We start from the raw sequence: 72089 nt of genomic DNA on the forward strand, positions 1-72089 counted from the left end.
ATAGTAAAGTTATAGTCTAGCCCTATCTGCCCTGAGTCAGGGGTGGCATAGTAGCTCTATCGCACCAGGAGAAACTCATGGACCAGGCACTGAACTGTGACTCAGAATTCCTCCGCTGCTCCCCCCTTGATCTGAGGGGAGACTAATGGCAAGTCTACACTTAAAATGCTATGTTGGTGCCGATGCTGTAGCTCTTTAATTAAGACACTCTAAGCCGATGAGATAAAGCTGTCCCATTGGTCTGGTTAATCCACTTCCCCAAGAGGCGGTAGTTATGTCTCCTGTCAACATACCACTGTCTACACCAGGGGTTAGGCTGGTATAACTGCATCCTTTGGGGGTGGATTTTTCTCGCCCTTGAGCAATGTAGTTATACCAATGTCAGAGTATAGTGTAGATCTGGCCTGAGTAAGGGCAGTGAGATTCTAGCTCATAAAAACTAGAGCTGAGCTAATAATGGAGTTTTTGGTTCCTTGACTATTCTGAAAAATCTGAAATAAAAATTACATTGGGTCAAACTGAAGATGAACGTTTTAGAAATTTCCAGCATATCAAAAAGTCAACAACAAAAAACCCAGTTGTTTTGGATAAAACAAAACATTGTGTTCAACCTGAAACAAAAACGTTTGTTTTAATTTTTTAGACTTAACATTTTTAAGTGTTTTAAAATAAAATGAAAGGAAATGTGTCTTTGTTCCCACAATAACTTCTAATCCACTTGTCTTCGTTATCGTTGGGGTTTATTAGCTAGATCAACTTCCATGAGCAGTTCGCTTCCAACACACCAGGACAAATTATTTGTACACTCCAAAATTCACCCCTGTGTTGAGAGCCACTACTGATGTATGCACTGCTTAGCTCCCAGTTAAGCCCTCTGGACAGAGATGAATTTTGCTCAGAGGAATTACATAAAAATTCTGGGGACAGATCTTTAAATTGTGTGAATCTCTGCAGCTCAACTAAAGTCAATGGATCTATGGCATTTTACACCAGCTGAGGATCTGGTCCCAGAAACTAACTACACAATTATAAACTGGCTGTCCAGTTTATGGCTATTCTGCTTTAGCCTCCAAGGCACATCTCAACAGATATTTAAAGAAAACTTCCCAGAGCGTTTCACTGGCTTGGAAGTCTTTTTTCCGTCTTTATAATCACTGGGGGGGGGAAGCCTTTTTTCATTCCATGTGATTATGCAACACACTTCAGAACTAGGCTGTGAGAGCTAAAAAGCCTGTAGGTCTTAGACTGGGATCAATCTGACAGCCACTAACCTAACATGGCTGTAATCTGATACAGCAACATAATCATGGTGGAACATATCAGGACTCCACAGATCCCTGAAAACCTCGACTTAATGATTTCAAAGCCAAGACGACTGTTACAATCAGGATGTATACATGAAATATTCTTAAAAATCCATATTCTCATTAGTATTAATTATTTTTCTAAAGTACCAGCCAGAAGCTGCAGGCTGGTCCGGGGCCCCACTGTGTTAGGTGGTGACATGGTGCCTGCCTCAAAAGGGTTGCAGTTTTTATACAGTGCAAGGGAATATGATGCATGATCTGCATGCAGTTCTCTACATGCAAAATGGGGTCAGCTGCCTCCAGGCAGCATTCTGCTCTTCCATGGGCCAGAGGCCCATTCAGGGGCAGTAGGGACAGTGGACAGGCCATGGAGGAATGTGTGAGCCATGTGAAGCAAGGGGATTCTTGCCTAACAGCCAGAACACACAAATATCGTTTCCCCCGCTCCCCATAGGCCAAGCTTACTCACAGAGTCATATTACAATGTGATGCTGTATTGATTCTCCATACCCCTCCTATCCCATTCATGGCAGCTCTGGCCAACTGGCCATGGGACTTCTTGACAGTAGAGCTGCAATGGAACCATACTGCTAGCAAATCTGTATAGGGGGAAGTCCTGGGATACTATAGCCAGCAAGGAGGCATAAATTCTCTATGCCGGTGGCCCTGGTTCCTAGGTCTTTGGCAAACAAAAAATATTGTCCCAGAGGAACCATTCGGTAGGGACTCTGTGAGATTTCCTTCTCCGCAGCTCCCTCCCATGTGTTTTACAATGTGAGAAGGGATCAAGCCCAGAATTACGCACTTTATCATACAATCTCTGCTCCATAATGGCAGCAAAATATAAAGCAGCTGTTACTTTAGTGACCATATTAAAATAAGTTTTGTCTCTTAGGGGATGTTTCAGAAACTCAGCTAGATCACAAACAAAGGCTCTGATTCTCCCCACCCACCACCACCACCTCAAATTCAGGAAAAGTTTTAAATTCCAGGAATGCTAAATTGGCCTTTTCTCCTCTCCTTCCCAGCTAATTAAAGTTTAATATTTGGTGCTTCTAGTCTTTCATTATTAGAGAACAGAAAATGTTGTGAATCACTAAAAATCAAAGAGCTGTACTCTGCTATCACTGTTTACCCAAACCTGTACCCATCTCAATAGCAATTTTGCAGGCAGAAATTCTAATGATGGCAGATTATGGCCCAACACTAAGATGAAAATAATATAGATAAATCTTCATTTGTGGTTATGTCAGTCAAGTATTTCACGTCTCAGGAGGGTTCATTATAGAAATCCAGGGCTGGGACAAACTGAAGAATAACCTTTCCAGCCTGTTCTAGTGCTTTAAGTGATGTAATCATCACAGCCGAAATTCTGTTCTGTGAAAATCCAGAGTGACTTCGATGACTACCAGCAACATTTACATCTTGGCTAAGAAAGTATAATGGGTTCGCAAACACAATGGCTACCTGACGCCATTGATTTTTAACCAAAGATTTATTGCTTAAAAATTGAGGGTGCAAAGTATCCCAACATCTTTTCTGGAAAGAAAACACAGTTTTTTCCCCTTTTCTTTCCCAACACAGTAGGGAAAGAAAAGGGGGAAAAAACTATTAGCCTTTTAATGTGATTTGCTGGGTTTTCAATCAAAGCCATTGCGGAATACACACTGTTTATTATTCAGTGCTCTGGGAAACTCATTTTGGGCCATGTTCTCTATTTAGAAGTATAATTTGATGAAACACAGGGGTTTTTTATATTTTGTGTCATGGTAAAGTCTCTGAAATTGTATTCAGACTATAGGAGAGTATACTTATTAACCAAAGCAATATTGCATCCAGATTTGTACAACTAATTGTAACAGCATGCCTAACCCAAGAAGATAGAAATAGCATCTAAGGAACTGTAAGGTTACAGATGTACACGACAGTGCTTCTCAGCCAGTAGGCAGTGACACTCAGGGATCAGAAAAGACAATCAGGTGTGTCCTGAGATATTGAAAATGTCATTACAATCTAAAGCAAAGAAACTCCAACTCCCTTCCCACCCTCACCCTTCAAGGTCAGGTATTCTCTGTCAACCTCTCAAAATACACATACAAATAGATTATGTAGACACAACATTGTTATCCCGGATATATTTACTGTATGAGTAAGAGTAAAATCTAAGGGGGGGGAGGGTCACAACACATTTGATTTTGAATGAGGGGCTGCCAATATGAAAAGGTTGGGAAACACTGGTATCATAGGGTACACTTTACAGTGGGCCCAGCAATAAACCTACTGAAGTCAATGGGATTCTTTCCACTGACTTCAGCTGACTCTGGGTCAGGCCCAGCACAGATCATAGGACATTCTTTGTGATGGTTTGAGCTTTAAACCTTGTCTGCACTACAGGGTCTATAGCAGTATAGCCACAGCCCCATAGCTATGCTGGCATAAGCGAGTAGTGTAAACGCAGCCTGCAGCAACAGAAGGGTTTTTACTTATCACTGTAGTAACTCCACTGATGGGTGGTAGCTAGGTCAACGGGAGCAGTCTTCTGTCGTCCTAGCTGTGGCTATCCCAGGACTTTTCACATCCCTGAGTGATATAGCTACGTTGATTTGCATTTTAATGGTAGACGTGCCAGCCTTTTCAAGTCAAAACCTTTTCCTTGTACCACTGAAAACAGAAATAGCTGAAGAAAGATTTTACAAGTGACACAACCCTCAGACTGTACAAACAGCCTTTGCAAGTCTGACACAGATTTCTACAACAACCTGTTTTCACCTTGGCCTTTATTCAATTCAGATGGCTCTGCGGAGCTCTGGTCTGTCTCTGGAAAAGCAAATGATCATATTTCCAGTAATTACAAGATATTTTCCCCCCAGCCCATGGGATAGTATAATGAAAATAAATATGTCTGAAGCCAGCTGCTGCAGTATTGTTTCCCAAAACATGAACCTGACCTTCAGGCAAAGTCTGAGTGAGAGAGAGTTTTTTCTGTACCCATGAAGATCAGAATGATTTAGATGTGTCCTGAAAAGCCAGTCGAACAGCCATTATTTCTGACTTCTACTGTTGAGTTCAGAGACAGCTTTTTCCCTTATCACATTTTTAATATTGTCACAGGCACTAGTTCCTTTCATAATTTTTTTCCATTCTTAATATAATGGATTATGTTATTTCATTTTGGATGATTTGGATTTTCATTTTTTTTCCCAGTTGTGACAATGTGGCTACTATAAGCTGGGGAAATTATTATGTAAAGAAAACTGCCACCGCTCAGATCAATAGCTGCTACTAAAATTAACATCCCTCACATGGAAAACAGTTGTGTGGGGTTTGCTCCTATGCATACTGACACAGAACAGAAATCTGGGGCCCAATCCTGCTCCCATTAAATGTTAATGGCCACTTTCCCATTACTAATTACAGGGGCTTTGCTTTTATTTTACTTTCCCACTCCAAATGACAGCAGACTCAGGCTCTCAAAACGCTCACTAAAAACAAAACCTTGTATAGAAAGTGTTTAACAGATGAATTACCATCAGCCTTTTTCCTCCATGCCTGAAAGTCAGCTCAGCAATTTCACAGCATCCAGCAAAAACAAAACACAAACCAAGGAATCGGAAAAGCTCCCTGACACCCAGAATGCAGATCAAAGGCAAATTGCCATCCTGTTCACCACAAAACAACCAAAAGAGAAAAAATTAGATGGAAACTAAACATTTTGGTAAAGATTAATTGCCTTCCTTTTTATTTCTGTAGTGAGTTTATATAAATTCCTTTTGTAATGCATTTGGTATACCAGGCCGCTTTCTGATCCTTTGCGGTGATAATTATTGTACTCATCAACACTGGCACATTCCCCCTTTAACATGTGTAACCTATCTTTTAAAGAATCTCCGCTCCAGCACCATGCAGTCTTCAAAATTACTAGGTGTCAGAATAAAAAAAACAAAAACAAAGAATATAACAGAGCCTGGGTGATTCAGAGTAACCATTCTCCCCTGTGATTTAACGTCACAGTATATTTTTCACTTCATCCTTGTAACTTGTTTTTACCAGTATGCCTAGACTGACCATAACAAACAACAGCAAGCCTAGTGTCTGATCTCATTCACATTTAACTCAGTGGGAATTCTTCCACTGAGTCAGAGTGTGATTTTCACCCTGGTGACAGCTGGGTAAATTGACCAGAGCAATATAAAGGGGGTTCCCAGTGCAGATACTGGGAAGAAACCCATAAAGTTGTCTTTCAAGGGCCACTTTCAAGCCCTGCTGCAAGACACGTCCCATAGGGGCTACATTAACTTTGGGTATGCTTACACTTCAAGCTAGAAGGTGTAATTTCCAGTTCGAGGGAGATTCCCGCGCTAGCTCTGATCAAAGTAGAAGAGTAAAATAGTATGTAGCCATAGCGGTGTGAGCAATAAGAGAGGCTAACTGTCCTGAGTACGTGTCTCTGACAGGCTAGCCCTTCCTGCCACCCATGCTACCACAGCTACACTCTATTTTCAGTGCCCTAGCTCCATCAGGGCTAGCATGGGTATGTATCCTGGAGCTGGGAATGACACCCCGAGCTCACAGTGTAGACAAACCCTTAGACAGACACCCAGGGCTCTCTAAGTTAGCCTGCAGGCTTCTCCAGCCCCCAGAGCAGCCCAGCGTCGGGAGGCTTAAATCTCACTAATAGATGTCTCAAGTTGAGCACCCACACATCAAGGCACCCCAAACCGCCAATTAAATTGGGTTGAGACAAAGGAAATATTTTCCTGGTTCTTTTTTAAATCCCCAATATAGACAAAAGACAGCATCTTCTGTATAATGTATGAGAGACCAGGGCATAACTTAAAAAGGGAGAACTGCACACAGTCTTTATCTTCGATCTTGAATCCAGAGTGTAAAGCCCTGTTCCTAGCTGACCCGTAGAGTCAGTGATGGCTGGGTAACCATGGCAGCATATTTGAACAATGCCAAATGCTTGTAAACTGAGAGACAGAAGTCCAAGGAGTGAAATATACAAAACATGGAGCTGACTCTGGTGTAAACTAGAAAGAAGGCCATTGACGTCCCTGGATTACACTGCTGTGAGACCAGGGTAAGTGAGAGGGGAATCAGGCCTGCTTTGTTTCTAAGAGACTGAAATGAGGTATTTGAACACTGCATCTAAGATGTATTCAGCATATTTAAATCCCACTATAAGTTGTGCCCACTGGGGGAAATTCAGTAGTGGTGTAAATCAGAAGTCATGGGTGAGTGAGAAAATGGGAGTGATGGTAAAGGCTTGGTGTCACTGGAGATAATGCAGATTTACACCAGTGTAACTAGTAGTGGAATCTGACCTTGGAACAGCTCCAGAATTGCTTTGATGGACAATGATCAACAAACGGTTGTTTGATCTGCCCACTTTCAATGCCGCTAGCAAGTCCTGATAGCTCCTCTCACCACACCATGAATAGCTATTTTCCTAGATGTGACAAGGGTACCGTACCCAGCCAAAAACAATCCTGGATGTACTAGACTATACCTTTGTGCCGCAAGTATTTACCTATCATAATTACCCCTGAAGCTGGAATCAGTTCCAAGACCTGATGAGCCTTGAGAAACCCCAATTAACGCACTACCATAAATAATTTGATCTCTTAGGACTATGTGCACTCTCTAAACTATAACAAACAGCTTCTTTAATGGAAAAAGGGATGATTGTATTGTCTGTTTTTCCCAGCCGCCTATAATTGGCCATAAAGAACCTGATTCCTTGCTTAAAACAAAAGCCAAAAATAAACCCCAAACCCCCCAGTATCCTGCCTGCTAGTCAGAGTGTGCTTTTGAAGTGAGTCCAGCCCTGCTCCACTTTGTTAACCAGAAACTTCACTACCTGCTTCTCTGGATAGAAGACATTATACATAGCATCAGATGAAGACCTGATACTCACATGAATTCGCCCAAGCTTCCTTCAGGACTAGAGGCACTGAAATGGTTGCACTGGGCCTTCTGCTTCCAACCTTCTGGAATGATTTGGGAACAGCCATTTTCAATCCATTTAGCCAGTTTTTAATCCATTTAATGTGTGTCATGTTAATTTTATTTCATTCTAGTTTTTTTAATAAAAAGTTAGGGAAGTCAGCAATTTTGAAGCTTTCTCTAAAATTAATAGAATCCAATATTTATTACAGAAATTAATAGTTTCCCACACATACTCTAATGCTGCATGGAGTGAGCTCAAACTGTGCATGGATTATCAGACCGAAAGATTCACAGAGCATACAGTAATTTAAGGGGGAAAGCAGATCTCTCTTTCACAATAAGACCTGTGCAGACACGGGCCTTTGTAGAGCATCCTGCCTATGTAACAATATTTGGCTGCATCTTTTGAACAGAAAAACCTTTGCTGGCTAGACAGTGAATTTACAGTGAATTCCCTCATAAATAAGAGATAAAAACTGACCTACATGATCTGTGCTTACCGATGCCCTACACATTAGCCAAAATCCCATACAGCATTAAGTGACATCATTTAGACATACACACTGAAGGCTAGATTCTCTGCTGTGCCCAATATCCACTAGACAAATCAAGTGGGAAGAGCTACAAACAAGATAGTCCCTGATCCAAGGGTTGGTTCTACACTGGCTGCAGTCCTGGCATACCGTGAGCGATGTCACCAAAGGGGTCATTTGCCAGGCGGGGATCAATGGAGCCCAGCAACATACTCCTACTGGCCCACCATTCCTGCCCCACACCCATGTCTCCAGTATGCATCTACACCATGGCTGAGATGGACGTGGTGTAGGAACCAACTGAGGACTGTTCCAACTCAAGGAGATCTTCAGCTGGAGATACCTAGCCTGTTTACAGCCCCAAAGGGGCCATATGAGGGAGAGAGGCCGGCTCATGAGTACTTTCATTTCTTTGCTCACAGCAAGTTATAGCTTTGTGTGTTTTAAAGTGGAACAGATTTCATAGAAATCTGCATTATTGCATGTTCCAAGTGCTATAGCTGTCACTCAGCTCCCCATAAGTCATTACTTCCACATATTCAAAGCTTTTTGAGAAATGAAGTTTGTCATGTCACTTTCACACTCCATAAACAATATAGATGCCGGAATATGGTAATATTTACTCCTGTTTTGCCATCTGCTTATATATGCATATAAAATGTGAGACTCCCAGGAATCTGGAGCTGAAGAATCATATCCCTTTTAGATGCAAGAAAAAGGTTAAAAATGCAATAAATACACTTTCTTCTTTTTAATAAAACAATGTAGTATTGCACCCATTTAGAGGAAAGGTTATCAAACAATGTAAAACCACACTCAGTGGATAATATGCTGTTCAGTGTCATGCCTTTGCTGAAAAGAACCGTTCTATAAAATAACACCATTTTAGTTATGTAATCAGTCAAAACACAGTGGAATACCAGTTGTTTATCTTAGGCAAGCAGAGACATATCCATCCCTGATATAATTCCATTGCAGTCAATTTATCCTAGGGAAGAGTTTCAGCCCTGAAAGCACCCTTACCTGAGTATTGAGCCATCTCCTTTAAAATGCTAACACTTTGTTCTTTGATTTCTGCACTGGAGATGCAATCCAACCCCTTCTTTGTAGTTTTAGAATCTTTTCATTCCCTCCACTGCACAGCAGAGATGGAACTTGTGCAAGAAACAGTCAACAAGTAAGGGCCTGACTTTCAGAGCTGCTTATCCACACCAGCTCCCACTGAAGTCAGGAGCTGTGAGTAGGATGCCGCTGAAAATCAAATCATAAGTATGGAGGAGGCGGGTGGTGGTGGTCGGGGACTCTCTTCTCAGGGGGACTGAGGTATCTACCTGCCGCCCTGACCGGGAAAACCGAGAAGTCTGCTGCTTGCCAGGAGCTAGGATTCACGATGTGACAGAGAGACTGCCAAGACTCATCAAGCCCTCGGATCGCTACCCCTTCATGCTTCTCCACGTGGGCACCAATGATACTGCCAAGAATGACCGTGAGCGGATCACTGCGGACTACGTGGCTCTGGGAAGAAGGATAAAGGAGTTTGAGGCACAAGTGGTGTTCTCGTCCATCCTCCCATGGAAGGAAAAGGCCTGGGTAGAGACCATCGAATCGTGGAAGTCAACGAATGGCTACACAGGTGGTGTCGGAGAGAAGGCTTTGGATTCTTTGATCATGGGATGGTGTTCCAAGAAGGAGGAGTGCTAGGCATAGACAGGCTCCACCTAACGAAGAGAGGGAAGAGCATCTTCGGAAGCAGGCTGGCTACCCTAGTGAGGAGGGCTTTAAACTAGGTTCACCAGGGGAAGGAGGTAAGTAGGGATGTGGGATACAGGGAGGAAGCACGAGCAGGAGAATGCGAAAGGGGAGGGCTCCTGCCTCATACTAAGAAACAGCAAGTTATCTCAAGTGCCTATACACAAATGCAAGAAGCCTGGGAAACAAGCAGGGAGAACTGGAAGTCCTGGCACAGTCAAGGAATTATGATGTGATTGGAATAACAGAGACTTGGTGGGATAACTCACATGACTGGAGTACTGTCATGGATGGATATAAACTGTTCAGGAAGGACAGGCAGGGTAGAAAAGGTGGGGGAGTTGCATTGCATGTAAGGGAGCAGTATGACTGCTCAGAGCTCTGGTATGAAACTGCAGAAAAACCTGAGTGTCTCTGAACTAAGTTTAGAAGCGTGAGCAACCAGGGTGATGTCGTGGTGGGAGTCTGCTATAGACCACCGATCAGGGGGATGAGGTGGATGAGGCTTTCTTCCGGCAACTATCGGAAGTTACTAGATCGCAGGCCCTGGTTCTTATGGGAGACTTCAATCACCCTAATATCTGCTGGGAGAGCAATACAGCGGTGCACAGACAATCCAGGAAGTTTCAGGAAAATGTAGGGGACAATTTCCTCTTGCAAGTGCTGGAGGAACCAACTAGGGGCAGAGCTCTTCTTGATCTGTTCTCACAAACCGGGAAGAATTAGTAGGGGAAGCAAAAGTGGATGGGAACCTGGGAGGCAGTGACAATGAGATGGTCGAGCTCAGGATCCTGACACAAGGAAGAAAGGAAAGCAGCAGAATACGGACCCTGGACTTCAGAAAAGCAGACTTTGACAACCTCAGGGAACTGATGGGCAGGATCCCCTGGGAGAATAACTTGAGGGGGAAAGGAGTCCAGGAGAGCTGGCTGTATTTTCAAGAATCCTTATTGAGGTTACAGGGACAAACCATCCCGATGTGTAGAAAGAATAGTAAATATGGCAGGCGACCAGCTTGGCTTAACAGTGAAATCCTTGCTGATCTTAAATACAAAAAAGAAGCTTACAAGAAGTGGAAGATTGGACAAATGACTAGGGATGAGTATAAAAATATTGCTCGGGCATGCAGGAGTGAAATCAGGAAGGCCAAATTACACCTGGAGTTGCAGCTAGCAAGAGATGGTAAGAGTAACAAGAAGGGTTTCTTCAGGTATGTTAGCAACAAGAAGAAAGGCAAGGAAAGTGTGGGCCCCTTACTAAATAGGGGAGGCAACCTAGTGACCGAGGATGTGGAAAAAGCTAATGTACTCAATGCTTTTTTTGCCTCTGTCTTCACGAACAAGATCAGCTCCCAGACTGCTGCACTGGGAAGCACAACATGGGGAGGAGGTGACCAGCCCTCTGTGAAGGAAGAAGTGGTTCAGGACTATTTAGAAAAGCCGGATGAGCACAAGTCCATGGGGCTGGATGCGCTGCATCCGAGAGAGCTAAAGGAGTTGGCGGATGTGATTGCAGAGCCATTGGTCATTATCTTTGAAAACTCATGGCGATTGGGGGAGGTCCCGGACGACTGGAAAAAGGCTAATGTAGTGCCCATCTTTTAAAAAGGGAAGAAGGAGGATCCTGGGAACTACAGGCCAGTCAGCCTCACCTCAGTCCCTGGAAAAATCATGGAGTAGGTCCTCAAGGAATCAATTCTGAAGCACTTAGAGGAGAGGAAAGTGATCAGGAACAGTCAGCATGGATTCACCAAGGGCAAATCATGCCTGACTAATCTAATTGCCTTCTATGATGAGCTAACTGGTTCTGTGGATGAAGGGAAAGCAGTGGACGTGGTGTTCCTTGACTTTAGCAAAGCTTTTGACACTGTCTCCCACAGTATTCTTGCCAGCAAGTTAAAGAAGTATGGGCTGGATGAATGGACTATAAGGTGGATAGAAAGCTGGCTAGATTGTCGGGCTCAACGGGTAGTGATCAATGGCTCCATGTTTAGTTGGCAGCCAGTATGAAATGGAGTGCCCCAAGGGTCAGTCTTGGGGCCGGTTTTGTTCAATATCTTCATTAATGATCTGGAGGATGGTGTTGATTGCACCCTCAGCAAGTTTGCAGATGACACTAAACTGGGAGGAGAGGTAGATACGCTGGAGGGTAGGGATAGGATACAGAGGGCCCTAGACAAATTAGAAGATTGGGCCAAAAGAAATCTAATGAGGTTCAACAAGGACAAGTGCAGAGTCCTGCACTTAGGACAGAAGAATCCCATGCACCGCTACAGACTAGGGACCGAATGGCTAGGCAGCAGTTCTGCAGAAAAGGACCTACGGGTTACAGTGGATGAGAAGCTGGATATGATTCAACAGTGTGCCCTTGTTGCCAAGAAGGCCAATGGCATTTTGGAATGTATAAGTAGGGGCATTGCCAGCAGATCGAGGGGCATGATTGTTCCCCTCTATTCAACATTGGTGAGGCCTCATCTGGAGAACTGTGTCCAGTTTTGGGCCCCACTCTACAAGAAGGATGTGGAAAAATTGGAAAGAGTCCAGTGGAGGACAACAAAAATGATTAGGGGACTGGAACACATGACTTATGAGGAGAGGCTGAGAGAACTGGGATTGTTTAGTCTGCGGAAGAGAAGAATGAGGGGGGATTTGATAGCTGCTTTCAACTACTTGAAAGGGGGTTCCAAAGAGGATGGCTCTAGACTGTTCTCAGTGGTAGCTGATTACAGAACAAGGAGTAATGGTCTCAAGTTGCAGTGGAGGAGATTTAGGTTGGATATTAGGAAAAACTTTTTCACTAGGAGGGTGGTGAAACACTGGAATGTGTTACCTACGGAGGTGTTGGAATCTCCTTCCTTAGAAGTTTTTAAGGTCAGGCTTGACAAAGCCCTGGCTGGGATGATTTAGTTGGGGATTGGTCCTGCTTTGAGGAGGGGGTTGGACTAGATGACCTCCTGAGGTCCCTTCCAACCCTGATATTCTATGATTCTATGAAAAGGCAGAGAACACTTAGGAGAGCCAGGTATCGCCCCACACTGTCCCCACACTCCAGGAAGTCCTCCCCATACAGTGGGGATCCGCAAGCTTTGAGATGGTGGAGCTGGGAGGCTCAGTGGAGTAGATTGCACAGTTGTGTTATATCCTGATTTAGGCCCCAGTTTAGCAAGTTACTTAAGCATGTGTTGAACTTTAAGTACATGACTAGTCCCACTGAAGTCAATTTCAGAGTAACAGCCGTGTTAGTCTGTATTCGCAAAAAGAAAATGAGTACTTGTGGCACCTTAGAGACTAACCAATTTATTTGAGCATAAGCTTTCATGAGCTACAGCTCACTTCGCTGTAGCTCACGAAAGCTTATGCTCAAATAAATTGATTAGTCTCTAAGGTGCCACAAGTACTCCTTTTCTTTTTACTGAAGTCAATGTGATTACTCCTATGCTTAAAGTAAGGCATGTGCTAAAGCACCTTTCTGAATAAGGACCCACAGGACCAACAAACTCATAGGCCTTTGCTTACCTCAGATACGGAAAGGATCCCAAGGCTCTAGCTGTGAATTGTTAGGCCCGCTCTTTAGGGCAGAGACCCAGTTATATGGGGGAGTGTCTGAGTCAGAGCTCCACCCATCACTCCTGAAAGCCTCTTCTTGGAGAGAGGCTGGGTCTCCAAGTAGAGTAGACCTGAGGTAACTACCAGTTTGATTAGGAAAGGAAGGAGGGAGAGAAAGAGAGGGATGGAGACAGAAAGATGGCCTGAGTGGTGGATCTAGTTGTTTATCATCCCAATGGGATGAAGGAAGAATATGAGCCCCTCAGCTCAATGTCCTGCTGTTTTTTGTTTGATAACCGTAGTAGGAATGTTTTAAATCTTAACCACACTCCAGAGTCAGGCAACCCTGTTTTGTTCAGGGTTGCTCTAATTTACACCAGGCTGCTCCCAGACCCCCAATGCTGTTCTGGCAGCTGAGAAAAATGGGGACATAGAGATACCTCAGCCAGAGTCCTCTCTGAGGAGGGTGTGTCAGAGCTGCAACAGCAGCTGTACACCAACTGAGGCTTCTTCTATGCAGAGGGGTGTTTCAATGTCTAGATCCTCCAGCTTTAAACCTACTTTGTACCACCAGCCCAATGCAAGTATCCTACACAGGGCCCAGGATTAGGACCTTAATCTCTTGCTACCAGACCCTGTGGTCTTCAGTGCAGTTTATGTCTAGCAATTTGATGAACAATTTATGCATAGGGCACAACATCATTTCACTCAGTTCTGATCCATGTAACTGATAGTTATAGATTTCAAAATTATTTGCTGCATATGTTATCTCCTCAGATTCTTTGGGATATACATGGAGACAGAGGGGGTTGAAAGGTCAGGACACCTGTTGTTTTAAGGCTTATATTGAAGACTGCAGTTCTGTGTGCTATTGGTGGGTGCTACAGGATAGGCAGGTAAACTTTGCTCCTGATTAATTCACTTGGTGTGGGTCTTTCTGATGAGACGTTAAAAGATTGACACTTTGTATAGGAGTAAGGGGATTAGCCCACTGCCTTCACCACACTGTGTAGCATACTCTTCACTCCTTGCTTGCCACCTACTACCCTTCCCCTGAGAGTAGCTATGGCTATGTGCTCCCCTGGCATTTGCCCTGTCTCTCTCTGTTCCCCTCCAGGGAGGGGATCATTCCCACTAGCTCTTGGCCTACCTGCCCTGCGGTGCATCCATTGCTTTCCCCTCTGAACTCTTGCCACAGTGTGGGATAGTATAGCTACAGAAGGGTTGTGACTATTGCTCAATACAATGCAAATTACATAATTCATGCCATCATAAGCAGGGGGAGAGACACTCCTCCCTCCCCAAGCCTAGACAAGACCTCCCAGCTGTGGATGGGAACATGGAGAGGGTGTGAGAAAGCGAATGCCAGCATTGGTACTTAGGGTTCTCTCCCCCTCTACTCCCCAAGTGAAGCTCATGCATATTATCAGTAGGTCTGGCTCCCTGTGCCACAGTGGTGAAAGAAAATGCCTTTTTACAAAAGACTTTACATGCCACTTAATAGTGACTGCAGCCACCTGGGTGTACAGGGTACATACACGTCAGTCAGTGCAGGATTGGGGCTGTAGTTTGTATGTCATTCTGGAATAAAGGAAATAGAAATATAATTTGAGAAGACCACTTTTTTTTTTTTTTAAGAGGCACAGTTTATAGCTCTAAAAAATGATTAAAATCATAGCACTGTGAAGTAGCAGATGGTACTTTGCAAGAATATAAAGGAAAGTAGTGATTTTACAGTGCATTTTTTAATTAAAAGTTGTATGAATTTTTCCTTTAAGATCATACTACATTAGTGGGATTATGTAACTTTATCCAACAAATGGAACTGTAACTATAGAGATTCTTACAATTCAAAAGATGAAAAATAAAATATGGTATTTAACTTTATAAATTTCCTCTTTTAAAAATCATTTTTCTTTAAATCAATAAGTATTAACTCTTTCTGGTACAGTACATATGCTATCTGCAAGCCACAAACCAAAGAGTCACTAAATACCAAGAAAATACAACTCTGTCCCCAAAGTATTAAGAAAAAAGCATAATAAAATATACTTTGTAAAGTCAGCTCAATGCTTACAGAAGTCATGACAATTAACAAGAATTGAAAGCCAACACATTAGTCATAGCACATAGGACCATCATAATACAGGAAGTGTCTGCAATAGAGACTTATGTTGGAAAAATATATATATTAGTGATTCTCAGCAAATGGAAACTGAACTTTGGCACTTGCTTATAAAAAGGCCTTTCAGAGTAAAACTGAAATTCACTTAGAAATATTTTATATGTATTTAGAAAAGAAAAAGACTAGTGATTGAAATCAGAGATAAATGCAGCATACTCATTAACCTACATAAAATACAAGTACAGTCATTCAACCATCACCTAATCCATGGGAGTGGGGAGGAGCAGAGGGAACACATGCAGACTGGGGACCAGAACATCAGCTGGTATAAACTGATATAAATCAGCATAGCTCCATTGATTTCATGGAGCCATGCTGATTTACATCAGCTGAGTATCTAGCCTGGTCTCTGAATTTGGAGTGGAATAGCATTTGCATTGTATTATATAGTCCCTCATGACCTAAAAGAGGCAACAAGATGTGGGGGGGTCATCATCTTTTATTGGACCAACTTCTGTTGGAAGAAGGTACAAACTTGTGAACTACACAGAGCTCTTCTTCAGGTCTGGGGAAGGAGGCAGAGTGTTTCGGTCATGACATACCACAAGGCAAGGATTCTAACTTGTCTAAATTGTAGAGCAATTACCTTCTGTAATGCGGGTAGTGGCTACTCTGCTGCTGCTCTCTGCAGATCTCAGGTGTGTTGAGTTACGGTGTGATAAATGCAGTATAAGGATTACCTCATTTCTTTAAAAAGGTTGTAAAAGAATTGAATACGGGGGGGGAGGGGAGATTCAATACCAAGGTGTACATTTTGCCTGTTATCAGAGAGAAGGAATTTTCCACTTGATATAGGTAACATTTGCAAAACAGATTCCCCTAGAAGAATTAATGTACCAAGCAAGAACCTGATCCAAAGTCCATTGAACTCAATAGGTATCTTTGGATCCACCTTAAAACAACTGCTATTTGAGCCTCTTTCATCTTCAGGATTCATGCCAAGAGCTACCAGCTTTATTTGTCCCCAAGCAGTTTACTCAGGATTTCCCCCCCCCGACCCCCCAGTTCATTTGGTAGGGAAATAAGTGTGACAGACCTTACAAGGATTGTCCTAATAAAATGGGGCACTTAAATAGAAAAGTGATTGTAGCTATAAATCTAGCAAACGCTCTTCACATGTCTCCACAGGCCATTTAGTTGCACCTCCAAATACATCAACATTGTTATCAACCCAGGGTATGATGTTGCCAGGCATGTTGGTAGAGCAGTTAGCAATATTCATGATATCTTCTGCTTTTAAGACCCTGTCCCAGATATTGAACTGGCTCATCTCCCCAACGAAGGCTTGAGTTGCATCAAATCTGCCTCCAACCGTGTCCTTTATGAATAAAAAATAAAAGAATTAGATGAACAGGTTTTTCCATGTGCTTTAAAATTACAGAAGCCACCCACACTACCCGCAATAGGTGAAATGCAAGTGCAAAATGCTAGTCACCAAGATTTCTAAATGGTCTTTGTTTTACTTTTCACAAAATATTGCTCTTTCAAGCATTTAGAAGCTCATGTCTCAAAGAACTGGTGTGCTGTATCACAAGAGTGTGAACGCCATTTCCAATAGCAAGAGGGTAAAGTCATAAATCAGAGGAGCTACTCATGCTCACCTCTGGGAGCAAGGCATACAGATGCTGGCCTTAAAAAAAAAATATTAGAGCTGATTTAAGGCCTGATTGGGTAGTGCTTGCCCAGACTAGATTTTGTTATCTTCAGTGATAACTATGCATGTGTAAAGTGTGCTGGTTTGAGCCCTTATGCAATTATAGTAGTAAATATAACCATGCCCCTGGACCAGTCATCTGCAGGGATTGAACCAGGACCTCTGGGTTTAAAAAAAAAAGTATAGCTTCTATTGCCTGTATTAAAGGACCAACATCATGTTGGAGGTAATAGCAGTCTGACTCCTTAAATGGTCCAGCCACTAGCAAGTGGCGAAGAGCTACACTGAGTTGGCATGATTATACAGTGAGTTGGCAGTACAGATTGGAGCCAAGTATAGTATGAGTAGGCAGAGGGAAAGCTTTACAGAAGAGCTCGCCAGTGCTTTAATGGTGAACTTGAGCATCTACTATGCAGCGACTGACATGAGCAAGGAGCAATTAGTTTACAGCCAATAATTTTAGTGAATCTCACTTCCTTTTCAATGGAAAAAGATCACAAAATCTGTCAATTTATTCCTTAGGTAATTTGACAATTTCATAGCAAGATATCTTCTGTTTTACAAAAAATATTAGTAAAGGCCATTGCCAATATTCAAATATCACAATTTGCAGCGTGTTGGTTACATAAGTCACTGTATAGCGAGTGGTCGGATGACTTCTGATTGGAGAGCTCCGAGTACCACAGAGAAAAGTGGCCTATTCTTCCCCTTTACAAAGGCATAGCATGTGCTTCAGCCTCCAGTGGGTTTGCCTCTGGGACAGGGCAGGAAGGGACCCCGGACACAGCCACAAGCCTCTCCATTATGCCCCCTACTTGGGTTTAGTGCTCAGTTGCCATAAAAGTTTGATTCCTCTACGCATTCATAGAGGAACAGTGCCAATATTCTAGCTATGAAGGGGGTGGAAGGAAAAGGAAGGGGCTCCTTGTGCTCTCCCTGAAAGAGGAACAAATTGCGCTGGCCTGAAGATTGGAGGCACGGCAACTACTGTTGCAAGCAGTTGTCCATCACTATGTGCAGATGCATCATAACTGATCCAATTCAGCCTATTTCCACAGAGTATTTAGCCTCCATATAGCTGCCAGCAATCAGTTTCAAAGGATTCATATCTGACTAATGCCTTGAATCACTGGCAAAAGTAACAGAACCAATGCTTCATATTTTAGCATTAAATTAAGACTTGCAATAGGAAATATTAAATAAGAGAAATACAGCATGGTAATAGGTACTGGTTCCACCAAATATCTGTTGCTTTGTCATGCATCTCAGATGTTACACATGGAGCATGGGGAATGGTATTTTATAACTGGACAACGGCAGTCCTATGAATTCCAAATTCACTTTATTTGTAAACAGTAGGTTTTTCTTTAATTTCTGCTTTTAGAGAAGGGAGAGAGATTTGGTTATTTTTATAAGAAAAATTTTTCTTCAACTCACCTGCTCCTGACCCAAAATCAGGACCCCTCCAGGTTTAATTGGGTGCCAAGGGGCTAAATTTTCCCCAGTGCCGAGCTTCTCTCCATCCTGAAAAGCCTCCCACATTCCATCTCTAGTTGTCCACGTGACACAGATATGATGCCACTTTCCATCGCTAATAAAGAGAGGGAGCTGGGCAACCTACATGTAGATAACAATAATGAATACCGGAGACCTGTGTCTGGCAGTGCCAGCCCTTGAATAATGGCAACCGACCAAGGCTTTATTACTATTCTAGTGTCTTCATACACTGATACAGGACAGACATTCATTCCCATAGAAAATTTAAACACAAGTCATTCTACATTGTCCCAGGTTTACAGCTACACTGCAAATGGCTAAAAAGAGAATCATCTCAATGAAAGGAGGGGTGGAGGTATGTTCAATGCACTGGGAATTCAGCAAGACAGACATGTTTTCTGCTCCAGTTGTGGCTAAATACCACAGGTACGAGAGCCTGGGCTACCACCATTCCTGCTGATGCTGCAGGTTAGTCCATAGCATTTCTTTGTTGTTGAAATCCCTTCATGCTTAGCTCTAACCTTCCATTCAGTTTTCGTGCTAGGATAGTCCTTCAATCCTGGGGCTTGCCTGTGGCATTTGTAGAAAATACTGCTGCACTCTACTTGCCAAGATCGATCTTGAGCCCCTCCTACTCAAACTGTCTATGGGACCTTTACTGTGGGCTTCCAGGGGCACAGGCTTAGGCCCCTTTATGGGCATAATCCAACACAGAAGTCAATAGTAAGACTCACTGGCTTCAGTGGACTTTGGATCAACCCTTAGCGTAGAAGAATATTTTTAGCCTTGCACAAGCAGTTAACAGTGTAGGCTAACAAGCCTACAAATGGGGAGAACATTAGAGAGAACTTAACAACCTCCTTTCCCCCTCTCCCCACATACACAAGCCAAAAATATTAACAAGGTATTTTAATAAGTATTTCTTAACCCACTACATGGACTGTGAACCATCTGAATTGTACTGTAGGTATCTTAGCAACCCTATCACTATACTCCCAGGGATTAGGTGTTTATGAGATTTCCACCCCTCTGTGCACACAGAACAGTGCCAGATGCCAAGTTTTGATAAAACTCACTTCAGCCATTATTGAACAATCTAGTTTTTACTCAGGTAAGTAGTGTAATGACATAATTTGAGGTTTACAAGTTCTAAATCAATTTCTTTTGACAGCTAGCCCAAACTACGGGTGGGGGTCAGGGGAGATGTTCAGGGTACTTAATTTTGAAAAGTTGGGTTTTAGTATTTCTTCTCAGGCTTGATTCTGCAATGTGCCGAGCACCTTTACTGTGTGTTTGACACTTTGTAGGAGAGGTCCCTGATAATTAAACTTCTTATAGACAAAGACAACAGTTGGAAAAGTTTGACATAAATTGAAGACCTAGTAAGTAGAATACTTTAAAAAATAAAAAAATAAGTCTGACATATGCCTTATTCTCTTTGCTCTCAGAATGAAACTGGCATAAAATTAACCTGATATATTAAATTCCTATTAATTTAAAAAGAACGTAATTGGTTTGACTATGATCTCTTTTATACAGGCTCTAAACTGGTTTAACTTCAAAGAGGTTACTCCTGATTTAAAATGGTGTGAATGAGAGGCGACTCAGACCCAGGATTTCTAAATGTTTGTAATTGTAATGTACAAGCATAGGTGAAGCCTATCCAGCTATACCACATTACCTATTCTCATGAACAAAAGCATCACCTAATTTTATTCAAAGCCATTCTGTGAAAGTACGTACATTTTTTATTTTAAACTTTAGTGCCCTGATCTTGCTGCCATTGAAGTCAGTCGAAAAGTTACCTGAGATTTTTTATAGTGCAGATTCAGGCCTTAAAATATCTCCGTTTACCTGGGCTGTCTATTCTAGACAAGAAAGTAGTTAGTTCTCACCTTGTCATTAATTAGTAATTCGATTGGATTATTCCCCCATTCTATCAGCACAATTTCATTAGCCTGCCCAGGGACAGCATAGGAGAATGGTGTTCCAATTCCAGGAGAAGCACTTGACCTCAGCCACAAGCACACAGTGAAGGCATACAACTCTGGCAGAGTCTTCTTGATCTTCCCATATAAATAATTTGTGCGAAGAGGGAGACCGACCTTGAATTCGTCTGGTGATTTAAAAGCACTGCTTCCTATGGTTATAGAAAGAGAAAAAAAGCTTTACATGCGTTTTAAATGACTTCTTATCTAAAGCTGAACTCAGTTAAGACAGGTTATTTTCTAACTGACTGATTTAAGGAATTACACACAGGCTATGTTCAAATAGCATGTAGGTTGCACAAACCTACATTAAGGTTGAACAATTTGCCTCCCTTGTGTGTTTGTTCTAATAGAGTCTTTAATTATATGATCACATACTGTTTTTCCATAGGATTCCTGCCTCATTCAGTGCACAGAATGAACAGCGCTCAATAAGCAGCTATTTATATTTTGAATTCTCCTTGTTGTCCAGTGTGTGGCCTAGACCTAATTTACTCCCCATTATTCAAAGGCAGCTCTAAAAACTAAATTATTTTCCCCATGGCCTTTTCTATGGCACTCACCACTTTAGTATCTGAGTGCTTCACAAACATTAATGTATCTTGACAAACCCCCTGCAAGATGAGATGGTATCATGGTCTCCATTTTAGAGATGAGGACCAAAAGCACAGAGAGATTAAGGGGAAGTATTCACTAGGTCTGGGAGACCAATTTAACATGACTAGATCCAGATCTCAGAGTACCTACTTTCCATTCTGTGGAAGGTGGGGTTTTTTTGTTTTGTTTTATTTTTAAGATTCATTCTGAACTGGAATGAAGAAAGTTTGAGGCTTATTGTAGAATTCACAAAAATTGGCACTAACAAGACACTTCTCTTTGATAATTTTGGTTTATTTCATCTTTTATTATACAACATAATGTAGATATCTTAATGTAATACAAAAGTCAAAACAAAATTGACTTAAATTATTTCAACTTTTTCCTGTTGAAAGTTTCATCAGAATCAACATATTACTACAATAGGTTTTGATTTTGACTAAATGGTATTGTCCAGTGGAAAATTGTGTCCAAATGTTTTTGATGAGCTCTAATACTTAGCATTATACAGCACTTCAAAAGCACAGCTCCCATTGCCTTCTGTTACAGCCCCGAGTGCTCAGCAATTCTGCTAATTAGACCGCAGGGTCCAGTTGGGCACCCAGAAAGAGGAGGAAAACATTTCATGACTCCCTGTGAAAAGCTTGGTTTGACTTGCCCAGCATCACATATATAGGAAGCAGGGATCGAATCCAGTTCTCCAGGGCAATATACAATTGCCTTATCCATCATACCTTCTTTATTCTTCCTGAAGTCCTCTGCCTCATTTACTCACCTTCAAATTTCTGTAATAGCCTCCTTCACTACACAACCCCAATTCATCCCCAGAGAAGGTCTAGTCTGTGCACTGAACAAGGCAAGGATCATGTGGAAATAATATGTGAGCATGTAATTAAAGACTGTGCATAATGTGCTAGGATACAAGGGGACCAAATTAGGGTTGCCTGTGCAATCTTAATTCTGGTATTTCCTAACTTCCTTGACTTTTAACATGAGTTTTTGTAATTTCCTAGGTTTTTTTTTAAAGCAAACTGGGGGAAAGAAAAAGAAAAGAATAAACCTCAGAAATTCTACCTGGCATCATAATCAGCAGGGAACTTTTAGATCCACCACACAGACCTCTGCCACTTGTGCTAACAAAGTAACCGATAGCAATAGTAGGACCCATCCACTATGTGGACCAGCACTGGAGAGGGTTGAGACATACTTTGCCAGTATGCCAGGTCACAGATATATGCTGCCAGCAGGGGAATGGCAAGACTCAGGAATGTTGGGTTCCATTCCAGGCTCTGGAGGGGGGGTGCTCTAGTGGGCACAGACTCTTCTGTGCATTTTCCCCAGAAGCATGACCCCCTTCCCTGTCCTACTCTTCCCCACCTTTGGCTCATTCTCCTACCATTCCCAGTCTTCATTACTCAAGATTTGTGTCTCAGCCCTAATCTCCTTGTCCAGACAGTTGTAGGTCTCAATCACCCCCTCACCCTGCCGCACAAACACTCCTAATCTCCCCCTCCCTACACTTAGGGCTAGTCTCCTTGCCCAGCCTAGTTCCTCCCCCCACCAACTCCTCTTCTGATCCATCTCCTCCACTGTCTCCCAGGCCCAGTCTCCCTCTCCAGGTTCCTTATCCAATCTCAGTCTTGCCCCTACCCATAATCCTCCACAGCTTCTTGCCCCAGTCTCTTGGCCAGACAATCCCAGTTCTCCCTCACACACCAGCTCCTCCTCAGTTCGGTTTTCTCCTCCCTTCTGCCCTGGTTCCTTCCAATTCCCTGACACACTGGTTCTTGGTCCCCTTGTCCAGCCAGACTCAGTCTGTGTTCCCCTGACCAACTGGTTCTGGTTCTTCCACTCCACCCCACCCCACTTCTCACTGCCTCCCAGTCCCACTCTCCTTAGCCAACCAGTCCTAGCTTTTCCCCTCCTTCCAGAGGGAGTCTCAGACTCCTTGCCCCAATCAACTCCTTTCCCAGGTCTGGTTTTCGTCCCCTCTGCATGTGGATCACATGGCTTCCTCCTCTACATTCCCCTTGTTAGCAGCCAGGCAAAGGTGGGAAGGTCACCAAGAGCACAGGAGAGACAGGCTCCCCGCTCTTGGTTCCAGTGCCTGGCCCCAGCCATGACCAGAGCAGCTCGGAGCAATAATTACAGGGAAAGTCTGGCTTCACCCCTGTAGCTATGGGCTCCAGGGAGCATGCTCAGTTTGTCTGAGGATAGTGCATGCACAGCCTAGTCAGCAGGTGCTCCAAGGCTCAAGCATGCTCAGTGAGGATGGCATCTTCAAAAATGTAACTGCTACAAATCAAAGAATTCACCACTAAACATGTGCAAACTGATTTTTCAAAGACGTATAACTTGGCCAAACTTTCATGGGGGCTATCAAAAGGCACATGCTTGACAATGGTCATGCTTCTGACAAATTTCTCCAAAGCATGGGGAACTAGAACTAGAATTTAACATGGCCAAATTCCCCTACCCTCGATCTTCAAAATGGTTGATTTATTTATTTATATTTTTGAGAACTTCAGCCAAAGCCATTCAGCATGGCCTGGAAAATTGCAAACCCCAAACAGTTGTTTGGAAAAGCCAAAAGCAACTAAAAACAGGGTCTTATCCTGGGGAGTGTCAGGCAGCCTCTCATATAGGTGGTGCTACCAGCCCTGACTATGATAACGAACAAAAAGAAAGACATTTGCAGCTGTAATGGTAGGTGCTAGGTTACATATACATGGTAAGAGACAGTGGCGTGCAGTCTAACTAAACGTTCTCTGGCGCATTTTAACATAGCGCTATGTTAAAGTGTCCTATGGAGCCTTTGGTGTGCACCAGCAGGGTCTATACAGACTAATTAATGAGCCACACATCAGTGTGCTTTAGAAATCACCCTTAGTGTGCTTTACTTCACCAGGTAGGCAAGTCCTTGGAGTCCACAATCATCTGTTACACCTCCATATCAAAAAATCAAGAGCCAGTCAGAACTCTTCCAGAGTCTCCTACTACCCTTTACAAAAGATTCTTTTGCCAGGACAAATACAAGGTCCAGAGATTGTGGCACTGTGGGATGGTTGACAATCTATTGCCCAGAAATAGATTGCAAATGGACCCGCACTTTAAAGTTAATACTTGGCACTTGTACTGCTCCTTTTGTTACAGCATCCCAAAGGGCTTCACAAACATTAATGGACTGAATTTCTTAGTCTCAAAAATTAAACACAGCAAGTATTATCCTCCACTTTACAGAAGGAGAAAAGTAAGGCACAGGAAAGGCTAAGTGAGTTGCATCAGAATTGCAGAGAAAAGTAACAATGCCAGGATAAGAACCCACATCTCCCAATTCCTGGCGCCAAACACATCAACACTTTAGAAATCTTTGGGAGATCAGCTTTTTTTAAAAGTTCTCTCAGCTGTTTTTAGTCCCCCAAAGAGTTATAAGCACTGGATATTGGACTCTTACTTCTCTCTGAAGACCTGTGTCCTATAGGGACACACTATTTCTGGCCCAGTATTACAAGTGTCAGTAAGTTTGCAATTCAAGGCACTTTTATAGACAGTCTTTGTTAAAAAGGTTCTAGAGAAACTTGTTAATTTGGAAGGGTTCATTGCTCCAAGCTTATTACATCTCAGACATTTTCACTGCAGCTCAGACTTCAGTTTTGATATTGGGAAAATGTTAAGTGACTAGTTAGACATCTTTTTGCACATTTTTAAATGAAAAGAATATGCCCAGTACTGAACAAATGGATCCATTAGTCTGTAGTTTAAAATTCATGAGATGTGTATGTTTGTAATGGGTATATTTTCAAAAACGTGCAATTTGTTTTTAAGCAGACAGCCCATTCACCCAAGCAAGTTCTTGTCCAACCCTGCTGTTCTTATAAAGATTATTTAAGGATAATCTAATGCTATGCAGTTCTCTGTTGGTATATTGTCCTTACCGACAGTTTCATTTTGTCGTTCATTGCCACATGCATTTGTAAGTTAAATAAGTGGAGCACTCACACATGCAGTCCCCAGTAATAATTAATCTACATATCTGATTAAATGATTAGGATTAAAAGTCTCCCAGTGGCACCACGTGTAATCCATTGTAAAACCTGAAGGTTGCACATTTGGGATAGGACACATGCTTCAAGGTCTGCTGAATCTCAGAGGCAATGTTCACCACTAATGAAAACCAAAGGTTGTGTCTCAATGGTGTATTCAACAGAAAAAGTGGAAAGGGGCTAGTGGCATAATTAGTGCTTGCAGATCTAGAGGGTGAAGCTAGCTGCAGCAGCCTATGCCAATAGGCAACTTGTGTTCACTAACTTTATCTGCACTAAAATCATGTGATCTAATAAAGTGTCAAAAGCACTTTTGAGGAGAATTGCCTTTTTCCCCTTCTCCATTTAGATGGCCCCCATATCTTAGCATCCAACAAACTTTAAGGGATCATCTTCAAAACCCTAGTATTTTTTCCAGTTTAGAGATGGGAAACTGTACGGACAAAGTCATTTGTCAAATAAGTCTGTGACAGAGGCAGGAATTGAACCCAGATCTCCAGATACATAGTCCAGTCCCTCAGCACAAGACCATGCTGAGTTTTAATACTGCAGCAGAAAAGGAGGAAAGCTAAACAGGAAAATTCAGGGAAGGCTTTAAATTCTGTTTCTAAATTACCTTTCTCCAGTTCAGAAACTCTTTCTAGCAATGCACTCAGGGCTGTTTCTGTCTTTTGCCGATGGGCTGAAGTTTCATTATGAAGCAGGGATTTCTCATCCTCAAGTTCAGCCACTTTGCTTAAAAGCTGGCGCTCTAGATCTCCAAGCCTCCTTTGAAGCATCTCTCGAAGCTCATTAGGCAGGGCTGCATATGACACATTGGCTCGGAGTTGATGCTTCAAGGAAAAAAGAAAAGAAAGATTTCATGCCATATCTGAAAAAGCAAAAATTGTGAAATGTGGGTCTGCTCATGACCAAGGAAGAAAGCAGTTTTCAAACCCAGAACACTAAGCTCTCCTGAAAGTATAATAGAAATGCTAAAAAGCAACGTCATGTTCAAACCTTTCATCAGGCTAACGAAAGAAATAGACTCATTTCTTTAATACCAATGTATTTGTTTAATGCTTCCCTTGTTTCATATCAATGAAAGGTCATACATTTAAGAAAGATCGTTCAATAAAATAAATTCAAGAAGCCAAGTTTGATGTATTTCAAATAGCTACATGTTGCACATTTTTAAAAAATGAAAAAAAAAATGAAAAATGACATTACAAGACACTAAAGCAGAGTAAATTATACCAAGAAAATGTTTTGATTACTTTAAAAAAATCAAAATAGACATTTGGGGTATTTTAATTTGGTAATAGTGAATGATTTAACAAACAAGAGTTCAGATGTTTAATCAAATCAATTCTGAAAGTGACCCATTATGGAAGTTATTTGTTTAAGCTGTCAAAGTGGGCTAGCCTTTATCCCAAATGACTCTGATTTACTTAAATTACAGTTAGAAACCAAGAGTTTTATCTTCTATGGACATTTTAGTGCCAGAGCTTGTTTTCCCCACCAAAATTATAATGCCATCATGAGATGCTTCAAAAAATAGCAGCATAATAGACTAATGTTTCACTGAACAGGAAAAGCTTTCAAAGTTGTCCTTGAGAAGCAGCCCTTTTTAAAATTTTATTTATTTTTTATTGAATGTTCTCTTCCAAAGAGAACAGGAGAACTAGAGAGAACAAAACAAAGAAACGGAAAGGGAGGGTAAAGAAAGAAAGGAATAGGGCAGAGGGGAGAAAAGAATGACATCTCAGTTTCCATCTGCTAGAAATTAAATCAAAGACCAAATCTTTTCAAATTTACCTGAGGTCCATCTTTTCTGAAAGATTATGTGCTCTCTAGCTGCCAGGTCAGCCGAGTCACTGTGCCAAGCGTCTATCCCTGGAAGCAGTCCGCTCGTCCTCTAAGCAATGCAAGCTGTTTGGCTACAAGCACTGCTCTAGAGAACCAAGCTTTCCGTGAATTGGAGAGTTTCCAAGATGGTGGGTTAGGTCCCAAAACACAGTTCTGGGAAGTAATTTTTAAGCAGATATCTATTACCATATCAATCCTCCTGCCTACTTCAAGCCAAGTGAATCATATTCTGGGACAGTCCCATAATATGCTAGACAGTGTGACTCCAGAAGAGCCTCATCTCCAGCAGCAGGCAAGGCCCAAGCACTGTAATCTATGTGGGGAAGTAGCCAATGAGGGAATGCCTTGAAAAATGTTTTAAAACCTATACTATTGGAGGTATTATTAAAACAGATTCAACAGCCATTCTGGTTAAAGAACAGCTAGTAATGGTTGACTAGACATGAACTTTTAATAAATCATTTTAAATCCTCTTGGGAATCACATACATCAGAATGGGGTGGGGGAAGAAAACACCTAGAATTCTGCCATGGTCTGGGGAAAAAACCCAACACTCTGCTTGGAAAAAAAAAGTTTCCATCCAAGCAAACGTTGCCACAAGTGCTGTGTCTAACTGTGAGCCTGACCCAAGCCTTACTGAAGTCAATTAGAGCCTTTACACGGATTTCAGTAGGCTTTGTATTTGTACCGTTCTTTGAATGGCTGGCTTTCACTCTCGACCAGCTCTCATGAAAGCATCCTATGGTCTTTATGACCCACACTTCACAACTTTCTCAAGGGCCTTGCTGTTTTGTTCAGCACCCTATGTCAAGGTCATATGGCCGGACATGTCGGCATCATAGTCCAAGCCCTACGCAGGCACGTTCTCAGCACTAGCAGAGATTTAAAAATATTAAAAACAGATGCTAAGCTCATAACAGCAGGAAAATAAAACCCACAAATCTCTTCTCTTCCGTTTTAAGGGCAGGGACATACTAAGAGGGATACTCGATTTTCCATTAACTAAAAACAACAAATCAATTCTCTGTAGCCTCTCCTGCAGCGTCACTTCCCCTCCTCCCCCACCCTTTAAATAAACACATAAGGAATTCATTAACAATTTAACATGCACCCAGCACAAGGGCTTGCACCGCAGATTGCCGGTCTAAAGCACCCTTTTATTCAGAAAGTACAGTCCCCACATCCAGTTCTCTTCTCAAACCTCCCCTCCTATGCCTCAAAGGAAACGTGGGCCCTCGCTGTCACTACACTAGGGTATATATTTAGAGTCGCCCCTAAGAAGAGAGGGGGGAGACTAGATAACTGATTGACCCAGAAGTGGACTAAATAAAGGCTCTTGGCGAGCCCCAGCTGCAGGATGAACCATCTGTAGCTTCTGGGAAGCGATGCCGGTTCCTTTCAGTCTGTGACTGGGAGCAACTTCGTGAATTGCCCTTCCGAAAGAGGCCGTGTATTTTCAGTGGGTGACATCAGTCCCCCCAGGGCTATTCGTTACAGCCTGGCGCTGCCGTGGACATGGCACCGCGGATTAAAAATGCTATACGGACATACACAGCAGCAGCCGCCGCCGCTGCCCTCTTTGCAGCACCGGGGACAGCTCCCCATCCAGCCGGGCTCTAGCTTGTCCCGGAGCATCTCCTACCTCCAGGTTCTCCAGCCGGTCCTTCAGCGTCTGCATGGTCCGGCTCAGCTGGTCGATGACCTGGGTGTGGTCCCGGGGCAGGTCCCCCATCGTGTCTTTGCCTTTGGCAAACTCTTTCCTCCACCCTCCAGTGCCGGGCTTGCCGTCGGGGCCGGGGAAGCTCTCGCAGCGGCTCAGCTTGCTGGTCAGCTCCCGGATGGTCTCCCGCTGGTTGCCGATGGTCTCCTTCTGCTGCAGGATGGTCTCCCGCAGCTGCAGCACGGTGGCTTTCAGCTCCTCCTCGGAAGGGAGGGCGCCCCCCTGCATGGGGACAGGGGGCAGCGGGCAGCCTGAGGGGGCAGCGTCCAGCGGCAGGGAGGTGCACACGAAGCGGCTCCCCGGGGGGCTCTCCTGGCCCCTCACTCCCCGCCAGCTGGCCCCGGAGGCGAGGGAGAGCAGCAGCCCCGCCAGGAAAGCCAGCATGCCGGCTCACGGGGTACAGAGCCCCCGGGGGCAAGGAGCCCTTAAAGCTGCGGGGAAGGGGGTGGGGACCACTTGGGGGACCTGGTGTAGCTCAGCCCCCGCGCGGAGCTCTCCGGGGCGGCTGGGACCAGGCGCTGTCCACGCCCTCCTCCGAGCACGGTTGGTGGCGGCCCCGGACAGCTCGGAGCAGCGCCCGCTCCAGGACCTGCGCCGCCCGGCTCCGGCTCGCGGGCTCTTAAAGGCAGGGCGGTGGGGGAGAGGCCGGCGGGCGCTGGGTGAGGCGGGCGCTGGTTGGTCGGGGCGCGGGCTGACGCCACGCGGTCCCCCGCGCACCAAGGAGCCGGAGTGGGTGTGGGAGGCCGGGGAGACTTCCCATTGGCTGCTCGTCAGGACTGGGAGACGCGCGAGCCCGTTCAGGCGGGCCCCAGGCAAGTCAAGGGAGAGCCCCGCCGCCTGAGTCATTAGCCCGCGGGTGGGGCTGAGGCTGAGCCTGGTGGGGACACGCAGGCGGCACCGCTGACGCTGCTTCGGGGGGCGGATTGCAGGCCGGTGATGAGTACAGGACGGCGCGGGGGCTGGCAGAGCCTCAGCTGGATCCATGCTGGACGCTCCAACAAAGTAGCCCGCTCGGGGGAAAAGACAGCCACGTGGTGAAAGCACCGGATCCGCAACTGGGTTCCTGTCCTGTCTCCAAGTCACTGTCTCTGGCTGCCTCCGTTTACCATTGTTAAGATGGGCATCCTGCTACTTCCCTACTTTACGCCATCCATCTAGTGAGGGTAAATTACTGCAGCCACAATTTTCAAAAGTGGCCAGATGTTGAGATTTTTGGTTGCTCAGCCTTTGATCTGGTTCTTCAGAAGTGCTAAAAGGCTCACAACCCCCAGAGGAAGTCAATGGGAGTGGGGGGTGTTCAGTGCTCATGTCTGTGCTGAGATATTCCATATAGAAAGACACTATAACTTTGAAGTGATACTAGGGACTTCCCCTTTCTCCAGTCAATGTTGTGTTGACTGGTGAATTGTTCAGTGCAGTTCATTTTCAGGCAGAACTGAATTTAAGCATGCAACGACTTGCATTTCAATGTGTGTAGTCATCAGCTATCAGGAATACCCATCACCCACTGCCTGGGGAACAGGTTTCAGAGTGGTAGCAGTGTTAGTCTGTATCAGCAAAAGTGTTCCTAAAGTATCTCTGCTGGTAGGTGGAAGCCTTAGGACCCAATTCAGAAAAGCAGGTAAGCACTTACTTAAGACAATCCCATTCAGGAAAGCATTGGCTTCTGTGGGACTTAAGCACATGCTTAAGTGCCCTTCCTGAATTGGGATTTTCTTCTGAATTAATGCTTTAGGGCCTGATCCAAAGTCCATTAAAACTAAGTCTTTCCACTGACTTCAGTGGGCTTCAGATCAGATATTTCATACAGAATATTAAAATTTCTAAGGCAGTGGCTCTCAACCTTTCCAGACGACTGTACCCCTTTCAGGTGTCTGATTTGTGTTGTGTATCCCCAGTTTCACCTCACTTAAAAACTACTTACTTCCAAAATCAGACATAAAAATACAAAATTGTCACAACACGCTATTACTGAAAAATTGCTTACTTTCTCATTTTTACCATATAATTATAACATAAATCAATTGGAATATGAATACTGTACTTACATTTCAGTGTATAGTATATAGAGCAGTATAAACAAGTAATTGTATGAAATTTTAGTTTGTACTGACTTCACGAGTGCTTTTTATGTAGTCTGTTGTAAAACTAGGCAAATATATAGATGAATTTATGTACCTCTCCCACCCCCCCTCCCCGCCCCCGGAAGATGTCTTCATACCCCCAGGGATACACATACCCCTGGTTGAGAACCACTGTTTTAGGTCAATAATGTCATGTCTTCAGACTAGATAAAGAGTAATTGGTTAATGTCTGTATTATACTATGAAGATGTAAACTATTAAGGAGTATTCATTATTAAAAGCATGAATACAAAAATACATACTAAAGGTCTGATGGATGTTTGTGAGGTACCATGCATCTGTAAGTGCAATGGCACAGGGAAGAGCAATGTTTGGCATTTCAATGAGCTTTAAGTTGGCACCACAACACAGGCACAACACTCACAAGCTCTGCAGTGCATTATACCAGATACACACTTATTTGCCTCTTATTTTTAAGGAATACTGTTCAAGAGTAATTAGTCTTGTTATCTCTAATACTATGTATAAATAGATTTGTCATTTCTATTACAAAGCCAGCAAACAAAAAATTATTTTGGCAAAGAATTTCATTAACATTAAATGAAATTATTATGAGGATATAAAACTGAATGCACATACAATTGATTGGGCATCCTGCTTATTATATTGATTCTGTGATGTGCAAGGATGGTGCTTCATAACTATATCCAAGTGATATAGGTCATGTTTAATTCTTTCATGATTTAGCAAGATCAAGTTGAATAATTTCTGAGCAATTTAAATAAGTAGATACCTCATGCAAAGAGAAATAGGATGCAATATCCTTAAAAGAATTGATTCAGAAGTTTCTAGAAAAAAATCATGTTAAATGAAATTCAGACAATCAAAGAAATATCTCAAATATAATTGTTTGGAGTATTAAATGTTTTCATATTATTTGACTATTAAGTTCCAATTGCAGCTTTAATGAATATTTATCCAAGACCAAAATTGCCATATTTCATCTGAATGTGTTGTCCAAAATTTAAGTCTGCTATCATTTTCAAATGGTAATCTCAAGACAGAGTGTTTTTTACCATGGCCCTAATCTGGCTGCCATTGACGTGAATGGCAAAACTCCCATTGACTTCATAGATTCAGGAACAGATCCAACACACAGCAGCAAATTTTGCAGTTTGAACCTAGGCTCTTTAAATTAGTGTTTCCTTTTATTTGTTGTAAACTGACTAGCCATTTAAGCCTTAAAATGAGATGGTGGAAAAAAGTTTATCATATTAGGTAGCGGAGATATTTTAACATTTATGGTCCTTTCATCACATACACAATCTATCCTCCTAGGTTTGCTTATGTCGCTTGACAGGTGTGTACTGTTCACATTATTTTGTCCTTGAAATTGGAAAGAGCTTCATATTTGAAGTGGTAAGAAGAGAAAGAGGGAATTTATCTGATTTGCAGAAGACCGGGAATTTCAACCCTAGGAAATGGTCCTGCAAATGCTCCATAAACAATAGTTGCATTGATTTTAATGGACCATTCTCTCTAGTGAGAACTTGAAGGACTGGATACATAGTCACAGAGATTCTCAGTTCATACAGAAATAAAGCATGATAGCAAAGTCCTACATCCATAGAATCCCTCATTTGCCCATCTGGGAACAGGGACTATCTAGCCACTTTATTCTCCGAATATCCTTTCCATCTACAAACCCAAGTAGTATCATCTGAAAAACAACTACAACATTCAGTACATTCACAGGACTGTGTAACCCTGTTGGAGTTCATCAGCCTGAAGAGAGAAAACAATGTTGTACAATGATGGAGAATGAACAATCCACACCCAAAAGGGGCCCCAAGAATAATCTATAACTGGTTTTTATCTTTCCCTGAATGCCCCCCAAAAACACAGTTCTTCCAGAGATGTCACGTGTGACCCACCTACCAGTAGGAGGTGGCCAGCACTTCCGGACAGTAGTATTGAGCTGTCTTGTGGCTCCTACCTATTGAACTTTAAGTTAGTTTCTTTTATATGTTGAATTATACCAAGCTAAATTTATCCCTGATTTACTTGCTCTGAGTTAAGGGGACATACACCACAGACGATTTTGGCCCAAAAATGCTGTTATTCTTACCCGGGGTTCTTTCAACCTAAAGCTCTTGGTAACTTTTACTCTGTGCAAGGTGGTGTCAGGAAATAAATCAGGGGAGACATGGCCGTCCAACCGATAGATGGCTGGCACAAACAGGACAACACAAGAGTGCTTTCACTTAAAGCTAAACTTTACTTAGTCTCAAGCACTTATACACATGTCTGCAACAGGTTAGTAAAACTCCCCCAACCCTTGATAATTATCAAAGCTGAGTGTGGCTCTCGAGTGGCACAACGGCAGCCCGTCTGCTAGTGGGGAACACAAAATGCATCCAGAGGGAGAGTCCAGTCATGAAGAGTCCCCCACCTCAAACTTTTCCCTCTTATTTATACATTAGTAATAGAATGACATGTCCGTTAAAGCAAACTTGTTAAGTAAGCAGTTTCAATGGTCAAGCGAGAGGTTCCTTCGATTAACCAGGTATGAGTTTTTCCAGAGTTTGCAGCCTTGAGGCCCCAATAGACATTCCTAGGGCACATCCTGCTCTTCAAAGATGCATGTATCAGCAACTTCAACACAATTCTTATCAGGAAGGATGTGGGGTCAAGCTGCCCTTTCTGTGGCACCCAAACCCCCCCCACCTCCCCTCCTGCCTTGGTTAAACTGAGACTGCTGAATGGCCAATTTACAGCCTGCTGTCTTGGCTGCTTTTAGCAATAAGCCATAGTGGTTTACTGCTTTGCCAAAGTCTCCCCCTACATTATGACTTTAATAATAACATTACCACAGTGTTTGCATTGACATTTGCAAGCAATTTGGGGGTGGGAGGGAGAAGGAGGGAAGACCATACAAGAATGTTTTCACTAAAATAATATTAAAATGATCTAATAGGGCAAAAATTTAAAACTTGGGTGCCCAATGGAAGATGACAGTACATTTAGATGCCTGTCTTTAGGTGCCCATTTTTTAAAATATTTACCTCAATACTTAGCACTTTTATTGATAAAGTATTTTACATTTTCAAAGCCATGTACAAACATCAATCATTGCAAATCTCCTGTGGATCTGTTGTAGGTAAATATTATCCTCATTTTGCAGATGGTGAAAGTGAGAGAGAGATTTTTATGCCTGAATACAGGTTCTTCTACCTCGCTCTATAACACAGGGTAAGAATGTACCTCTAACATGCATATTATAAAGCAATTTAGTTTTTAAAATATTTAAATATAAAATTAATGATATTTTGTGACAGAACAAAAAATAACATTTGTTTACAATAAATAGTGCAACTAATAAATGTTTGATAATGCCTATGTACTGTGAAAGATCTTTAGTTCTGTTTGATTAATGCGTAAATTGCTAGATTTTTCAGAATGTTATGGAGTTTCAAGAAGTGTGTATAAACAATGATATGATTGTATCTGGACTTCCGAATAAAGTCCAGAAGAACTGCTTGCTGATATTAACTAAGCCAGGAATTTCTCTAGCAATATCCTATTTGACTGAGGATCACATTAGTCAAAGCTAACCAGGGTCATCCTTAAGTCATGCAACAAAAATATGATTCTGAGCTTATTTATTCAAGAGGAGAAAGTTTGCAGGGTTGATCTAAGTAACATCCAAAAGTTCAGATGCTTGTTCAAAATATCCCTTTTGTCTGGGGACAGAGACTCATGCTGTCCTGGTTTGGACTGGGATAGGAATAAGCACTCAGATATTATGAAGATGAGGGCCATATAAGTACCCTGAAATCATCATGTCACTCATCTCAGTATCTTTTTTTCCCAGGTAAAGTCAAGAAGTGTAGAAATACATACACAACTTAGCAAACCTTTTCACTCTGAAAGTAAGTTTGAGTTTGACTAAATCCAAGCTTTGTTGGATAGGTACAGGTTTCTTTTTTACAACTGGTTCCTCACTCCTTAATAGGAATGCTGGTGATATTTTATGGAACGACCTCATTGGAAGTAATGATAGGCCAGCTTTTCAAATTTCAGATCCAGATTTTTAATTCCAGCTCTGGAGACGACAGGTGTTTGCATCCAGGGTTTTGGCTTGACCCATGACAGGGGTAGAGATAACAATACTGAATCCTCCTCAAAGTCCAGCAGTGTTTGGATCTGGTGTTTTGTTTCTGGCTCTTCTTTAATTGTAACTGGATTTTGGCACAGAGATAATGACACATTTCGGCAGGTTGGGATATAATACTCCTGCCAGTAGTAAGCACTGCATGTCTGACTTCCAAAGTACTGTACAGTATATGGCAGTAAATTGGTTATGAGAACAAAAGCATTGTCCCATAATACAGAACTGTACTTTATCTTTCATTTTGACAGGCAAGGTCAATAAGATAGCAAAGAATCCTAACATAGAGAATATAAGAAATGGCAGATTCCATGCCCCATGAATGCAACCATGGAGGGAGGCCCGGTGAAGGCAGAGAGGGAATCTAGTAGTAGCCATATTCTTCATTAATGTTATCCATATTTTTATTTGGCATTTCAGTACTAAAATAACCCCATCTTCTAGATTCCAAGGCCTTAAGTGAGATAAATATTTGTTAAATGCACTACTTGCAACTACAGCCGTTGTTTTGATGTTTAAGAGCATATAAATCTTCATTTTGAGTCACTAATATGCATCAATTGTTTATTGGCTTGGAAACAACCAAACCAAACAGAGATAGTCTGCTGTCTTTGCTGCCGATTTGTTATTAGATGATAAGGCTTAAGCAAGTTCCATAGTTAATCACTGGAGTTGTTTTAATAAGGACAGTTGAGAGGAAAATATTTTTCTGCTTTTAAATGAGAGGTACGGGTGTTCATGTACAATGGCAATATATTTCACCACAGGATAAGTGTTTTCTGGGGAAGCAGAATCAGATTACTATTTCAGTCAAAATGATTCTAAAATTTCTTGACCCTAAGGACTGTCTCACAGTCTAACTTCTCTGCAGCCCATAGAATGGCTTCTTAATTTTTTATTTAACTTTGACAATTTCTCCTGCCTTCAGAAGGGCGTTATTCTCTTCAGATACAGCATTTGCATTCTGGCTGCTATCATTATTTATCTTTGATGCACAATTTCATAGAATATCAGAGTTCGAAGGGACCTCAGGAGGTCATCTAGTCCAACCCCCTGCTCAAAGCAGGACCAATCCCCAACTAAATCATTCCAGCCAGGGCTATGTCAAGCCTGACCTTAAAAATATCTAAGGAAGGAGATACCTCCACCACCTCCCCAGGTAACGCATTCCAGTGTTTCACCACCCTCCTAGTGAAAGAGTTTTTCCTAATATCCAACCTAAACCTCCCCCACTGCAACTTGAGACCATTACTCCTTGTTCTGTCATCAGCTACCACTGAGAACAGTCTAGATCCATCCTCTTTGGAACCCACTTTCAGGTAGTTGAAAGCAACTATCAGAGCCCCCCTCATTCTTCTCTTCCGCAGACTAAACAATCCCAGTTCCCTCAGCTTCTCCTCATAAGTCATGTGTTCCAGTCCCCTAATCATTTTTGTTGCCCTCCACTGGACTCTTTCCAATTTTTCCACATCCTTCTTGTAGTGTGGGGCCCAAAACTGGACACAGTTCTCGAGATGAGGCCTCACCAATGTCGAATAGACGGGAACGATCACGTCCCTTTATCTGCTGGCAATGCCCCTACTTATACATCCCAAAATGCCATTGGCGTTCTTGGCAACAACAGCACACTGGTGACTCATATCCAGCTTCTATTCCACTGTAACCCCTCGGTCCTTTTCTGCAGAACTGCTGCCGAGCCATTCGGTCCCTAGATTTAGATTTAAAATATCTAAGACCAGAACTTTGATATGTTTTTAAAATGCAGTTGGACTCTAAAAAAATTAGGATGGTTTTGTGGTTATGGTATTGGACTCAGATGCAGGAGCTGTGGATGCAACTCCTGGCTCTTGCATTGATTCCCTGTGTGACCCTGGGCAAATCACTAAAGGTAACATTTTCAAAAGGACCGTTTTCAAAGGTGACTTAGGCACTTAGATGTCTAAGTCCAATTGACTTTCAATGAGATTAAGGTCCACATCTTTAAAGGTATTTAACCATTGCTGAGTTCAGTATTGCAAGGCCTAAGTCCCATTTTCAAAAGTGATTTAGGCACTTAAGGTGTGTCTACACTGCAATTAAAAACCCACAGCTATCTCATGCCAGCTGACTCAGGCTCACAGTGCTAGAAGCCCTGTGAGATGGGAGGGCCCCAGAGCCCAGGCTGCAGTCTGACCCAAATGTCCACCTTGCAGTTAAACAGCCCCTTAGCCTGAGCCCTGCAAGCCCAAGTCAGCTGGCATGGGCCAGCCTGTAGACATACCCTTAGGAGTCCATGTGTTACTGAAAGTCAATGGCTCTTAAGTTCTCAGTCACTTTTGAAAATGGATTTAGCCCTCTGTGGTAGGGCCCACTTCCTCCTGCCTCTGCTCAAGCATACAAACAGCTCAGAGCCCTTTTTGTTGGTAAAATACCTGGTGCAGTTTATTTACAATATTAATATCCACCATCCTTATTCACTATACAGCCTAACCCCTATAGTCCTAGGGAGCCCTCAGCTCTGGAGGCAGGCAGGGAAGAGTGATGGATCTAGATCTCTCATACTTCCTTTCCCACTTCCTTCCTGTACCTTTTGTATGCCCTGCCTAATGGCCTAATTAGCATCTTAGTTCTCCTCAACCCATCAGTTAGGCACAGCTCTTCTTAATCAGGTCTGCTCTACAGTAATTAAGTAGAGGTGCAGTGACCAGAGGGCTGGCTCAGCTGCTGTTGCCCAGCACTCTGTCACACCATCTAAGTCATTTAGGGCCAGATTTTTAAAGGTATTTAGGCACCTAAAGATGTCACTAGGTGCCAAATGGGATTTTCAGAAGTGGCTAGGTGCCTGGGCCCTCTTGAAAATCCCTCTAGTCACCTATCTGCATATTTAGACACCTAAATACCTTTTAAAATTTGGCTTTTGAAAATTTTACTCTTAATCTCTCTGCTTCATTTCTCCATCTGTAAAGTGGGGATAATATTCCTTCCTTTCTTCCACCTGGAATAGAGCAGCCCTACCTAAAGTTCCTGAAGCTCCTGCATTAGCCACCCCAGTTTTCCCTTTCAGAGTCCTCAATAACCACACAACTCTCTTGCCTTAATGATTCCCCCTCCTTGGGGCCTGTTAATTACCAAAAAGTAGATCAAATAATCCCCAACAAGAAGTTCCCACCATAATCCATTTCCCACAGGCCACCAATTAGGCACAGCTCTTCTTACTCTAGAGCAGACCTTATTAAGAACCCTGCTCTTCCCTACAGGCACTCAAAGTAGCCTCACTGCTGGGAGTCCTTCCATACCATACCATACCATACCATACTCTGATGTCTTCCACTACACCTAGGCTCTTAGTTGTTCCTCTTCCGTACCTCTGCCAGGACAGACACTCCAGCCGCTTCAGTCAGAAAGGAACTCCAGTCTTCTCAGCAGAAACCGCCACAGCCTCTCTTCTGGAAGATCTGGGGGAGCATCCCTCTGTTCCCCTGGCCTTCTCCCTGTTCCCCTCGGTCCAGCTCATGGGTGCTCATGGGAAGCCCCTAGGCTGTTCCCTTGCTTTCTGCCTTTTTTGACCCTTGGTTTTGGCTCTCCATCTTAGATGTCAGCAAGCAACTCCCTCTGCTGCTCTCTGGCCTTCAGCCCTCTAGATCTGGCCCTCTGGCTCAGGGAAGTCAGCTGACAAATGCTTCTTGCTGCTCTTTGGCCTTCAGCCTTCTCCCACAAACCAACCACAACTTCCTTCCAGGACTTTCCACTATCCCTCTGGTCTCTGGCAGCTCTCACTGGCCCTGACTGACTGTCTGTGCTCTACAGTAACCCTCTCTCACCAGGTGCCTCTCCCTTGAGGGCCCAGATCCGTATTTTAAACCCAGTTGGGAGGCAGCTGATGATCACTGGTGCACTGACCCTGCTTCCTCTTAAGGCACATCCATACAGGGAGTGGGAGCCCACTGCAGCAAGTCTGAGGGGCTAGATTGAGAGACTCAAGCTCATGGGGCTCATGCTCCAGCACTAAAAATAGCTGTGCAGACTGTGAAGCTTAGGGTCTGAAGACTATTGAGGTGGGGGGCTTCAAAGCCTGAGCTAAGACCCGAGGTGCAATGTCTACATAGCTATTTTTAGAGCCATAGCCTGAGCCTGTTGACCCGGCCTGTGAGACTCATTGCCACAGGCTGCCACTAGCTATGAAGATGTACCCTAAAAGGTAAAACCTTTTGCTTATCTTGCCTATTTAAATTGTAAACCTCCTAGGCAGGGATTATCTCTTACTATATATTTATACATCACCTAGTATAATGGGACCTGATCTCATTTGATGCCTTTAGGCACTACTCTAATACAAATAATAATAAATATGTTCTTTAATATATGAATCTCTGAGAAAGTCCTACCTAGGCCAATGATGATAATTTCTAGAGGTTATGCATACAGAACGTCCTTCTCTCTGGTTTCTGATGACTCCAGTGACAGTTTATTATTAAGAATTAACATAATGCAGATCTATCTTTAGAATGTGATTAGCCAAACCAAAGCACGTACATAATTATCAGGAGAAATCGATTTCTCCTGAGTTCAGTGTCAAGATTTACGGAGAGGAAGGCTTGATATTGAATCTTAATTTTAGTATAAGGCAGGCTGTCCAAAGCAAGGAGAGACTATTAGAATCATAAATGGCACAGAGTTTGGAAAGGTATGGATAGAAAAAGAGTATTTTTCACTAAAATGATTCAGGAATTTCTGTCAAGTGGACAGATTTTCAAAACTGCTCAGCACCCCAGCAGACATGGTTGCTGCTAACTGTTGAACGCTTTTGAAAAACTCGCCATTTCACTTCTCCCTGAATGGGAGATGAATTCTTTGGAAAATCTGGCCCTTTCTCTCTAAAACAGCCACAGTGTTAGCCACAGTGCTTAAATGTGTTTCTTGAAAAGAAAACCAGATGTTTAGGTTATTATTGTATTGTAAAGATACATTTATTGCAAAGTTCTGCATGTTGCAGCCAGTAATCTCAGGGGAAAAATACATTTATTAACAAACAAAAAAATCTTTCCTTTGGTTCTTGCATTTCTTTTTTCAACAAAAGACCAAGGACCAAATTAATCTCTGTTGTAACTCCAACAAAGTCAGTGGATAAAGCCTTAACATATGAACTTAGTTCAGTGTCCTTGATAATGTGCTTACTGAGATGATCAAAGCTATAAACAGCATCCTTGCTTAAATTTGAATATATACCTCAGACTGAATAAAAGACTTTGGTTTCTGATTAGAGATGTGCCTGAGCAACAAAATTCAATTCAGAATCTGGATTTTGAACCTCGTAAATTACATGCAGCATGTGGAGAAGGTGTTTCAGATCCAGGGTTTCGGTTCATCCCATTACAGATAGGGCGCTTGCCTTGAGGCTTGGATTTGGGTTCAGAGTCTGAAATTCATAAAATATAGGGATGTTCAAACATGAGCTTTGGTTTCAGCCCATCCCTATTTTAGATTTTTTTAATTGATAAAATAAAGATGAAATATTACAAGAAACTAACAGAGAAGGGAGATAATCTCTCATTATTTCAGTTTCCAGTACTGTTCTAATCTGTAAAACTATGGGAAAAATCCTGGTCCCACTCAAATTAATGGGAGTTTTGCCATTGATTTTAATAGGGTCAGGATTTCTTCTGATATCCATGGATACATATTACTTTTCTTTCATTTTTCCTCAGTTAATGACTCCCACCATTCAAGACCCAGAATCACAGTGAACTTCCTTCCAGCAGAGGTGGGAAAAGTGTGACTTCCTTTAGTGCTAATCAGTGTGAATCCTATTTGTCATATTCAAAGGCCATGAGACATTCAACAAATGATCTGGCTGCCTATAGTGTTCCTATACCCCATCACTGCCTCTTGATAGGAACAAGTGACTGTGTCTGGAACTCAGAGCAGCTTTTTCACCTAGTAACACAAATCACCAAATAGAGCAGTGGTTTTCAAACTTTTTTTCTGGCAACCCACTTGAAGAAAATTGTTGATGCCCGCAACCCAACAGAGCTGGGGATGAGGTGTTTAGGGCGTGGGAGGGGCTCAGGGCTGGGGCAGGGGGTTGAGGTGTGGGCGGGGGTCAGGGCTCTGGGCTGAGGGTGCAGGGTTCTGGGGTGGGGCTGGGGATGAAGGGTTTGGGGTACAGGAGGGGGCTCAGGGCTGGGGCACAGGTTTGGGGTGCAGGAGGGGGTCAGGGCTCTGGGCTGGGGGTGCAGGCTCTGAGGTGGGGCTGGGGATGAAGGGTGCAGGAGGGGACTCCAGGTTCAGGGGGGGTTGGGGTACAGGAGGGGGCTCTGGGTTTGGGGGGGCTCAGAGCTGGGGCAGGGGGTTGGGGTACAGGAAGGGGTCAGGGCTCTGGGCTGGGGTGCAGGTTCTTGGGTGGAGCTGGGAATGAGGGGTTTGGGGTGCAGGAAGGGGCTCTGGGTTTGGGGGGGCTCAGGCCTGGGGCAGGGGATTGGGGCGCAGGCTTACCTTGGGCGGCTCCTGGTCAGTGGTGCAGCGGGGGGTACTAAGGCAGGCTTCCTGCCTGTCCTGACGCCATGGACCGCGCTGCACCCTGGAAGCAGCCTGCAGCAGGTCCAGTTCCAGTCAGTGCTTGGAGTCGGTGCTCAGGGTGGGGGCAGTGTGTGGAGCCCCGTAGCCCCACCGCCTAGGAGCTAGACCTGCTGCTGGCCGCTTCCAGGGCACAGTGTGGTGTCAGAACAGGTAGTGACTAGCCTGCCTTAGCCGGGCAGCACAGCCACCGGGACTTTTAATGGCCTGGTCGACAGTGCTGACCAGAGCCTCTGCAACCCAGCGCCTTATGTTCCATGACCCAGTACTGGGTTGCAACCCGCAGTTTGAAATCACTGAAATAGAGAACCATTAGGTCAGCCACTTCAAGACCTTGTTGCTTTCCTAATGCAGCCCAAATATTTAACCAAAAATACCACCTCTACAAAATACAGTAGGGAAATAGGCCAGTTTTCATGGGGCCAAATCCTGAGGCCCTTAGTCACTTGTTACACAGTTCTTATTGAGGCAATTTCCTGTGGAGTCCTAAGTCCAAAGGGAGTATGAAACTCAAGATTTGGCACATGATGTAGAAAATCCATCTTGTGACATACATTTAAAATCCTCAGACACATATTATGCAATACTGCAACATGCCACACGTCTTCATAAATTCAGATTTTGACATATATTGTACAAGTACCTTCTCAAAGCTCCCAATCCCTATTACTCCACGCGCAGCAAGACAGATATGTCCCATGAAGCATCTCCCTTTGGGAAAAGACCGAATGGCTCTCAGTCTGTATATAACTACAGCTGAGATGCAAGCGCAAGATTGGAAAATTCCTTCCTCTCTTCCGATCTACTTCTCATTGTTAACATCAGCCAGCACCATTATAGCAAGGATTATAGCTTGCAGTGTAGTCGCTGTGATAGCTGTATAGATGCATAATTATTAAATCTGCTTTTAATTTCAGGGGCCTCATTGCTTTGCCTGAGAACAGAATGGATTACCTTGGGCTACTACAGCTACAAGTACATTTAACTACCATCTGTATAATTATTATGACTCACATAGTGGCCCTGCTTTGCTGGCATTCTAGAATCACTGAGCCTTGACCCTTGGTAAGTCCTTTTCGCTACCCCAACGTAGAGCTGAGGTTTCCCCTTTCGTAGATGGTGGAATTTTGTCCTCAGAGTAGGTAGTTCACTAGGACTGTGATATTGACAAGGGATTTTGTGATACAGGGGGTGCAGACAGACAAATACAAATAGATCATCGTCAGGTCCCATGTTCACGTTTTTAAAAAAAAACTCCAAAAACTTATGATTGAAATCCCCGCCCCCCTCCATAACTATACACTTGAATTTATGTCTAGGAGCCACAAATGAGACTACTATTCAAACTATGCCCCCATCTTGTCATATAAAGGATGAAAGAAGAGAATACATGAGAAATCTTGGAGAAAAGGCAGAAAAAAACCTCTTATGCCTTTCAGTAACGAACATTACTATGGAAGCTTTCATGTAGGGAAGTTAGGTTTTCCATTCTTTCAGAAGTGCAATGATAAGCTTAAGTTATATCTACAGGGTTTTTTTTTTCTCCTTTCACTATTTCCATGTCTCGCTCTGTGACTGACAATTAGAGATTACATCTTGACCCATATGACATTTGAAATGCCAAAGCATCAGGTATCCTGAGATGATGTTAGAGTGACTCAATAGACTTCATCGCCATTTCTAATGAGTGCAACAAAAGAGTCTCTTGGTTTGCTGGGGGGGGGGGGGGAGGCGGGCGGGCAAGTCATTGTCGGCATCAATTGAAGGCCCTTTTAAGAGACACTAGTCTTATAAGGGTGCACCTACATTGAAGCAGACTTATGAGGGAGAGAAATTATTGGAGAATTACAGATAGTGGATTTCTTACATTTTAGCTAAGGATTCTGCACCTAAGATTTGTTATACTTTATAGTTAAATTTCTTGAGGACAGATTGTGGAGCCCTTACCCTGGTGAACATTTACTCATGCAAGTAGTCATGCTGGGTGAAATCCTGGTTCTGTTGACGTCAATGGGAGTTTTGCCATTGATTTCCATGGGGCCAGCATTTCTCTCATTAATTTCCATCAGGCTATTTGAGCTAATACATGCTTATCTGTGTGACAAAGGGTTAAACGGTCTATCCTTTTTCAGATAAGATTTGTCAAAAAGGATTTGATTGCACTGCATGAACTCTGTTGGCCAGATTGTGATCTCATTTCCACTGGTGTGACTCCAGAAGAACTTCTCAATGCTCATAATACCATTACGACCTCCTCCTCCCCATCCACGTTTGTTTCATCCATCTGTTGTGTCTTGTCATTTACCAAGATTGTCAGCTCTTTGGGACAATGACTGTCTTTTTACTAGATTTGTACAATGTCTAGCACAATGAGGCCCCAATTCCTGATTGAGGGCTCTAGGCACTACTGCAATACAAATAGATAATTAATAATTTGTATAATGGAATTACTCTAGATTTGCTTATGGTCAATGAGATCTGATCCTATCACTAATTGTTCTATTCAGCTTCAGTTGTTTCTTTGGTACCTTGCACACACAGTGACATAACAGATAATACATTTATTTCTTAGATTGATGTAGATTTGCTAGGGGAACACATAGACCAGTAGTAATTAAACTTGCAAATTTTTGGTGTTTTGTGTTTGATTTAAATTGGTTGATGCCACTCTAAATATTATGAAACATTAGCATATTCATTTGTTCAATAGACCAGAGTTGAATATTTTCATTTCTTTAAGCAATAAAATTGTGCAGTAGAAAACTAATTTGATACAATTTCCAGATGAACTGAAAAATAATGTCTCAATAATCCACGCATTTCAGTCTGTGAAAAATATCTTGCACTAAGAACAGCATGTTCTGGTCCTTGCTGTGCCTCATCTAGTCTGGACAAAGGTCTAAATGAGTTTGTGAGTAGTGTGAAAAAAAATCACTGATTGTCTGACTAGCTGTCTGGAGGGCAGAAAAAAAATCTTACTTGTCTAGGTTTGATTGAAACCTGAGTTAACTGCCAATGCTCACACAAACCAGAAAAACAGGATTAAAGGCCAAGGAGATATTAACAGTAGACATCTTGTACCTCTGCTTTGACAGATGATTTTCACAGTTCTCCGATTTAACAGCAGTTCTGACAAAGGCAAATGAAATAATTAATAACAACTCAGGATTAAAGAATCAAAGTCTAAACTCCCATAAAACTATCTGAAAGATTTATAATAATGATGCATAGAGATACAGCAGTTCACTTAGCTATGAAATTTTAAGTTGAGTAGATGTCGGTACATTAAAATCCAATTAATTTCATCTCTTTGTACAATGCTAAGATCCTTAGTCATCTATTTATTTCACTAACACTGGAGCGTTTTAAATGTGACCCAGTCCCATTGTTATCTGGGATTATGGAGCTACCATAGTGATTCTATAGTAAAAGTTGTAAGGAGGGGGACTGAATCATTTAATTAATGTAGCCTCTTCCTACTTGCAAGCAGATCATGACTTCCTCTAATTTATTTATTACTTGAATTTACTCAAGGAACATGTGTATGTATGTGTGGGGTGGTGGGGGAGGGTTCATTTCCTTACTCTATGGACTGATCACAAACAATTCAGCGGGACTGTTGACTACTCCAAATGAGCTATGTTGGTTAGTTGTGATTGGTCACGTAAGTCACATGGTAGTGGGTTTGTGCCCTGATTGGATAAGGAGTGCATCTTTTTAGAATCAGAATGAAGGCTTGAATTCTTTCAGAAAGAGGGAATAAATAGTTATTTTAATTTTTTCACCAATGATATTAAAACATTTTCCTTTGTGGGACACGCAGGCATTGCTCAAGATCAATTAGTCCCAGAAAAATTAGGTTGTTGTAAAATTTATTAACTTGGGAGCAGAGTTTAAATGTTATGTTCCTTTATCACAGTTACACAAAAGCAATTATGCGTGGGTAAGAAGTCCTAGTTATGTAGGGTATGGTCTCAAAATCTTGTCTATCTTATATAATTGCCATTATACAAGAACTTTGTATAGTGTTCTACAATGCATTACAAGGGGTTTAATTGCCAAACCTGCTCTTTCACTTTCCAGGTTGGAAGGCACAGGGTGATTCAGAGATATCATACTTAACAGCTGGAAAAGGCTCAACAGTCACCCCTCCTGCTGATTTAAAAAAAAAGATGGTAGCAATAGCACAGAGATTTAAGAGTGAGGCAGTTCAAGGGAGGAAAAGGCTAGTTAGCTCTTGGCACTGTCATTTTTTGCTTGTGCATAGAGTTTAATCAGATATTAACTCTTGTTAAAGATATCTTATATGATAAATACAATGCTCAGGATTAAAGACAGCGAAAGCAAGAAAGAATGAGAACAAGGCCAAGTGCCCCTACAGCGTGGGGCACAAATATTAGGAACTCCTAAACTTCAGCTGCTGTTAATGAGGCTCACGACACATTCAGATCTCTTCCACAGCTTCCATCTGATTTCTGTCATTAAAAGGCAGGATCCATATGGACTCATCAGTACTGACTACAGTGCTGAGCCTTTAGAAAAGAAGGAAAAGAAAAGGTTTGATCCTTGTAGTCATTGTAAATGAAAGGTAATTTAGTGCAATCAGGAATAGCTGAAGAAAGCAGCAAGAAGTCCTCAAACTACAATGAGCGGGCTAATAAGAGTCAGTTGAAAGGCCATTTTAGCCCCTAAGGATTCTTCTGAGGACATCATGCTGGTACTTTGTCTTCTTTAGGGCACAACTGGTTGTGTCTGCTGAGGAAAGTGGCCACAGTTGTATGGCTGTCTAAAAAAAAAAAGGGAAAAATACTGTACAGCATTACAAATTTAGTCTCTTGCTAAGTGTTAAGTCTTTTAAACATTAGGGGCCTGCTTCTCCTCTCATACTAGTTCATTGTGATGGTTACTTTTAATAAACAGTGCTGAGAGAGGAGAATCACACCTGGGACCTTATAACTACAAACACTGGTCCATATGTGAGAGTGGCTGAGTTTCATTCTTAGCATGGTCAGGGACTACACCTAATTGCTCAGTAGGGAGTAGTCCAATCCTTTGAGATGTGTGGTACCCTTAACTCTGATTGGCTCTAGTGGGTTTTGAGGGTTCTCAGCACTTTATCGGACTGGGCCCAACATAAGCAAAAAGGCACATTTGGCAAGTTTCACTAGTGATTCAGGAACCTTCCTGTGAATCTGTCTAGCTTTCACAATCAATGTCTTCATAACAGGATGATGAAAGCCACATAGCCTTTTTTGCTGTGGATCTCTCTCATTTTTGGTAGAAGATTTTGCTGCTAGCCACTTGGGAGTGGTGGATCATTTTAAGTTGGTGTCATAGGTGACTACCAGTAGCCTTAGCCACAAAAAGGGACATGTACGTTGAAAAAGAACACGATGTCCAGGGGAAGTAAGCATCCTCTGAAATAGGTCTTCATTTAATAAGTGTTACTTATACTTCCCTTAATGTTAACCAGATCTGCTGCCTAGGCTGTTGCTAGTGCTGTTATGACTTGTACTACTGTTGGCTGCATTCTCTGCTCTCCTTTCAGTTAAATTGCGTTTTGATTTACTTACATCTTTTATGTTCCTCTGGCTGCACCAGCTTCAGTCTGACAAAAGTTGCCATTGTTTTCTCTGCACTTGTGAGTTTCAAGGCCAGAGTTATTTTCAAACTCTCACAGTCACCATTCCATGTACTGAGATTCATTTTCCAACTTTCTAATGTGCATCCTTCAGTAATGCTGTGGCTCTGCTTTTCTTAGGACTTCCGTCACTCCTTCCTTTTCTCATGTTTCATGACACTGACGTATGAAATAAAGACTCAGTCTTTATTATTCTGCAGTTATTTGTTTTGAACTTCATTGTCTGTTGTTTTTCCCTTGATCTAAGACTTTTTGTAGATATGTGCAGAGTATTATAAGTATGGAGAAAATCCCTGAGTACTGCCAGATGTGGCATTAATTCCTAGAGTACCCAAGGCGCATCATGAAAATTAGAGGAATAGAAGTAGTTATCCCTGAACTGTATTTATCTTCCATTAGCTTTCACTGGCTCCAACTCATTATTTACAATTCTTCTGTCACCCATTATTATAACTGTGCCCCCTCTCTAATTCTTCACACCAAATACAGTATCTAAATATTGAGAGGCTTAATGTAAAAAGCTACTTTACATTAGTGTTTTAAATGTAAGTCTTCATTTTAATAAGCATTATCCTTTTTAAATATATAAAATTGTGATTTTTCAGTGACTGCCAGTTCAATTACTCTCAGAGGTGTTGGATTGTCTCTCTCATTTAGGGTATCCTAGAAATGGAATGTTCCCATTAAGTCACCTCTTGGCCAATGCAGAATTGTGTTTTTTTTACAGGACATTTCCACGTGACATTTCACACACATTTGAAAGTAGGACATGGGTAATGCCATGGTGGTTTGAGGATAGTGAAATTAAATCCTGTGTAAACAATAAAAGGAGTTCATGTACACTGCATTATGTGGCCACCCTCTAAGGGGACATCTACTATGATGCCTTCTTTCTTTCAACATTCATGCTCATGAACAACCACCTTGATTTATAAAACTTAATATGACTGTGGGATAAGTTGTGATAGCAAGGGCCTACACTTTTCTCCATGGTTATAGCGAGCTGGTTGACATAACCACTTATTTCACCTGGCAAGTGTCAGGCCAACTTTACAAGGTCCCCTTCCTCCCTACCCCCAATCAATTTCCTTTCATTTTCTTATCATTGTTTTTTAAGATAACCAGACAGTTACAATTTTTGTGCACTTCCCATCTGTAATATCTGAAGCTATTTTAAGGTACAAATCTTAAGCTCAGTTTTTTTCAGGGGTAGACACACCTGAGCAGGACATGAGTGCAATATTTATTTTCCCTTGCTACCTCTTGTTCAAAAGGTATTCATATCTCCCAATGATAATTCAATACGTCTCATACATTTGTTGCCAGACATTCTGTGGACTTAAATATGCATCCTAAGAAAACAAGAATGGCTCCATGCTCAATTAGGCAAGGGAAAAAGTCTCTAATTAGTCTGGAGCCAGTCAGGAGTGTCTGGAAGCATTTTGCCAATAGGAGCTATAAAATTAAAGTGTTCTTTTAAATCACACATGGGAAAATGAATTAGGAATAGTGTGTTCCATGGGATGCACACTGATGGAGCCCAGAACAATTTTAGTATGTGCGAGAAAGTACTGAACGTACTGCAGTGACAGACCCTAATTAATCCATTGAGCACCATTAATACAGATGTCAGTGTGAATTGCTCATCTAACCAATAATTTGGAGGTAGCACCTTTCATCTTTTCAATCACAAAAATTCTTCTCTGACATGGGATTTTATACTATGTGACACCATTGACTTTAATGAAGCTAACCCTAATTACATAAGCATAGAACAGAGGACAATCTTGACCAGACTTCAAATCTCTCTCTCCAGTGGTGTTGGTTGAAAAGATCTGAAATTTCAAAAGCTGGAAACAATATAAGGACAGAACTTTAGTTTTCAAAATATATTTTCTCTCCAAAAGCATTTCCAAGAAGTCAGAAAGCTGACCTAATTTTACCTCTTTTCAGTGATACCCACTGGCTTTTTACTTTGGCCGGGATTGTTTTCTTAAATAATAAATTAGTAATCACACTTTGCACTTCTCACCAGAGACTCTCAAAGTGCTTTGCAAACATTAATTTAGCTTCCTCTTACTCTTCTGAGTTAAAGACAGAATCCATAGAGTTCATTCCATCTACCACTGAAATGCAGCTGTTTTTAGGGTAGAATGTTGTTTAACATGCTGTATAATAATTTAGGAAAGAAAGGGAAGAAAAATAATACATGAAATCCTGGCCCTATTGAAGAGAATGGCAAAACTTCCATTGATGTCTCTGGGGCCAAGATTTCATCCAAAGCATCTAAGCACAATGACAGAGAAAGGGGGTGTTAGAATATAATTCCTCATGCTGGAATTTGGTCAGGACACAGGAGTTAAAAACTTACACTCTTATGAAAAGAGCCATGGAATCATTAATGACTACAGGTAACTAGGACCTCCTTTTTTAACTTCCCCTCTAGCAGAATTATGCTCCCTACTTCCACACTGAGACATTGGGTCAAAAGGGAGTCAAAGACCATAATGCCAATGACTAAATCACCAACTCTGTGTTTTTCAGTCCCTTGGAAGTGCTCCAACCTGCTTTGCCTCTTCAGTCAAGTCCATGTCTTCCGCCTCCAGGCCCTGCAGAGACTCCTTTATGGTGCAGGTAGCCAGCCTGGAACGTGCTGGTGCACACCTTCCTCTGCCACCTCCAAGAGCTCCGATACAACTGGCAGTTCTTCTACCTCCATCTGAGGGGTCTCCCATGAGACCTCTTCAAACTGCTGGTCTTCTACCAGGATCTCCTCAGGACCTGGAAGCTGGTCTCGGTGACCAGGTCTGCAGCGGCCACCAAGAGGGAAGATCTCCTCACGGAGCCCGTGCTACACAACCTCGATCTGTGTGGTTGGTGCCGTCCCACGCAATATGCCGGAGGTTGGTCCTGGCTGGTACGACAGGATCGGAGACCTCCTGGACTACAACTCAAGGGACAGGGTAGACCCCTGGTGCTCCACCGGCACCTGGGGCACTCCATCCCTCACGTCTTCCAGAGTATACTCCAGGTGGTGAGGGCAGCCTTACCACCCGCCTCCCAGGCTTTCCTCAAGCAGCTCCTGCAGGAGGGTGCTCTCCATCCACCCCTGGCCCTGTGGGCCTCACCATTAGGCCCAACCCCATGAGCCTCCAGTCTGTCTCTGAACCATGCCTAGGAAACATCTGTGAATGGTCATACTCCACACCCTTCACTTTCTCACCCTCCTATGCCACCCCAGCACTAAGTGGTGGATATGGCAAATCTCCACAGGTTTGCAAACCCAGGGGTGATGTGGAGATGGTTTTCATTTGATCCCACCAAATTGGAAAGGGGCACAGAGAGATGCATAAGAGATTCTGGTTTGTACCTCTCTCTACTTAATAAAATATCCCTGTTCCCCGCCCATCCCCCTGAATATGTAAAAAGCTACCACAAAGAGAAATGGAAACTGTAAGCTGTATGGGCACTGCATCAGGTCCAAACATACTCCTTCCTGAACTTGGATTTCAATATTAACTTCAATAAACAGATCTCAGCCCAAACCTCCTACTGAGCTTGGCTGCCTCTAGCCCTCATCCCTGTTTCTCCTTTCTCTTAGAGACACTCTCGACCCTTTATTCTCCTAGATTTGACTTAACACAACTCCCTTGATCTGCCTTCCAGGGCAAGTCAGCAGAATAGTTCTGTGTCTCTGCTGAGCCCTGGCATCTGAAACCTTGCCACAGAAACAGTCGTGTGTTGCAATGGTAAGGGATGTACCATAGGAACTCTGATGTATATTTGTGTAAAACACACAAAAAACAGCCCAAGTTTCCTTAGCCAAGCTAAGCAGTGACTGGAGAAGTTTTCCAGTGAAAGGGCTATTCCTGAAAGACTGTGAGAAATCTGTTGAGGCACCAAATGATCTCTGTATATAGGAACCAATCCTAAAACACCACCATGCATAATGCTTATTACTGTGAGTAATCTCATTGATTTAAGGCATAGTAAGAGTAGACCTGGGAGGAAAATGATCTTCCCATCAGAATTTCAGATTTCAAAAAAATTTCCTGGCCTCAAATCAGGACAAAGTCAAAATTTCATGAACCTATAATCTGAAAAACCTTTTTAATCAGGTGAAATCAAAACATTTCATTTTGGTTTTGACCTTTTTGACCTTTTAAGTATAAATTAACAAAAATTTTGAAAAAGTCATGTTGAACCAAAAAAATGAGATTTTTCAGTTGAAATTTGTCAAAGCGGGATATTTTGACTATTTCAAAACTTTTTTCAATTTTTTTTTTCAAATCAGGGGACTAGTCAAAACTGACCCTTTCCTCTGAACAGTTGTTTTCAGCGAGTAGCCATTTTCCAATGACAAAATGTTTAGTTAGAAAATTATTTCCCAACCAGCTCTAGTAGCAAGCACCATGCTTGTAAAAAGTGTTTTCAGGATTGGGCCCTTCGCTGAGACCAGAAACCTAGCTGTTAAAGCAATCTTTCATGATAATTGCTTTCAGTGCCTTTATGACTCCAGGGAACTTTAGAGTTTATCATGCTAATAATACTGAAATTACAATTGTTTTATGGGATGTCAGCTTCCCGATACATGGAGATAAGCATAAAAATGGGATTGAATGAGATGTCTGGCATTATCTTAAAAGGGCATAACATTTAGATTTAAAAACAAATATTTGTCATATTAATGTATTATATCCTTTGCCTAGAAACATTTTGGAAGACATTTGTTTTTCGCGTTTGCAACCTAGTTAACTCTTTCAAACAAAATGCTTATCAGTCATTCATCCTCTGTTGCTGAGGTTTTTTTCTTCTCCAATCTTCATCTGGTCTCTTTCAACATAACCCTGTCACTCAGCCTCTCTTTGACATCCAGTCCATCAGTACTGATGATATCTTGTCTGCTGTCAACCTTCTCTTCCCTGTTGTCCATTGATATGGTTGTTGATTTGTTCTTTCCGTAGCTCACGAAAGCTTTGCTCAAATAAATGTGTTAGTCTCTAAGGTGCCACTAGTACTCCTTTTCTTTTTGCGAATACAGACTAACACGGCTGTTACTCTGAAACCTTTTTGTTCTGTGTTTGTACAGCTCCTAATACAATGGGATCCATGACTAGGGCACCTAGGCAGTATGGTAATAAAAATAATAATAATAGAGCCTTTTGGAATATAAATATGCAGAGATCACACTTAGCTGGTGTGATGGGGTGTACTGGCCCCGCATTGGAGTGGAAGGGGTTAAGGCAGCGCTCTTAGCAGCAGAAGCCACGCCCCCTCAATTTCTGCTGGGCATGCTCCAACTGCTGCTGCAGCATAAAAGAGAGCAGCCTAGCTCAGTGTGGGCAGGCTGCCGAGGAGGAAAGATTCACCTTGCCGGCTCCAGCCGAGGAGCAGCCAGGATCTCGGACTGAGGGAGCAGGAGGTGCCGAGGCCCAGGCAGGCACCCAAGCACCCACAGATGCCCTAGGGAGATTGCAGTCAGCACCGGAGGCCCCCTTAGACCCCTCAGACACCTTAACTTCAGCTACAGGAGTCACAGTAGGAAGCAGCCCAGGGAGGGACTAGCCAGTGTCCCTGCAGCCGTTGGTGTGTTGTGGGCAGATTACCCACCGACTTTGTGGCAAACCCCCTCCCAGCCCAGGGCCCGGTGGAGCAGGGAGGGCCCAGATCCCCCAACCCAGCTGTCCCTCCCACCTTTTTGGGAGGTAGCCCACCAAACATCCCCTTCTATTGACTCTGGTCCTTGGGCCACACTTGCCTGCAGCCAAGGGGAGCCCTATTGAATCTGGCCAATCGGCCACGCTCCCCCGCAGATGAGGGGAGCCCTATTGGTGCCAGCCATTGGACCACACAGCCCTGAGGCTGAGCACAAGCATCTTAACTGTGGGGCTACATGCCCTTGCCCCACCCTAGGGTGACAGAGTGTAATGGCCCTGTGACAGCTGGTCACACCAGTTTCTTCAGTGGTTTGAGAGAGATATCCTTCATATGCAGCTTTTTAATCTCTCTTCTACAACCACATGAATAAGTTATGATGAATTTATTCAACACATTTTGGCTCTTTTTGTTCATGAATTCTCATTACAGGTATGTCTACATTTTGCAGCTTGGAGCATGACTCCAAGCCTGGGTAGACAGACACACACGAACTTTGCTTCAACTAGGGTGCTAAAAACAGCAGTGTGGACATTACAGGATGGGCTTAGCCACCTGAATGTGGACCCAAGGGCTCAGGTGGGCATGTATTTGAGTGGCTAGCCCATGCCGCAACATCCACACTACTATTTTCAGTTTTTAGCTCAAGCAGAGCTAGCGTGTGTCTGTTTGCTCAGTCTGGGAGGCACACACCCAGATGCAGTGTAGACATACCCCATAAGATCAAGATTTTTTTCAAATTTGTTTTTCTAGTGCATTTGCCAAATAATTTCTGCAAATACTTCTTGAACTGTAGATTCTTTTGTGAGATTTTTGTTGCAGGCATTGGGTGTTTGAAGTTTGACGTGGATTGCTTAGGTTGGATTGGTCACATGGTATGTTTCTGATATAAGATTGCAGGACCATAACTTGTACAACCAGTTCTCTCCAATGTGGATATTGTTTGCTTTCCAGAATACTCTCAAGTATTTTCTGTGAACATTCCCATCAGTGAAGTTGTTGGCTAGAATATTTATAGAAAGCAAATATAAGAAGCACCAACACAGCTCAAGTAAATTCATTTCAAAATTCAAACAAATAATCCCAGGATAGTTTTTGGCAGTAGCTCTACTTCTGTTGTTGGTTTGCCCAGCTCCACTATTTCATTTTAGCTAATCAGCCAGTTGCAGAGTTCTGAAGCTTTTCAAATTTGGATGCATCCGTATTTATGTGCTTCTAAGCTAAGGTGTAATGGCAGCATCGCCTGGGTGAATGCTGTTTTTCAGCAACAAGACTAGCATATCTTTTAAGGTTTTAACAGCACTCCCTGAGTTACTATGTGTTTGGTCAAGCATTAAGTGTATTAAGACTCATTGTTTGTATAGTACCAGTGATGTGTTCACACTTTACTGTCTCTGCCCCAAAGATCTAGTCTCAAAGGAGCCAAATAGAGTAAAACTGTGCTGTCTAAACCAGTTGTAATAAATTTATTTGGCTGAAGAAATCCAATTCCAGCTAGACATTAATTCCTGATTCCATTGTTTTAATGTTAGCATACATTCAGGGAATCACATCCATTTAATAAAGACTGCAGCTAAAACATATCATTTTTTTGACACACAAGAGTCACATATTAAAAGGCACATACATTTCCTCCCCACTAACCTTAAGCTGTACTTCAATACTAGTAGAACATGATGGTGAGGTAAACTATTTTTCTCTTGAAACTTCAGTGGAAAGCAAAAGTCCTGAGAGACTCTAGTTCAGGGAGAAGGAGTACTTGTGGCACCTTAGAGACTAACAAATTTATTTGAGCATAAGCTTTTGTGAGCTACAGGGAGGTGACACTCCAGGATTTCAGAAACATGATGCTTTCTGAATCCAGCCATATGTCAAGTGAAGAAAACAAAACTGACTGAATGTTTAAACATTTTTTGTAATTTACAAGCAGTAGAATGAACTTGCTTTTAGGATGATAATCACTGTATTAGACTTGGTTCCCCTCCCACTTACACTGGTGTCAGTGAAAAGCAACTTCACTGAAATCAATATAGTTACACTAGTGGGTAAAAACCATTTCAGTATGGAATGAAATAATATTTCAGAGAGGGAAAATAATAGAATCCTCCCTACCCAGCAGAACCATCACAATTCCACAGCATATGGGGGCTGCTGTAGTTGTGAGGATTTGCCCTTTCATAATTATTTCACAAAATACCACTCGATATAAGTACAATCTTGAAGTAATGGGCCTGACTCCCAGTGGTGTTACTCCGGTTTTAAGCAGGTGTAAGTAATTCCCTTGAGTTCACTGCCTGGTATTCAATTCACTGACTTCTCTCTATTAAATTAAATGGAGGCACTAGCAATCCAAGAAATATAGTGATGAATAAGACCCAACCATTGCAGCCGCTGGTTAGTAAATCATAGTATCAAAATACAATGTTCCTGATACTGAGCTTACAATTTTTCCCCATGAAATATTTGCAAAATGATTAAAATTATACCTAAAATTACACAAGATTTATTTCTGTGCAAACTGATTTGTTTTCAAAATTGTGAAAAATCAACATTTTCCACTCAAAAATAGGATTGCTTTGGGGTAAGTTTTCCAACTTCAAAGGAAATGCACAAAATCTTGTAGTTTGCTGTTCTGAGTTTTGGCAGGGGGGCATTGACTGATCTGCAGATCTGCATTAGCAGACTCTTACTCCCATGTGGATCTCACTGAAGTCATTTGTAGTCAATGGGATTAGGACTTTACCCATGCAGATCTCTTTGCAGGAACAGGCTATAATTGGCCCAATTATATCGGTACTGGGGAGGGATTGAGTCTCAAAGTTACAATTCTCCCCATGAGTACATCTTTGTTTCCAGGGGAAATAATCTACTGCAGCCCAGGGAAAGATATAGTTTATGTCCCCCTTTGATCCCCAGCCAACTATGCTGAATAGCAGGCTGAGGTAACAGAGCTGCAAGGCTCCACATTCACCCCATCTTTTTGTGAGGACTGGTGCAGCAGCGGTGCTTGACTAAGTTCAGAAGCCATGATGTGAGCAGCCCTAAAGCCATGCAATAATGTCTAGGCCCCTATTTCTTGTTACTGCTCTTCCTGGCTGTCATAGTTTCAGGGTAAATGCACCTGTTTTGCCTCTCTCTGTGGTCCACTCCAGTTGTACCCAGTCAGGTCTGAGGTCGCCAGCTGTCGCCTGTCTCTGGGCAGGTACCCTTGGCCATCTCCCCTCTGACCAGGGGGTTTTAAGGCTGCACAGCTCCCTGCCTTACATTGTGATATCCCCAGCAAGCCAGCCAATCTGCTTAACACCCAGTGCATGTGTGTATTGCTTCCTCACCGAGGGCTATGAACAGTGTATTTCCAACAGTTACAAGTTACTGTACAACTCTTTCTAAGCAAGCACATTTATTCTTAAGGTAAAAGCATTACAGAGAAAATATGTAAAATAATAAAAGTTCCTATACGCATGTTAACAGCTTACCAGAGGTCAGCCATCTGTCTTTTGGGACCCTAGTATCCCAAAGTCTTTCCAATCCTTCTGCAAAAGGTTGAGGCTCCCCTTTGGACAACAGGTCCTGCCCATTTTCTGGGTTGGTTTAAATGCAGTCTTTTTTGTATAAAAAGCCCTTTATTTGTCCATTGATCTCTGGAAAACCCTGTCTGAACTAGTATATGCAAGCCTCTTCAGGTACCTCTTAGGAGGTGCTTACAACCTAAGAAATGCACCTTAATCACTTGCTACTGTTCTTAGTTCCTGGCAGAACTGTGGCAACCCTCACCCCTGGAGCTGCATGCAATGCATAATACATTACCCATTCATAAACTTAATACAATAAGTTGCAATATCTGTCACAATGGCATAGTCAGAATCTAATAGTTAATTAGTAAACTAGTACATTTCCTTATGTCTTTTTTTTTTTAAATAAAGAAAAATAGTATGGATAAAACCTAAACTACTTGGAGTCACTTAGGGAAATTCTCACATGAACAGAAACTAACATGTTTGACCCTTTTTCTCATTTTTATACCAATTGATAGCAGTTTCCTGCGACCATGGACACTCAAATATGTGTACACTGTGTTGACATAAATAGTAATCTATGGATCTTTCTTTCAGTTTCCAGTTCTACCTCTGAGATATCACAGTAGCATTAAAAGATTTGTCATTGTAGCATATTATGAAAGAAATAATTGTTAGCATATCAATTACTGGAGATCAATTAGTTGCCAAGTACCAGTCTAGACACAAACAAGTGACATTTATAATAAAATCAAAGCAAAGCTAGACAAAATGCTACCTCTATCCCTCCCAGTATGTCTTGGTACAGCACTCAGAGCAGAAGCAGAAATGTTTATGCATTCCCCTCTGCACTACAGTCAATTCCTACACTATCTGTTTCCATTTGCTATTGTTGATTCAAATCCTAAATGAGCACACAGCCCCAGTAACAAGTCTGCCTGCTGCCATGTTCCCCAGGAGTCATGAGAGAAGGAATTTGCTTCCACTCCACAGTTGCTCCTCTCCAGGCAGCACGGCCAATGGAACTGCTTAGTTGTGGATCCACGGACCCCAATTCCCTCCATGCTAAAGCACAGAGAGTTTCTGCAGAGTACCCCTGTGTAAAATCCTAGCCCCTGTACCCACTGCACAGGTCTTCATGGCTCTGAAAGGGTTTGGGCAGGATTTGATTTGTGATGAAATAGAGACAGAACACAGTGACTGGCACTGCACAAAGCAAAGACCTTTGCCCTACAAGGAACCATGAGAAATGGCAAAGAGTTGCAGTGTGTTGGCAAGCAGAGAATCAGCAGCCTGAGGTAATACATGTCCAGAGAGCAGGATCTACAGTAGAGCTATAGCTAAGCATCTCGCTCTATATTCAAAGCATGGCCCATTTCTCAAGAGATTTCCCCACACCTAAAATAGGTTTAGAAAACTGTGGGCTTCAGCCACACCCCACAAAAATTTAGGGATTGCATTAATAAAGGAAACACTGAGTTTGGAACAAAAATTAGTTTATCCCACTTTTATTAAAAGTGGACACAATTAATTATGGAACAGAACTACGCAGTGACACCATTTTCAGCAGCTATTTTATTTGTTTACCTCCAGCCCTTCCCTCCTGCAAATAAAAAAGTTGTCTGTGCCCCTCCCTGAGTAAGGGAGGGAGAGACTTTCTGAAAAAATAAAAATATTTAAAATTTAAAAAATCCTCTAATCTGAATTTGTTGTACAACTGCATGTAAAATATACTCTGGCAGCGAAGATTCTCCATTCATCACTGAAGCTTTGCTTCTGCAGAATTTCTTGCGCTTTACAAAGGACTTAATCCTGTTCTCGTTGAAGCCAATGATGCAAACACCCATTGACTTCCATTGGAGCATGAGCGGGTCCTCAATATGCAATTATCAGATTCATTTCCATTTGCAGACACTACCGAATACCGAGTCACATGATATGATCACGCAGCCAGGAAATGAGAGCAACTTTCTTTTACTAGAATTTCATTTAGGTTTTAAAGCAGCGGCAGTTCAGGGAAGGAACTGTAGACAGTGGTTTAGCGGTAGAATCATTGTTAAAAGGATGAGCCTACGCAAATACTACAGCTCATTGCTATTAGGTTACTTTTAAAAGTACTATCAAACTAAGTAGGATTTTCTATCTCATCACTTCTTTCTCCTCCATCCAAGGAACAAATAACAGTCATGATCGTATTTAATTGAAGCCTACACTGGTTTATTTTGCATTGCTTGTAACTGCAGTGCTGTATCAGAATTTTGGCAAATATGATAATATATGATTTGTTTGTTTGTTTCTGGTTAATGTCAGTTCTTTACTGACTAGAATAAAGAGTCATTTAGATACTTGAAATTACCAGAGTGGTCAAGTTGAAGTCGATATCTTCCCCTCTATTGGAACGTGCAGCATGCCTGCTTGTATTTTAAATTCAGTAGAGACAGAATAATTACATCTTTTCAGAACTTCCTATTTCTATGTACAAAACAGCTGCTGTCTGTTAGTCAACTATGGAATTAACAACTTGCAGCTCTATGCAAGATCTGTAAATAGCTCTAATACCATAGTTGGGGAAAAAAAACCCACTAAACCACATCTTTTCAGCTGAGGATTCTGCAGAAACATATAGGAGCAATTTCAGTTGTCAACTTCATTATGCCTTTGGGCGGGAAAATGTGTGGCCACAAAATGATAAATTGGTGTCTTATAGTAACTAATATTTATATTGTCGTTTTCAAAATTCCTTACAGGCATTAACTAATTAATGCTCACAAAAATACCGTGAAGTCATTAAGTTTATCCCTGTTTTATGGAAGGCAGACAGGATAAAGGACTCCCCCCAGGCCACAGAAAGGGACCATATCAAAGTGGATTAGAAGCACAGAGCACCAAGTGACTTCACATACTTTTAGGATTAGAAGTGATGGACAGTCATAGGTTCAAATTCTGCTTTCACTTACTCCACACCCATGCAACCTCCTTGAAGTCAGTGAGCTGTCACAGATGTAACTGAAGGCAGAATTTGGCCCTCATTATTAGACAAGTGGAGACAGATGGGACTGGTTTTGAAATAGAAAAAGAACCTTGTCTATGCTCTTGCTTTGTGGTTCATGATTTGTTGTTCATGTTCATCGACAGCAAATTTTGGAAAGTTAACTATAAAGTTTTTTGATATTCTAATAGCAGGTTTTCATTGTACCATATCCCCTATTTGCGGCTGCCTACTAGAATATTAGGTAAACTTCCCAGGGGCAGCATCTTCTGCCACCGAGAGCGTCCATGGGTTGTGGATAATGGAATGGCCTTCACATATGGAAGTTAGCTGTGATGTAAATGGGAAACCTGTAGAATAAGCAGCCATGGACAATTTGACAACAGTACTGATAGGGCGTGGTAGAGCAGCAGATGGCACTGCTGCCCCTATAAAATGCCACAGATGTCCAAAGATAGTACTGTGACATGGCAATTGCAGGCTGCTATTCAATAAGCCTGCTGCCAAAATCCCTGCTGCCTTGTGAGTTAAGCCTTTTGGCTAAAGGCTAGGGTTCCAACCTGAAAAAAACTGGCTGCGCTTGATTCTTGGGGTCATTGTGGACTATTAGCCCCAAATGTATACCATGATAATAGAATATTAAATCATATTAGCAGCACTTTTTATTATATAAAGTAAAATCCTGTTACTATGCCAGCCTGATTAAATACTGCAGTAGCATGACAAAGTACAGAATAGTTAATCCATCAAGGAATCCACTAAGAGAAGAATAACATTCTCTCTGCCTGCCAACAAGTTGTATATATGCAGTGCTGTCATTGGTCCCAGGATATTAAAGCGACAAGGTGGGTGAGTCAATATCTTTTATTGGACCAACTTCTATTCGTGACAGATAAGTTTTCAAGTTTACCCGGGGCCAGGGCTCCGAGGTGGCATCAAATGTTCTTTTTCTCAGGTGCCTGGCTGGCTGGTTCTTGCTCACATGTTCAGGGTCTAACTGATCACCATATGTACCGTCAGGAAGGAATTTTTCCGCAGCTCAGATTGACAGTGGCCTTAATGGGTTTTCACCTTCCTCTGCAACATGTCAGGATTATCTGGGTATACCTCACTTAATTATTTCCTTGCCATTGGAGGGGCTTCAGGCATTGGAGCACCTTGGTCCCTCTTATTCTCTGCCTGTGGCACGTAATAATCTGGTTTCCTGTGGGCTGTAATACTTTGGCCTAATTTCAGTTGTTGCATTTAGTGTGCAGGTGCTGGATGGTGCTAATGGCTTGTGATATATAGGAGGTCAGACTCAGTGATCTGATGGTCCTTTCTGACCTAAAACTCTATGACTCCATGACATGCCTGCAGGGAAATTACCCTCCAAATCCCCATTAGTTAGAGGCTGGCATATGCCTGAGGCATAGGGGTTTGTATCACTTTCAAAACTTTTTTCCATAGAAAGAGCCAAAATGCTAATAACCAAGGCTGTTAGTGATTATGACAGGAGAAGTGGGACGTGCGCGAAAGTAAATATATCAGCCTTTTCAGCGTTGCCTAAATGCATATGTTCCCTGGCAGCAGTTTTCAGTAGAAACATCCATTTATTTCAGTGAAATGGCAGGATAATAAAAACGACTTGCTTTGAACTTACAAAATAATAGATATGTTTCATAACACAGGGTGAATGGTAAATTTGCTTGGTTATTTCTAAGGTACCTATTACAGTGGTATCTGAGAGCCCTGGGAAGTCCCAAATGCACATAGTTGTAAATCAGGTATCGTAAGCATATTAAAATTACCATATTAATCAGTCTCATGAATACATTAACATGACTTAGTCATTTGGAACATAGATGTTTGGTACTTGTCAAGAACAGGAAATTCCAAAACACCTGTATTTAGCTAATGTAATAAAATCCTGCTAACTGCTCAGAAATCCGTCCAATTTAAGTGTTTAATTTGCAGAGCAGTTATATGAATGATGAATAAAGATATAGCCTGTTACAGTATTTGGCAAGTGCATAGTGCAATGTAATGATGTGATGCATCTAAAAGACAAAAAGCTGGCTCAGTTTTAAAAATGTAAAGCTCTGTGTGTAGCTAGGATATACATGTATTATTTACACTGTGCATTGCTTTTCATTCGCATATAACAATAACACATTCTCCATTTAGAATGAAGGCAAATTAACAAGGCAAAAGCCACAGATTATTCTTATTCTTCAATAAACTTGAAATTCAGTGATGTTTAAGGTAACCATACGGGTGTCCAGCCCAGGAAAGGTGTTTGACACCTAGTTGAAAGATTATGACTGAGAGGCCATCACAGAGCAATCTAGGACCATCAGCTTTTCCAAACCCATGGAACAAAGGACGCTCTACAAAACAGCCTGAGTTGGGGAGGGGCTTGAGTTTCTCAGCCTGGGAACATAGAAAAAGGGACAGAGACTATTTTTTAAAGAGTGCTTTTCTGTGGAGGGGGGCAGTCTACTACCACATGCAAGAAGAATGGCTGGAGAGAGAGAAGACAGGCAGGATGCTGTCTAGTGCCTAAAATGCTGAGAAAACCTCAGACTTCAGGTGGGTGAGATCAGACTAGGGGAGGGCATGTTTCGGGATTTTTGTTATATTGCAAAGATGTGTAAGTCCTTTGTAAAAGTAAAGAGACTGTGGTTAAGAAATTCCAGTGCTAAACCTGTGTTCCTTGCTTTCCTGTCTTCTTGTCCCCAGAGGAGTTACCCTAGAAGCGCCAAGTAACCACAGTCTCGGAGGAGCATGTGTAAGCAATGAAGGGGGCTCAGGAGGTCTGAATCACTAGTTACAGGTTCTGGGGTGACAGGACTTCAACGTCCAGTTTCCCAAGAGCTGAGACGGAAGGGCTGGGCCTGGGAATGTACCTTACAGACCCAGAGCTAGAAAGAGTGACAAAACTTTGCTCAGAACCATCTGGCTTAGAAGCAAACAGAAATGGGATCCAGTACCTGGGTCCACTTACAACAGACTGGTGTCCCTCCAGAGGAGGACTGTGCCAGGTTGTCACATTCTGAATAACCGAATTTCAGCCTACAACGCATTATGGATGGTAAATCTCAACAGGTTTGAAAGTCAAGAAAAGGACCCCAAAGTCTATCCTACCTGCACAGCTTGGGTCTGCAAAAAGGACTGGGAAATCTCAAAAGGCCCTCTCCTTGGATATCAGTTTGTTTTCATATTTCCTCTCCCGTCGACTCAGGAAGGGTAGAAGTATGCAAGTGTGAGAATTTGGGGTGCTGGATGGTCATATGAGTTAATTCAGCCCTTTTGGACCTGAAAAAAATCATTTTGTTTCCGTTCTAGTGAAGGTTTGAGAAAGGGAGGTTCAGAAAACTACCTAACTTTAAGTAGATTACTCCAGACTAGTTCAGATTCATAGGCCAGAAGGATCCATTAGATCCTCTAGTCTGAGCTCTAGTACCATATAGACCAGAGAATATCTTCTAGTATCAGGGATCAGTTCAGTAGTAACTAGAAGGTACTTCGGGATACTGAAGCTCAGAAAGGGAATGATGATGGATCTGAGCCCCTGAAAATCAGCCCACTAAGCAATATAGATAAAATATTTTGATACATGCATTTTAGCAATACCAATTTTAGATGGAGCAGTGAATTCGGTGTTCACTCGATGTATTTTGAAACAATCATATTATCTGTCCTTTTTGCCTTGTCTATTGTTAATTAGCCTTCTGTGTAATTAATGGGATTTCCTGATTTTCCGCCTTCCTTCCCCGTTTGCTATTTAATAAAAACATACAGAAAAATGGATGCAAAAATAGAAGGTAATTCTGGTGAATGAGGAAGTTAAACCAATAGTAAAAGGTTCTATAGTCATAAATAGGAAGAAAACAAAGAAAGAAGAAGTGGGACCGCTAAAAACTGAGGATGGAGTGGAGGTCAAGGATAATCTAGGCATGGCCCAATATCTAAACAAATACTTTGCCTCAGTCTTTAATAAGACTAAAGAGGATCTTAGGGATAATGGTAGCATGATAAATGGGAATGAGGATATGGAGGTAGACATCACCATATCTCAGGTAGAAGCAAAACTCAAACAGCTTAATGGGACTAAATCGGGGGGCCCAGATAATCTTCATCCAAGAATATTAAAAGAATTGGCACAAGAAATTGCAAGCCCATTAGCAAGAATTTTTAATGAATCTGTAAACTCAGGGGTTGTACTGTATGATTGGAGAATTGCTAACATAGTTCCTATTTTTAAGAAAGGGAAAAAAAGTGATCCCAGTAATTATAGGCCTGTTAGTTTGACATCTGTAGTATGCAAGGTCTTGGAAAAAATTTTGAAGGAGAAGGTAGTTAAGGACATTGAAGTCAATGGTAAATGGGACAAAATACAACATGGTTTTACAAAAGGTAGATCGTGCCAAACCAACCTGATCTCCTTCTTTGAGAGAGTAACAGATTTTTTAGATAAAGGAAACGCAGTGGATCTAATTTACTTAGATTTTAGTAAGGCGTTTGATACTGTGCCACATGGGGAATTATTAGTTAAATTGGATAAGATGGGCATCAATAGGAAAATTGAAAGGTGGATAGGGAATTGGTTAAAGGGGAGACTACAACGGGTCCTACTGAAAGGTGAACTGTCAAGTTGGAGGGAGGTTACCAGTGGAGTTCCTCAAGGATCAGTTTTGGGACCAATCTTATTTAATCTTTTTATTACTGACCTGGGCACAAAAAGTGGGAGTGCGCTAATAAAGTTTGCAGATGATACAAAGCTGGGAGGTATTGCTAATTTAGAGAAGGACAGGGATACCCTACAGGAGGATCTGGATGACCTTGTAAACTGGAGTAATAGGAATAGGATGAAATTTAATAGTGAGAAGTGTAAGGTCATGCATTTAGGGATTAATAACAAGAATTTTAGTTATAAGCTAGGGACGCATCAACTAGAAGTAACGGAGGAGGAAAAGGACCTTGGAGTATTGGTTGATCATAGGATGACTATGAGCTGCCAATGTGATATGGCTGTGAAAAAAGCTAATGTCGTCTTGGGATGCATCAGGAGAGGTATTTCCAGTAGGGATAAGGAGGTTTTAGTACCGTTATATAAGGCACTGGTGAGACCTCACCTGGAATACTGTGTGCAGTTCTGGTCTCCCATGTTTAAGAAGGATGAATTCAAACTGGAACAGGTACAGAGAAGGGCTACTAGGATGATCCGAGGAATGGAAAATTTGTCTTATGAAAGGAGACTCAGGGAGCTTGGCTTGTTTAGCCTAACTAAAAGAAGGTTGAGGGGAGATATGATTGCTCTCTATAAATATATCAGAGGGATAAATACCAGAGAGGGAGAGGAATTATTTAAACTTAGTACCAATGTGGACACAAGAACAAATGGATATAAACTGGCCACTAGGAAATTTAGATTAGAAATTAGACGAAGGTTTCTAACCATCAGAGGAGTGAAGTTTTGGAATAGCCTTCCAAGGGAAGTAGTGGGGGCAAAAGATCTATCTTGCTTTAAGATTAAACTCGATAAGTTTATGGAGGAGATGGTATGATGGGATAACATGGTTTTGGTAATTAAATATTCATGGTAAATAGGCCCAATGGCCTGTGATGGGTTTTTAGATGGGGTAAGATCCAAGTTACCCGGGAAAGAATTTTCTGTAGTATCTGGCTGATGAATCTTGCCCATATGCTCAGGGTTTAGCTGATCGCCATATTTGGGGTCGGGAAGGAATTTTCCTCCAGGGCAGATTGGAAGGCCCTGGAGGTTTTTCACCTTCCTCTGTAGCATGGGGCACGGGTCACTTGCTGGAGGATTCTCTGCTCCTTGAGGTCTTCAAACTACAATTTGAGGACTTCAATAGCACAGATATAGGTGTGAGGTCTTTTTTAGGAGTGGTGGGTGAAATTCTGTGGCCTGCATTGTGCAGGAGGTCAGACTAGATGATCATAATGGTCCCTTCTGACCTAAATATCTATGAATCTATGAATCTAAGTTGTAAGCATGACATGGAGGCAATCCTGATTACACTGGATTGAATTTCTGAGTGGTGGCTTTTAATCCCTCATGAATACAATATAGGCAAAAACATTGGGTTTTTTGATTTAGCTGTAATTTGAATGTTTGTGATTTAACTAAGAAAATGAAGAAATGCACTGATTGGAACTCATACAATAACCAGGGCCTGTAGCCTAGGAATTTTGTGTTGTTGGGGAACAAATCCGATTAGTGGGTATGTGCATCTTTTCCTCCTCTGTTTGAAAAGGCAGAGATCCACTGTTACCAAACAAAGTAATTTCTCTGGAAAAGCTGAACAAACAAGGATTTATTCCTGCTCCCACTTTCTTGTTTTCTGGAACATGTAAACTTGTAATTAACTTTCTATTTTCTCTGTATTCTGATAAAAAAAATCCCCAATGATTACTTTAAAAAAAATCTGCTCTAATTGAAATGGGTTTTGACAATCATCTGGGGAAGTTATTCACTTGCACTTTTCAAAGAACAAACCTATAGGCCTCCCCCAAAGTCCACTGACAAGTAAAGGAGTCTTTCCATTTGTCTTCAGTGGGCTTTGGATGAGGCTCTATGTCCTCAAGGAGGGCAGAGCAAAGTGATTGTGACAACCCAGGTAATTATCAAGGATATACAATTGTCTTCAATTGTCTTCAAAAGAAGTGCTGCAAAAGGACTGCTGGGCAGAGGAGGAAGGTGGTGAGAAAATTCAGGATGCGAGAGTCTTTGTCACAGACTAGACAGAAAACATGTCCACACATGGGAGTTATTCCAGAATAACTATTGGACTTGAAAGTTAATTCGAATTAAAGTAAGGTGTGAATTTAAAGTGCAGACAAGCCCTTAGGATGTGCAGAAAGTTAAAGAGCTTGTTTGAATTAATCCCATTATCCTCTTAATTTTCGAGGCTCTTCAAAGTTTTATTACATTAATTTATCTTAAAAAGAAGCCTTTTACCATGCTATTGCTAGAAACAGCATTTTGTTCAGTGCACATTGTATTTGATTCATTATTATATTTCAAATTACTATAAAAGTCAGATCCAGCCCTGGGTTTTCTGAAACTCTGTGCAAAGCAAAACTTATACATTCTTGGGGCAGGGTGCTGCAGGGGAAGACCTAACCAGCTCCTGCCACTCCAGCCCCAATCAGGGGAAATGGGTTGGGGCTGGGTAACTAGCTAGGACTGGCCTCGAAACTGGTCACCTGGCAGCCTCTTTAACAGGGGCTAAAAGCTTGGGTGGAAGTGAACCTGGGGGATGGGGGAAAAGAAGAGTAGGCTCAGAAGGAGCCTGTTGCCACTGAGGCCTGTGCGAGGCCAAACCTGTAAATACTCTGTAAATAGTTGAAGCTTGGCGCTGGGGGACCACCTCAAAATCTACTCTAAACTAAATCAGGATCCTGATCTGAACATTGCCTGCTCAGCCCATCTCTATTTTATGTACTAAAAGCAAAACCTCTCAAGGTTGTCAAGCCAAAGGATATTTTATTTAGAGAGTTACTGAGGCTTTAAAATCTGCCTGCACAATTTGTATTACAATATGGACATTTTTATCAGATGTGCAGCAACTCATACGTTGCAATTACAGGTGTACTCACACAGTGATTTAACATACTTTCTGGAACTACTAGACTATTTCCTAATGATAATTGCTGCTGAAGTGCACCCAACATACAGGCTAATTAGTCTTCAGTTTGCCTTTTCACACCATAGAAAATGGAAGTGCTGCAGCACCATTTAAGACACTTTGGAAATACCCTAGCTCCTATAAATGGAAGTTTATATGAACAAACAATACCCATAAAAAAGCAAACTGACTCTGCAAATGTCAAATAATATTTGGAAAAGATCTACCTGGACTACAAAACCACAATGTTCTTTGATTCTAAGGGTTTATATTTCATTCAAATCCCTCCCTAACTACCTTTTAAATTTGAAAATAAACAAATGTATCTCAAGGCCAAATTCAGTCCTCTGATCTGCCCATGCAACATCCGCTCAAGTCAATGAAAGTTTTGTATACTTATCTGAGGGCAGAAATTGGTTCTTGGGGTTTGTGAAAGAGAAATTAGTAGCACAGGAAAGAGGTAAAAGAGCCCAGCTGTTTCAGTATTGGGGTTTTCCCAGCAGCACCTAAGACTGGTGATAGTGGGTGTTTGTCTATTTCATACCGCCCAAGCTACAGTAGATTGTTGCAACCAAAGTCAGTTCACTTGTGGCTTTAGCCAGTGTTGTACTGAATCCAGCACTTGGCTGAAACCTTAAAATAATTTCAAAACAGGTGCTTCATGGGCAGTATAAGCTAACCCTTAGAGAGCCATCCCTAAAATAAGTTTTATCTCCATGACAATATAATCCTTTGTCTCTCTATTAATGAAGCCAACAAAGACACCAATTATGTGAGCATCTGCCAATTAAGAAGTGTTTAGAGACCAAGAATAATTCCATATTGCATCATCCAACCCTAGAGCCATTTAACCCTGTAGGATTAGATTTCTGTGAATAAGAAACCAATTAGGAAATCCGAGCAATGGTAATAAAGGTATAGAAGCTCTTAACTTGACAGGAAATCTGCTCTGACAATACAACATGCATTTATAAAAACACACTGAACCATTGGTATGAAAAAGGATTTGTGTACTGATTCTTCTAGAAAGGAAAGATTAATGGCCTTGTGGTGGTCTAGGATGGCAAAGCTCAAAAAAACTATTTTTTCTCCCCTAGTTAAAAGAATGATCTCAAAATAATTCAAGGTTTCCCAGAACTGGATACATGAAGTCCCAGAATATCTGTTTAAAAAAGTCAGTGCGCACTTTTTACAGATGTTTATTCTCCTGGCAAAGTGCTGAATTACACTTAGCTGGAAAACAAAACCCACCTTGGACAGTAGGGAACATTTAAAAGATTTTACTGAAATACTTCCTTTGAGCAGTGATGGGAGTGGTGAGAATCTCATTATACAGAGAGGACAACAAGTGGAGTTTGTCTTTATTAGGATTCCAAAACAATACACTACACATGTACACAATCCGTTATTAACCCCAATGCTTGATTTATTAATTTGAACCATTGTTACCTGAGAGTGATTGTAATTCATGATACATGCCCACCCAGGGGAGTAAGAGGGTTGAAGGTGCAGGGGAGACAGCTTCTGTGGACCTCCCACACAGTTAAGCAGGGAGTAGACAAAAGGAGCAGGAGTGAGTGGAGTCTTGATTTCATCCCTATGCTGGCCAGTACACCTGAGCTGACACACCCAGGTCTAAACGAGGAGTCCTTGTGGCACCTTAAAGGCTAACAAATTTATTTGGGCATAAACATCTGTGGGCTAGAATCCACTTCATCAGATGCATGGAATGAAAAATACAGGAGCGGGTATAAACACATGAAAGGATGGGGGTTGCCTTACCAAGTGTGAGGTCTGAAATCTTTGCTAGTATAAAGCCTGGTGCAGGTTACTTGGCCCCTGGCAAAGGCAGGAAAGCAGGGACAGAACTGTTACTCTGAGTCACAGTTTGGTTCCCAGTTTGCACTTAGGACAGCACAACTACTTGCCCCTCCTCTCATGGCTTATGGTAACTCCACAATCCAGCCCTGAACCCTTAAATATTAATTTCCTTGACTTTTTTATATTCTCTACCATGAAAATGTAGAGTAAATAAATACTAAAAATGTCAGGTACAAGTGGTGCAGATTAGTTAGTCAGAGGCAGGGGCTAGTCATTGTTGTGGTGATAGCACACGCAATAGGTATTGGCAGATAAATAAAGACAGACTATTCACATTAGAGTCCTACTGTATCCTGGCATACATTTTACGTGGTTTTTAGTGTTCCTTTTACTTGATGTGTGTTTCACTATAAAAAAATCATTAGAGCAGTAGAGACTTATTGCCAAAATCCCTTTTAACCTCAGCCTTAAAATTTCAAGGGTTGAGTCATTCAAAAGTTGCTTGGGATGTGATCACATCAGATCTCACAAGCTAAGCAGGGTCAGTTATCAGTCAGTACTTGGGTAGAAGGAAAACTCACAGTGCTGCAAGTGGTTCTGGTGATTCAGTAAGTGATGCTCCTCCCTCAGTCAATGAACCAGCACAGAAACTAATGAGAACAATGCTGCTGGAGATGCCATCTATTGAATTTTATCGCTATTCGCGTAGTTGAAGTTGAAGTATCTTAGTTCGAGTTACCTGGCCATCCTCATGGCAGCAAGTCGACCACGGCAGCTCCCCCATCGATTCCACTTACTCCTCCTGCTGAGGTGGAGTACAGGTGTCGATTTGGGGATCAATTTATCGCATCTAGATGCAATAAATCGATCTGATAGATCGATCACTACCCACTGAGCCGGCAGGTAGTGAAGACGTACCCTAAGAACCTGACTGTAACATTATCCTCAGGGCAGCCCAGAACCGTAAGCCATTGTGTTACGTTCTTCTCAGGGTGAGCTTTGCTTGCGATTAGGCTGTATGTCAGCTCCCTGTCACACCAGTCTGCCTGCTTCACCAGCAAACTCCTCAAGACTGTCCATCTCAACTGTGCCTGGCAAATAATCAATCAGTGAACCCCAGTCACCAGGTTCCTCAGAGATGTCTCTCTAGTGTCCAGTCCCATTTACTGGTCACTCACAGAAATTCTCTTTGGAGGCAGAAACTTAATGTACGCATCACCTTGTTAGGCTAGCTGAGAACTCACTCTATATATACACACACAACACTGAGATGGTTTAGAGTAAAACTAAGAATAATTTTTTTTAAAAATAACAGAAATGTAAGTGATCTAAGTAATTAAGTGTTATCTAAGCAGCGATAACGGGAACAGAAAGTGATTACAAACAAAGCAAAATGTTTTCCCATGTTTAAGACTTAACTTTAGCAAAATACAGTCTTTGCCTAAACAGCTCTCACACTTACATCAAGTCGCCAGGACCTCCAGCCTTTCTGGCAAGAGCATCCAACATTGATGGAATCAGTGGGTGCTGTTCCCTCGGTCCCTGAAGTAATGGATAACACGAATGTCTTTTTGCTCCCCCTTATATTTTCCAAAGTCTATCGTCTTTGTCTCAAGAGCCAGGAAGACTTCCTGAGGATGCAAATTCTGTATCCCAGTGTGCTCACTAAACGGTTTTCTCCACCACTTGTTAGCTTGATTGCTTTGTTTACTTTATATCAGAGGTGAAAGTAAGCTGGTACGCCCCGGTACGGCGTACTGGCAAGAGCCGGTGCACTGTACCAGGACCCGCTTTCCCTGACAGCAATTTAAAGTCCTGGGGTAGCGGCGGCAGGGCTCCAGCAGGGATTTAAAAGGCCACAGAGCTCCAGCCGCCGCTACCACCCTGGCCCTTTAAATCCCCCTGGAGCCCTGCTGCCGAAGCCCTAGGGTAGTATTTGTTTCATCCCCTTCTTATGTCTTGTCTGTTTTGGTTTTTGACTGCAAGCTCTCTGGGACAGGGACTGTCATTTTCTATGCCTGTACAGTGCCTAGCCCTATGGAGGCCCCAAACTGATTGGCCTCGAGGGACTACTGCAATTTTAATATCCACAAATGTTCTATTTGTTTGAGTTTTTTTGATAATGTGTTTCAGACATGCTCATAACCCCATTTAGGAGAGAGCCTCTTTTAAAAATATGCAAACATGTTTTACTAACATGAATGCTCTTGGAAATCAACTTGTACATGCTTCTTTTTAAGCATTCACCCCAGAAGCCTTATTATAATAGTTATTTATCCAATCAGGAAATAAACACATTGATTTATATGACTAAAAACACCTCAGCAACAGGTCTTGAACAGCAAGTCATAGGGTAAATGAAATTTGTGGAACATTTTGAATGACAAAATCATCATTTGTCTGTGGACATTTCACCAGCAGAAAGGATGAAATTCGTAACAAATAATTTTTACTCAGCTGTAAAGTTTTCTTTGAAGCTACCATTAAGAGGGAGATGAGGCAAGTGTCAAAGGAAAAACTATTTATTTATTTTAAATTCATGGAAAGCTACATGGACACTGTATTACTGATGAAGACGTTCAGAATGTATGTAAAAATATACAAGATGATTACTGTTGAGGGAAAACAAAGATCCATCATGCCTTGGAGGAACATATTGACTTCTGGTGAGGTGAAGATCAAGAAAGGCTTATTATACCCATTTTACGGATGAATAAACTGAAAATCAAAGTTTAGCACTGAACTAGATCTCTAGTTGCTAGTCCAGGTGGGGTGTAGGCAAAGGCAGCACTCAGCATCCTCAATGTCCTTAATACAAAGTTGTGTGTGTGTGTGCGCATGTAATATATATACATACACACACACATGTGCACGCAGATCAGGGGTTAGATCAGGAGTGGGCAAACTACGGTCCACGGGCTGGATCTGGCCCCTCAGGGCTTTGGATCTGGCCCACGGGATTGCCCTCTGTGGTGCCGCGGGCCCTGTGCCGCTCTCAGAAGCGGCTGGCACCACGTCCCTGGGGCTCGGGGATGGGAGGGCTCCATGTGTTGCCCTTGCCTCCAGGCACCGCCCCCAACCCGCCCGCAATTCCCATTGGCCGGGAACAGGGAACTGCGGCCAATGGGAGCTTCAGGGGAGGTACCTAGAGGCATGGCAAGGGCAGCACGCAGAGCCCTGTGGCCACCCCGGGGCCGCACAGGGACATGGTTCCGGCCGCTTCCCGGAGTGGCACGGCATGGGGCCAGGGCAGGCAGGGAAGCTACCCTGGCCCCAGTGCATGTTGCTGCCATCCCAGAGCCACTTTAGGTAAGCGGTGCCGGGACGGAGCCTGAACCCCTCCTGCACACCACCCCCGCAACTCCCTGCCCTAAGTCCCCTGCCTGCACCTCGCACCTCTCCTACA

The 72089-nt window shown here is 42.3% G+C and overlaps 1 protein-coding gene across 1 annotated transcript; it reads right to left on the bottom strand.

Moving 5' to 3' along the window:
- Window positions 1-14747: 14747 nt before the first annotated feature.
- On the bottom strand, window positions 14748-29366 carry NPTX2 (neuronal pentraxin 2). The gene is made up of 5 exons (XM_073362127.1): window positions 28541-29366; window positions 25667-25883; window positions 20318-20562; window positions 18363-18542; window positions 14748-16589 (listed from the first exon to the last, which is right to left on the bottom strand). Exons 1-5 carry the CDS (start codon window positions 29000-29002, stop codon window positions 16362-16364), a joined length of 1332 nt encoding a protein of 443 aa, XP_073218228.1. The 5' UTR covers window positions 29003-29366; the 3' UTR covers window positions 14748-16361.
- Between the last annotated feature and the right edge of the window lie 42723 nt (window positions 29367-72089).

This window comes from Lepidochelys kempii, chromosome 10 (genome assembly GCF_965140265.1).
Source record: "Lepidochelys kempii isolate rLepKem1 chromosome 10, rLepKem1.hap2, whole genome shotgun sequence".
NCBI classification, from domain to species: Eukaryota; Metazoa; Chordata; order Testudines; family Cheloniidae; genus Lepidochelys; species Lepidochelys kempii.

Coding starts and splice junctions, on each gene's coding strand:
- NPTX2 (XM_073362127.1), bottom strand. CDS start 29,002: ATGCTGGCTTTCCTGGCGGGGCTGCTGCTCTCCCTCGCCTCCGGGGCC. Junction 25,884..28,540: donor ACCGGCTGGAGAACCTGGAG/GTAGGAGATGCT, acceptor TTTTCCTTGAAG/CATCAACTCCGAGCCAATGT. Junction 16,590..18,362: donor TGATTTTGGGTCAGGAGCAG/GTGAGTTGAAGA, acceptor TTATTCATAAAG/GACACGGTTGGAGGCAGATT.